General features: G+C 37.6%; 4 protein-coding genes across 5 annotated transcripts; 3 read left to right on the forward strand and 1 right to left on the reverse strand.

Annotated features, from left to right (window-relative positions):
* The first annotated feature begins 9,611 nt into the window (after nucleotides 1–9,611).
* Nucleotides 9,612–20,992, forward strand: lman1 (lectin, mannose-binding, 1). 2 transcript variants are annotated; one of them, XM_053649201.1, is made up of 13 exons: nucleotides 9,612–9,936; nucleotides 12,020–12,174; nucleotides 12,271–12,378; nucleotides 13,012–13,073; nucleotides 13,174–13,273; nucleotides 13,493–13,616; nucleotides 14,561–14,619; nucleotides 14,861–14,993; nucleotides 16,143–16,330; nucleotides 16,437–16,507; nucleotides 19,181–19,337; nucleotides 20,077–20,198; nucleotides 20,548–20,992. In XM_053649201.1, the coding sequence occupies exons 1-13, from the start codon at nucleotides 9,627–9,629 to the stop codon at nucleotides 20,579–20,581; spliced, it is 1,623 nt and encodes a 540-aa protein (XP_053505176.1). In that variant the 5' UTR covers nucleotides 9,612–9,626; the 3' UTR covers nucleotides 20,582–20,992. The 2 variants fall into 2 exon arrangements, with proteins under 2 accessions (XP_053505176.1, XP_053505175.1); XM_053649200.1 differs by having other exon boundaries at nucleotides 9,625–9,936; nucleotides 20,545–20,992.
* Nucleotides 20,993–25,178: 4,186 nt separating this feature from the next.
* On the forward strand, nucleotides 25,179–29,393 carry cplx4a (complexin 4a). The gene is made up of 3 exons (XM_053649221.1): nucleotides 25,179–25,342; nucleotides 26,289–26,376; nucleotides 28,575–29,393. The coding sequence occupies exons 1-3, from the start codon at nucleotides 25,179–25,181 to the stop codon at nucleotides 28,800–28,802; spliced, it is 480 nt and encodes a 159-aa protein (XP_053505196.1). The 3' UTR covers nucleotides 28,803–29,393.
* A 3,093-nt stretch (nucleotides 29,394–32,486) lies between these two features.
* On the forward strand, nucleotides 32,487–35,429 carry rx3 (retinal homeobox gene 3). Its single transcript, XM_053649377.1, has 3 exons — nucleotides 32,487–32,613; nucleotides 34,261–34,493; nucleotides 34,940–35,429. Exons 1-3 carry the CDS (start codon nucleotides 32,487–32,489, stop codon nucleotides 35,357–35,359), a joined length of 780 nt encoding a protein of 259 aa, XP_053505352.1. The 3' UTR covers nucleotides 35,360–35,429.
* Nucleotides 35,430–37,282: 1,853 nt separating this feature from the next.
* On the reverse strand, nucleotides 37,283–43,634 carry grp (gastrin-releasing peptide). The gene is made up of 3 exons (XM_053649643.1): nucleotides 41,636–43,634; nucleotides 39,326–39,576; nucleotides 37,283–38,172 (listed from the first exon to the last, which is right to left on the reverse strand). The coding sequence occupies exons 1-3, from the start codon at nucleotides 41,772–41,774 to the stop codon at nucleotides 38,119–38,121; spliced, it is 444 nt and encodes a 147-aa protein (XP_053505618.1). The 5' UTR covers nucleotides 41,775–43,634; the 3' UTR covers nucleotides 37,283–38,118.
* Nucleotides 43,635–51,326: the final 7,692 nt, after the last annotated feature.

Here is a 51,326-nt window from a genome sequence, read left to right on the forward strand (position 1 = left end):
TCGCTTACTTGGGGAAGAGATGGCAACAGGATGCACTATGTGAAGATGTAATGTGATGTTCTGGGTAATGTTCTGCTGGGAAACCCTGGATCCTGAGGTTAATGTGGATGTTACTTTGAGACGTACCACCTACCTAAACAGTGCTGCAGACCGAGTACACCCCTTCATGGTAACGGTATTCCCTAATAGCAGTGGCCTCTTTCAGCAGGATAATGCTCGCTGACACACTGCAGAAACTGTTCAGGAACGGTTTGAGGAACATGACAAAGAGTTCAAGGTGTTGACTCGGCCTCCGAATTCCCCAGATCTCAATCCGATCGAGCATCTGTGGGACAAACAAGTCCGATCCACGGAGGTCCCACCTCACAACTTACAGGACTTAAATTATCTGCTGCTAACGTCTCAGTGCCAGATACCACAGCACACCTTTAGAGGTCTTGTGGAGTCCATGCCTCGATGACTCAGAGCTGTTTTGGAGGCACAAGGAGAGCATTAAGTGGTTTTAATGCTATGTCTGATCTCTTTGTGTGTGTGTCCTATATTTGTATGCAAAGGTCGTAAATCAAATCCTCCGCTGATTTTCCCTGAAATAAACACAGATTATTTGAACATGTAACGTTAAAGACTGTAAAAGCACTCGTCCGTTTTCTCCACGTTTTCTTTCCTCCATCATTTCACGCTCAGCTGATCTCGATCCTGCAGTAATGAGCCGTGAGTCTTGTTAAAACGCAGAATTCATCTAAAAACTTATTTTCCACCGTGACATGAACAACACCAGCTGTGATTTCTGCATGAGGGGAAAAGGCAACATTTTCATTTCATTACACAAACATCAGACATGTGATTAGGATGAAAAAGAAAATAAAAAATGTTATTAACTTCAGTGACGAGTAAACGTGTGAGTGTGTGTGTGAGTGTGTGTGTGTGTGTGTGTGTCCTAAAGTTAACCTTGGAACTACTGGCATGCTTTAAAACATGAAAAAAAATGGTTTAAACACAATTTAGTATTCAAGAGTAAAATAAATATATTTAACTGATCAAAAATTAACAATCCAGACATAAATGTCTATGTATATTAGACACTAGATATTCATTTTATTAAATATGTAGGCTATTTAATACTCAAGACAAATCTGGCATTCAGCAAAGTTTAATAAATGATTAATAATGTTAAACTGAAACCTTTTTTTAAGGTCGAAGGAAACTTTAAAGCTATTTTATGAGAGTAATTTTCATAACCTTTCATCTTTTTATGTATTGCCTCTAGTCTTCAGTTGAATGAAGTAAAGGAGATTAACCGCTAGGTGGCAGCACTTACACGTGATTTCCCCTAATATTCTGAAACAGGGCGAGGTTTGAGTTTTGACCGCAAGGTGGCAGCAAAAGTCTAGGTGCTTTACAAATAAAATGAAAAATAAAGAATAAAAAGTCATTTAGAAAAAAAAAACAATTACACTATAAAAGTAGGTTGAAGTGCATTAGTAGGATGAAGAATATTTTTAAGGATAAAAAGGATGAAGGATTGCTATGAATAACATCATATCCTCAAATGATGTATTTGTCTTATTCCAGTAATTTTGTCAACAACTGCAGTTTTATTATTTCATTAAAAAATAAAGACATAATTTTTATCCAATTATAATTACATTTAATGTTGTGGAATGACAAGTTAGTTCCTGTTCTTGCTTATGTTACAGCAGCTACAAACAGTCGTTCCCTCACAAGCCCACTCTTTTTTCTCTCTCTCAATGTTAATGAGACAAAAAAACGCAGCTGGTCGTGTTACGAGAAACCGCAAAGTAGTGTAACCTCCTCTGTCCTGAAGACGTGGAAAACTTATATCTTCACCTCTGACTGTTACACAGCGCCGAACGCACAAAACTTCACCAGATCAACAATTTCATCCACTGTACACGTCCCTCTAAATGGGCTGTTACTATAGAAACGATAACGTATTAGAACGGGTGCATTGCTATTAAAATTAACGTAAATCATTTTACGAAAGCATTCTATGTGCAGTAATAAAGCCTGATTAAGACGAGCTCGGCAGAACGTGTTACACAAACCCTTTATCCAGGACTGAACGCTCTCCTAATCCAGTGTTTCGAGCCTGTAATTAGCGTGACTCGTCCAAGCCTGTAATTAGCGCTCTATGGAAATGAGACGAGGTTAACGAAGTGTGGAAAAGGGGCACAGGATTAGCGCCTTTTAGCTCGATCGCTGCTTTCACTGTTCGAACACAAACACACAAACGGTGCAGGTCGGTCTTATCCCGATCCCCGCTGTTCAGCCACAGATTGACAGCTTCCTGAATGAAGGGCCTCGGCTTTACAGCGGCCCTCGGGGGCGTCTCACTCAGCAGGGCAGGCGAGGGAAGGGCGGGGGTCTCAAGGAAGACGAAGACACAAACACTCACTTTCGATTGCCCCTGCTGATCCAGGATAACAGATAATGAGGGACACTCCAGAGAGAGTGTGTGACCTCTGACCCCTGAGCCGAGGTGGCTTTGCATCGACCGGCTGTGACTGGTCGGCTAGGAGACTAAGATGAAACGTAGTGTGAAGTCCAAAATTACTGGCAACCTTCAAGAGACTGAGAACAAATCATTTGACAAAACTATTGACACCCGATACCCATTAAAGAAGTCGTGTTGTCTCGATTAACCACTCTTTACAACCGTGCTGAGCAGAAAAGCATCTCAGAACCAGAACACAATGGCCGACTAACTCCTAAAACCGTGTGTCAAAACGATCAACACCCATCACCCTCTGAAGAACCTGTGCTGTGGTTAGGAAGGCTTGAAGAACCACTCTATACAACCGTGATGAGCAGAAAAGCATCTCACAACGCAGGCTCACTCACAACTGGAGAAAATTCAGTCAATCATTTTCACTGTAAAATATTCCTTCTACATTTGTCCCACTTCCGTTTAGACACCAGGTTAAAGAATGAATATAAATGGCTAGGACTGATAAATGATATAAATATATCGTTCTCCTGTCAGCATCATTCGCTTTGTCCCGAACTACTTTCCTTTTTTCTTTCTGTTTATTTTCTTTTTGTTTCCATCAGGTGTTCATTAAGAACTTAAGTCTCACAGTGAGGAGGAAACGTGACATTTAAATGACAAAGGAGATGCAAATGGTCCCTTTGTGCTTGGACACAATGCACTCTGTCGAGAGCTAATGGATTACTTAGTGTGAGAATAACACTACAAATTAGCCAGGACAAACATTTGGCCAGCCAATTATACGACCACAGGCCGAGAGGAAGTTATGAAGTGAGTGCTGGGTTTTCAGGAAAATGAGCTGTACAGGAGTGTAGCGTTGCTGCTTAAATGGGAAGGTTTTCCAGATGTTTTAAACGTGTTTTTTTTGCATCTGTTTTTCTGACCTCACGGCGAGTTTGCAGAGGTTTTACCCTGATGAAAACGTTACTTCCTGTTCACAAATATACAGAGCAACAGGCGTTTACATGACAACACAAAATAAATAACAAAAATGTGACAGCAGAAAAGATCACACATGATAGAAGAGACATGAGATGATTCGACAGCAGACAAAATCTTATTAATAATAACAAGAAACTGATTTGATTAATGAAGCTAGAATTCATTCTTGAGAGAACACTTTAATTTTACCGCTGGAATAATGGGAAGGTTTTCCATCCTCACAAATTCGATACCGTGTGTGTTTACATAAATTCAAGATAATTTAATCAGGTAAATAGGAAACGATTACGTGTTTACGTCGTGTTGGTGATACAGAATCATATTTTTGATTAGGGAAATCCGTCATGATTTAGTTATGTTACTTTAGCAATATTGCACTGACTGTTTTTATCGTGCTGGTAATATAAACTCATGTTATTAGAAGGATGAGTTAAATGAAAACTTTTTAACTGGAAAAAATTAAATTCAGTTCTGTTTTATGTCTCAGTTGTAAGGTTTTCACTTGACTCATTTGACTCTCATATAGGCCATCCATCCATCCATCCATCCATCTTCTATACCGCTTATCCTACAGGGTCAAGGGGAACCTGGAGCCTATTCCAGGGAGCATCGGGCACAAGGCGGGGTACACCCTGGACAGGGTGCCAATCCATCACAGGGCACGTATATCATGTTATTATATTTATTTTTGTTATTAAGTGAATAAGAAATACAATTCATCCATTAACAAAAAAAACTAGCATTGTCTGAAATTGTTGAAAACAAATATACAGCAGCTACATATAATTGTGTGGAAAACATTTCTATGCTTTGGGGAAGTATTAGTTTTGTTGATGTTCTAAGTGAATTGTGGGTATTTGCTGAAATCAACAGATTACCTCAGTCAAATCAAAACCTAAATGAATGTTAGCCAACTACACGAGTTTCAGTCAATATTTACTGAAAGAAATATTCTTTTAAAAAATTTTTTAAATTGATGATGAAAACAGAATGTTTGAATGACTTGAAAGAATGACTACTTGTAGAAGTGGGTGTGTCCAATGACGCGAAAATGTTGAGAAATGTTTATTCGAATTTGAATTTGGAGCGACTCGCCATGGTGACTGCCAATGGGAGTGAAGACAGTAGAGTGCATGTGATCCGTGATCTGCCGTGCTGACTTGCGCTTTCTCCTTCATCTCGTAGGATATCATGCATATATACGCCGGTGAATTTCATATACAATCAATCTCCCTCCAGAATGTTTCATTTTAGCTGCAAGAAAACTTGATTTGTTGTTAAAAGTGGAATGTTAGTTACTTGCACCACCCACGGATAAATGTCACTATGGCAACCAGTATTAGGAACGCCTACTTGTGACTTCGTAGTACAGCGACTACGGTAAAATTGGCGACTTGCAGCGGTAAAACTGCTGCGTATCTGTGAACGTACTTTAACACGTGCTTCCTCACGTGAAACCAGGCAACTGCATCTTTTTGAACTGCTGCTCATGTTGCATTACCGGGCACTTGAATAAAAAAGCGCTATCCGCCCTCTTCCGCATACATGAGCTCACAGACGCACATGATTGGCTACTGTCAGTATGATTGACAGAGGAAAGTGGGTATGCCCCGCCCACCCAGACAACACCGCCAATATTGCACTCTTGACTTCAAATCTCTGGACGATATGGCAAAGGTTGTTCTGTTGCACCTCTCAGGGGCTTATTAAAGTATTAAAGTCACCGTTCAGTCCTGCTAACCGCTAATCTGGACCTTCAGGAGAAGAATTTTCCTTTGACCTTTAGGGTGTCAGACGTTCAGAACCTCCAAGCAGAACTTCTTATACGTCTTGTTTTATTCTTATATGCCTTGTTTTATTCTTATACGCCTTGTTCCTCTGTGTGTTTTGACCTAACAATGTTCTACACATGAGGGACCTCCAGTGTGAGTGTGTGTGTGTGTGTGTGTGTGTGTGTGTGTGAGACAAAGCCGTAGAGAGAGCGCATGTATTGAAACATTACGCTGAAGTGGTCTAACACAGTCCTGTGTGAAGCCTCTTCTCACTATTCATCCTCACTAAAGTGCATTCAGGAGAGTGTGCTTCTCTCTCTCTCTCTCTCTCTCATTCACTCCTTATTTATAACCATGCCAAAAAAAACGAAGGACCTGAAAAAAAACAATAAAGAAAGGATTCCTTTATCTGGACGAGTGCTCACCTCTGTGCTCCCAACTCGCTTTTCAGATACCTGCACGCAAGAGAAAGGGGAAAGTGGAGAGAAAGCCAGAAACAAAGGGATATCCTCAACTTTCCTCCATCCCCCCGTCCTGCTGGAAGAGGACTCTTTTATTCATCCAAAGCCTCTCATTAACTTTGCTCATGCTGTCTTGCTCTATGGAGAAAAAAAGCCACCAATTAGTCGCTCATCAGCTCCAATTAGAGAAGACAAAAAACGAGGGGGGAACTCGGCCCCTTAAGAAGCTGAATTCTCTTCTTTCCTCAAAACTTCGAAAAGATGAAGAAACGAAAAGAAAGCGAAATCTTTTTCGATGTGTAAAAATGTCTGCTGACGTAACATATTTCAGGCGCTGCTTGTCGTTTTGTCGTCTTCAGTATATATTTTACATGAAGTTAGCTAGTTTAAAAGAGATTACTAACTTTTCTGTCACTTCTGTTGACTAGCTGTTATTCTGTAATCAGCAGGAGATTACATAGAGTGGATATAAAAAAAAAGCTTACACACCCCTGTTCAAATGGCAGATTTTGTGAGGAAAAAAAATTGAAACCACGATAAATCGTGTCAGAACTGTTTCTACCTTTATTGTAGAATTTTAACATATTAATTAAAGTGAAAAACAATAAGAATTATTTTAGGGGGAAAATGAAACATGTACAATAATAAAATGTACAATAACCTGGTTGCATAAGTGTGCACACCCCTACAGTAATACTCAGTGGAAGCTGCTTTAGATTTAATCACAGCATTCAGTCTTTTTGGGTGAGAGTCAGTCAGTTTAGCACGTCTTGACTTTTTTCTCTCGTTAATCTGTCTGTCTCTCTTTCTGTATCACTGTACGTCTCTCTCACTGTCTCTCATTGTCTATCTCTCACTGTCTGTCTGTCTCTCTCTCTGTATGTATATCTATCTGTCTCACTGCTTGTCTGTTACTGTCACAATATGTCTATCTGTCTGCATTTGTCTGTTCCCCTCTTTATATCCCTCTTTTGCACTGTCCATCTGCCTGTCTGCTTCTTGTACTGTCTGTCTCTCTCATTATCTGTCTTTCCATCTCTCTCACAGTGTACACAAATGGTTTTGCTCCTTAATAAAGTAGAATTTTTGCTCTGTCTGTCTGTCTGTGTATCACTCTCTCACTGTCTGTCTGTCTGTGTATCACTATTTTACTGTCTGTCTGTCTGTCTGTGTATCACTCTCTCACTGTCTGTCTGTCTGTGTATCACTCTCTCACTGTCTGTTTGTCTCTGTATCACTCTCTAACTGTCTGTCTGTCTGTCTCTGTATCACTCTCTCACTGTCTTTCTGTCTGTGTATCACCCTCTCACTGTCTGTCTCTTTATCAATCTCTCACTGTCTGTCTGTGTCTGTATCACTCTCTCGCTGTCTGTCTGTCTCTGTATCACTCTCTTGCTGTCTGTCGGTCTCTGTATCACTGTCTCGCTGTCTGTCTGTCTCTGTATCACTCTCTTGCTGTCTGTCTCTCTCACTTTCTGTCTGTTTCTCTTTCAGTCTGTCACCATCTGTCTGTGTCTTTTTGACTGTCTTTCTCTATCAGTCAATCTCTTTGTCACTGTGTGTCTCTGTCTTTCTTTCAGACTGTCTGCCTCTCTCTAATTGTCTGTCTGTCTGTTTCTCTTACTGTCTATCTGTCTCAAACAGTCCTCCTCTCTATTTCTCTTTATCCATGTATGTCTCTCTCTGTCTCTTTCATCTCCTTGTCTGTCTCTCTCGCCACCTGTCTCTCTCTCAATATAATTCTCTTGTCTTGTGATTATACAAGAGGAGCTACAATATTTTTTTTGTCCTCTCAGAGAGAGGTTTTTTTGAAGCAGTTAATTCGCAGATTGCTCTTAATCCCCTTAAAGGCATTAATTAACACCAAGTGATACCCTAATTTCCTGCAGAGGGGCGGGGCTTGATGAGCCTCGCTAATAAAATTACCTCATTAATGTCTTTAATTGTTCACAGTAACTCGTTGAGCGTTAGTCTGATGCTGTTTGAGCGGAGGGGAGGGGAGGGGGGAGTTTGCTTTCACTCGTTTTATTCCCTCCATAGTGGGCAGGTCTAAATAATGAGGGCCACAGCCTGGGAGATAGAATTAGGAACGAGGGCCACTTCAACAAATATTTGAGCTCTTTTAAACCTGGCCCTTGTACACCAATCACTTGCCCATTAATTACTTCCAGATGGGATTTTGTAGAAATTTTCTTGCCAAACAGCACACACACACACACACACACACACACACACACACACACACACACACTCTCTCTCTCTCTCTCTTCACAACCTCTTCCTGTGATAAGGACAGGCTTCATTCTTTTGTCTGTTGTTTTTGTCATCGAACATTAATTACCACACTGCCCAGGTCAGCCTCAGCCTAATGCGGTGATGTTTAAATGGACAACATGTAAATAACGTCGATGCTGTCTGTATTCATTTATTAATGTTGCTTCAAGAGGTCAAAAATTAAATGTACACGATGTCCCACGTACCCCAAATAAAGTCGATCAGCTGACACATTTGCTAATTTGGTATACAAGGTTTCCTTCTTTAGTTCTGCACTGTAGCGCCAAGGTTAACGTAGCTAACAAATCATTTTTCCTCTAAATCATCAAACCCCACTCAAACGACTTTCTCAGTGACACCGTTCGTATAAAAAGTTTTGAAAACTGAGCAGAAATAAATCAGTGGCTATAGTAGTAGCTACTGATTTTTAAATTGGTAGCTATACAATCACTTCTAATATATATCTCCGCCTTCAGAATTTAGGCCATGCCTCCTACCCGAGTCTGACACCAAACTGTAACCGATTCAGCTTTAAGACAGAGCAACGACTAATAGATAATATAAAAGTCAAACTGATTTCAGTTTCATACCAAAATTCCTAAACATCTGTGTCAACTTTACATAACGTATCCTCAAGATATGGAAATGTATAATATGTAAAGAATAAAACACGCAGAGTTGTGCAGTTATAGGAAAATAGTCAACAACAGAGTGATGTGATGAAGCAGAGTTACACTAACCACCCTGAACAGCACGTTCCCCAAACGTTTATGCATCTTATACCACAGCGATTTGTCAACAAGTACGAATTTTATTAATTAAACAGTGACACATCTTTTTTATCCATTTAGAGTTACATTTAGGGTTAGAGAACGTCTGTGAAACAAGCTAGTTCCTGTTCTCACTTCCCGTCACGTAACCAACACCGACTCCATCTCTGACAGGCGCGCTGCTGCAAATATACAGGTTTATATTAATGCGCTCGCTGTAGTACTTTATCGTTTCTATAGTAACAGCTCATCCACAGGGACTTGTACGGTGGACCCTCCACTGATAATAAACAGCTTTTTTTTTTTAAATCATTGATCTGTAAAGAGATGTTTATGTAACATGAATGGAAGGAGTCTCCAGTGTCAGTGCTTTGTAACAGTCAGAGTTTAAAGCTGTGACTTTAAGTTTTGCGACATCTTCAGGATGGAGGACTTTACGCTTCTTTGTGTGACAAGCTGCATGTTTTTTGTTTTTTTTTGTCTTATTAACGTTAAGAGAGAGAAGAAAATCAAGAGAGGCTGGTGAGGAAACGACCGTTTATAGCTGCTATAACATAACTAACTTGTTTCATGGATGTTCCACAGCATTAAATGTAACTGTAATAGAATAAAATGTACAACCTGTCATTCTTTACGAAATAATGAGTTAATAATTAATAATGGGCAAATTGCTGTGGTATGAGAGGAATAAAACACTTATTATTAGGAAATTAATCAACTATGGAATTTTTAACCTATTCCTTACATGTTATATTATGTTATGTTATATTACATGGAATCTTCAAAAACATTTTTTAAGCCCCACCAAAAAAACCAAATAAAAAAACAGCTTTAACAAAAATATGTAATATTGATATTGTTATAATGATATGTACACGTAGCCGTTCGGTGGATTTCAATGCGCGCGCTCGCCTCCGACCAATCAGAGAGCGCCCTGTTGGCCCTTCGAGGTGTTTCCCGTCATGCCGTGCGCGAGGCGGCGATTCGTCAGCAGCCAAACAGGTCCGAAAAGATGGCGGTGTCCATGGCGAAGCTCCTGGCCGCACAGCGGTGTCTGCTCCTCGTCTCAGCGCTATTTCACTACTCGGTTCGGTGCGAAACAGCAACCGAGGAGCCGCCGCATCGCCGCTTCGAGTATAAATACAGCTTTAAAGGTCCTCACCTGACTCAGAGCGACGGAATGATCCCGTTTTGGGTTCACACTGGCAGTAAGTTCAGCTCTTCTGTAGGTTTAAGTTTATCATGGTTGCTACTGAGGATTCTCCATATTCTCCATACCCTTTCTTCACAAATATCACGATACATGCGTCAAAAAAAAATGCGCAAAACTTTCAGAATCGAGCTGAGAGTAGATGAGGAAAAGATGCTGGGCAGTTGTGGGGACTGCGCATGCGCAGTAAGTTCAACAAAACTTGGGTCAAGTTCCCCCTGACTTCTTTTTCTTCTTTATACTTCATTTCAGTTGTGTATTTAATAATTATCCATCGTCCTACCCATATATACAGTTAGATTTAATCCTAAATCAACACTATCAATTAAAAAAACAAACAAACTAATAACAACAAGCTTGAGAGAGTCATTAATGGGATAAATAACACTAGAGAACTTCTTTTTCCTGTCAGGCTTCGCAGATTCCTAAAATATTAAAATCTGATCATTTAAGATCGCTTTAAAAGAGTAATCACAACACACACACACACACACATGCTGAAAATGTATATAAACCCAGTACAGGATTTTTAATGAATTGAAACAGAAATCACTTTTTTTTTTTAAAAAAAAAAAAGGTGCACATTACAAATCTGTAAAACTTCTTATTATCTTTTGCAGATTAAAGCACGAATTATCGCCGATGGTTCAATTCGTATTGAATTATTACGTGTGTCATGACCCGATTGTCATTCGTGTTGACTTTTGTCTTAGCAAGGTGGATTATATGACTGTTATAAAGCTCTGACACTGGAGACTCGTTCCATAAACGTTAAAGAAACGACTCCGTATGGAAAACGCCACCGTATTAACGATTACATGTGTTCTTTAAAAATCTGTTTATTAATAGCCTATTTGAGCGTCCAGCGTAGAAGTCCATATGAACGAGCTGTTAGTATAGAAATGATAACGTTTTAATATAGATATAGTCATTGGTCATATCACATCACAAGAGCTCGGTATTTTCCGGAAAAGTGTCGATGACTTTCGGTAAAGACGAATCGGCAAAACTGATAGATAAATGATGTAACTTATTTCAAACAAATCAAAAAATGTCAACGACGTTAAATATAGACCTGGAAAAACCTCTGATCGCATGCTGAGATTTCAGATATTTATCAACAAATGCATTCAGATGCATCTGTAACTGGAAAGTGATAGCAAAAACGCCTTCAGTTAAAATATTTCCACTTCCCAACCTTGAAAGTTGTTGTTTTTATTTAAAGAATGTAGCACAGCGAGTTCAAACTGTTAACGCACATATATATCACACGCCTTGCTTATCAGAGCTTTGTACACAGCTCAGGGTCAATATCTGAGCTACAAAACATTCAAATGTGTCTTCTGGGTGTTTTTTTATTTATTTTTTTCCATGAGGTGTGATTAGTAAAGAGTTAAAATCAGAGACTGTGTTCCTGTGGGGTAAAGATCTCCGTTGCAACACGTCCAACGTTCTCACTAAAGCCGAGTGCGAATCTCAGAAACGCCGACTCAACTCGCCTCGCCTCGCACTGCGTGACGTTGTTGTTCGGCGTTGTAGTGTGCGATCACTACCTGATCGTTTGCAGATGAGGCGCACACACACACTACACGATCACTGATTGAGGAAGAACGCGACAGATCCCCAAATCCCGTGTTCTCATGAAAATAAACACGACGGCTGTTTGTCACGTGGCTCAGTTGTTTTGTATCTAAACGAGAAAGAAGAGAAAATGTGGAGGAAGGATTATTATTAGGGATTATTAGAGCTGCTGGCCATGAGGATCGTCTGGTCTTCAAAGCGAAGCGGAGGTACTGTACCGTGCACCAACAGGAACCTCGCAGCTCGTTTGGTTATGACAAGCCGAGAGTGATTTTGATTGTGTTTGCATTCTTCCCTCACTCTCCCACACAGATAGAGCGATGATAAGCTAAATCCATGTTGCACAGTTGTGTAGAAAACGAGTACATGCATGTGAACATAGAGTTATTGGCACACTGAAAGCATTAAACCATATTTTTATTTTGTTCTAAGAATGTGATTGGTGATTGAGCTTGTATGCCATGCTTAGAAGCTCATCCTGACTTCTACCTCATTCCCAGATGCGATCCCAAGTGCCGATCAGATCCGGATCACACCATCTCTTCGCAGTCAGAGGGGCTCAGTTTGGACCAAAACTCCCGTGAACTTCGAGCACTGGGAGGCCGAGGTGGCGTTCCGTATATCCGGACGAGGGAGAACTGGAGCTGACGGACTGGTACGTTTAAAAGAAAAGAAAAAAAACACTGAGGGAAGGAATTGTCGGATTTGACTTGTTGTGTGTGTTTTAAACCTGTGTGTGTGTTTTGCGTAGGCCATATGGTACACACAGGATCAGGGTCTGGAGGGTCCAGTGTACGGAGCTGCTGATCAGTGGAACGGCTTGGGAATTTTCTTTGACTCCTTTGACAATGACGGGAAGGTTGGTTTGGACACCATTTTGTTTCTTTAATCACTTAGTCAAATGTTTTGTAAAATGGAGGATATTAATGAATTTAACATCTATACGAATTCACTTGAATCGGTAGCAATGTTTCCATCCATGGAAACTGGAAATATTTGTTTGTGAATTTTGGGATATCACATTTAAAAAGGAAAAAAAAAAACAATGGATTTGAATACAATTTTCAAAATGCGCATAAAAAAGTCTAATTTTTTGTTTATTCGCCAATAAGCTACAACGGAAGCACGTTTTCCGAGTAAATTAAAATAAATTCATCAAAAACGTCATATGACTTTGCCCCTGCAAAACGGAAAAGTAAAAAATGGCGGAGAGCGAGGTGCGCCAGTTTCCCCAGAAGTGACGGTTTTGTTCTCTTGAACACACGGGATGGAAACGGTTCTTTATTCGCAAATGTTTGTGCGATTATTCCAATTTTTGGCACAAGTTAAATTTGCAGCTTGGGTGGAAACGTGGCTGGCGATACTTTGAGTCACTCACATGAGAGTGAAACGCATGCTCCACGATGTTAAATGTAACTATCTCTATTGATTATTTTCCTGTAACAGCACCACACCCACTGTTTTATTCCTCCTTATCGTTTTGCTATTTTAGAAAAATAATCCGGCCATCCTCGTCGTGGGAAACAACGGCAAACTTATTTACGATCATCAGAAGTAAGGAAACACTGGAAGTAGTGTGTCGTGTGTGTGTGTGTGTGTACACCCTCCCTGATTTCTAGGTTGGTTTAATAAATCAGCTTTTTGTCCCACACAGCGATGGTTCGACCCAAGCCCTGGGCACCTGCCTCCGAGATTTCAGGAATAAACCGTATCCAGTCCGAGCCAAAGTCACCTACTACAGGAAGACGTTAACGGTAATGAGTTTTTCAGTTAAAAATGACCTCAGGTCAGAGGATGTAATTTAATCCTGTACTTGCACTAGAAACGCTCTAGTGCCTCTTGTGGGCGTGGCCTATTCACTAAGTATTGTTTATAAATAAGTTCTTATAAATGTTTGTACACTTTCAGTGACTGGAAAATAAAGTCTTATAGTCTGGGAAAACTGTTCTCCGTTCTCACAATGCTTTTTCCAGGTTATGATCAATTACGGATTCATGCCGGGGAAGGACGATTATGAATTCTGTGCCAAAGTGGAAAACATGGTCATTCCGTCCACGGGATTTTTCGGCATTTCGGCTGCTACAGGAGGACTCGCAGGTCTGAGAGCTAAAATAGAAATTGCACTACACTTTTATTTTTATACGTCTGTGTAAAAGCAGTGTATTTATTTGAATAATTATTGCTTTTTAAACGCATCTCACATCACTCTGTAAACTGTTTACTCTAGTTCTTTTCTTTGTACTTCATGTTAAAAAGGTGTTAAAAAGGTATGTTTTTATAAATTAATTGTTTATTTGACCCTTTTTTTGTACCTTTATTCTATTAACACTTTTTTTATTTTACCCTTATTTTTTTTGTATTCCATATAAAAAATTTCATTTGTATTTATTAGCGTTTCTTTTTATTTGATCTTGTATTCATTACTGTTTTTTATTTGTTCTTCTAACTATACTTCTATTTTACTTCTATTCTAAAGAAATCTTTACTTCTATTTATTTTCTTCGTACATCATATTTTTTAAAAAAATCTTTATTTAAAATTTTTTTTACACTTCTTTGTACATCATATTAAAGAGCTTTAGTTTTGTTTATTTTATTAATGAATTTTCAGTCCTTCATTTCTTTGTACTTATTTATTTATTTGGTTTATTATTTTTTTATTAATGCTATAAATTTTTCTTTATTAATTTTATAAATGTATTTTTTCAATTTTATTAAAGTTTTTTTTTTTATTTTGCTCCTTTCTTTGTACTTCATGTTAAAATTTATTTTATTAATTATTTATTTATTTTTACTTCATATTAATAACCTTTTACTTACTTTGTCCTTCATGTGTAAATATCCTCATTTTTATTTATTTTACTAATATCTTGATTTTACTCTTATTTTCTTTGCACATCATATTTTTAAAAAAATCTTAACTTTATTTTATTAACTGTTTTTTTTTTTTTTTTTATATTACTCCGTGTGTGTGTGTGTGTGTGTTCACTGCCTCAACACAGTTGATTTATTCTTGTACATTTGGGTGTTTATTTGTTCCAGATGACCATGATGTCCTGTCGTTCCTGCTGTTCAGATTAACCGAGCCCGGACAAAACCTGGTACCTTTTTTACTTTTTCTCTCTCCACCACACACCACACAGTACTCGTCCACACACTTAAGCGACGTTAGAAAAAACCCTCAGTCCTTATTTCATAAGTGTTCACCAATTACTCCATTCTTTTGTGGGTCGTAATTGGAGTAGGAGTGTGTGTGTGTGTGTGTGTGGCCTCCCGTGAGCTCTGAATGTGTGTTTTGTTTCGTTCTTTTCTTTTTTTTTTTCTTTTTTTTTTTTTGCGAAGCCTCCACCTGAACAAGAGATTCCCAAAGAGGAGCAGGACAAGTACCAGGAGGAATTTCAGAATTTCCAGCAAGAGCTAGACAAAAAGAAAGAAGAGTTTCAGAAGGAGCACCCCGACGTCCACGGGCAGCCCAGTGAGATACACACACACACACTCTCACACACACTCCACCTCAAACACGAAGTCCTGCTTTGACAACAGAAGCCTTTCACTGAGGACGTAATGGACAAATTAGAGAAAAATTAGGAAAATAAGCTTCAGTAGTGGCACACAGCTCTTAAACTTCAGGTCAAAACACACCATGCATTTGCTTTGTTTTCTCGTATTTTAATGTATTTAAGAGGTGTTGCCCTTTAATTCATTTACCGGTAACAGCAAATCCGAGTTAACCCTAAACACTCATTTTTATCGGCTCTATTTCTGTTTTAACAAAAGGTTTTTAAACTTTACAGTAAGGACGAGACACAGAAAGGTACCCCATGTTACGAAAGCTTATTTAGCACAGTTAAATGTAAAACTATAAGGATACATCATTAAATTATTATAAACCAACATTATAATTGTTTTTTCATTGCACTGATGGTAAAATCCATGACCATGACGTGGGTCGTTAACGTTAACTCTTTCTATTACGCTGCAGCTGTTTTGTCATTCATATCCATTGTTGATGCGAAAGCAGATTCGTTCTGAATCTTTTTCTTTCGCTCGCTAACTTTTCAGAAATTCTTTTAAAATTTTACGAAACATTTCGATGGGAACGCGGCTAGTTGAGAAATAAAACTAGCTATTTTTTCTTGATGGTGTTATTCATTTCATACAGATCATGCGAGCTTGTAACTTTATGGAGGAATGTAGAGTTTCTGGGGGGTGGGACTTTAAATGAAATGAAACCTCAGTTTGCGGTCTGTGTGTGTATTTGTTTTGTTGCAGTATTTTGAATGTCATTGCAACATGACTAAGGTTAGCTTTAAAGTTAATGAATAAATTAAAACTGTGATTAAATCCAGAACGGGCTTTTTATTCAAGGTTAAATACTTAAAAGATGCGTTACAATTTTGGAAAGAACGTCTATGCATTTTTTATATATATATATATATATATATATATATATAATATAATATAATATAAAAAAATTTATTATTTTTTTTTTTAAATGGAGTTAACTCCTGTAGCGAAGTGAAGTGCTAGTTAGTGCTGGCTTGCTAGTTAGTTAAGACAGTGTGTTGGACGTTCTGCTGTCTCTGCGTGATGTTCCAGTGATCTGAATTCTCCTCTTCCTCAGTGGAGGATCTGTACGAGAGCGTGAGCGACCGCGAGATCCGTCAGGTGTTCGAGGGTCAAAACCGAATCCACATGGAGATTAAACAGCTGAACCGGCAGCTGGCCATGATCCTGGACGAGCAGCGCCGCTACGTCTCCGTCATCACCGAGGAGATCTCCAAACGCTCAGGACAGGCCCAGTCGGGGCAGGTACGACCACAGTTAAACCCTGAAAGAAAAAAGTCACAAAATATACAAACACCCCAAACGCTGGTGAACAGCGATGTAAAAACATCTTGTGTTAATGTTTGTTCAGGGTCCGAGTCAGGAATCAGACACGATAATCACGAATCAGCAGGAAGTCCTGCGCAACCTCAACGAGTTAAGGTGAGCTTTAATGAAGTGTCCTGTCTCCAGCATCACAATTCAACACACAGCAAGAAGGCTTTACAAGACAACTACACAATACAAACAACATTAAAAACTAGCGTAACATCACACGTGAACAGATTCAAAACGCGTGTAATCGTTGACACAGTGACGTTTTCTGTAAGGAGATGTTCAAGGTTTATGGGAAGAGTCTCCTCCATTGTCGGAGCTTTGTAATAGTCAGAGGTAAAGTTGTTCTGTTTACAGTGGTATTTATAATAAACGTGAAATAAACACGTGAATGTCTGCAAAAAAAAAAAGGAAAGAAAAACAATCCTGAAGTGAAATCCAGGACAACGTCGCTGCCGTAAATCTGCGTTAAACCCAGCAGCTGAGGTGTCTGATCTCAGTGAGTAATCCAGCGTTAATCACTTCCTCAAGTGAAATCCTCCTCCGCGCACACGCACACACTCTGCCCTGAATGATAAACCCCACTGACCCCCTCCCCTTCACTTTTAGTTGCTTTGACGTGCTGTGTTATGCTCATGAGAAGATGATGAGGAGGAGAACACATTCTCTTCCGTGGCCGATATATTGAGTTCAAATCCCATAATGACTGTTGCTCGTTTTGCTTCTTAGGAAGGGATTTCTACTGCACTATATGATGCAGATCCGTGGTTTCACTGACGTTTATGTTGAGATTTTTCAGTCATTTCTATGCAAATTAGTTACAATGCTGCAAATCCATGCAAATGCTCTTCACTTCCCCACTCGCAACTTTAATTCCTACCTGCAGTTAGTTCCTGTTTACTGTTTTACGCACAAAACTGAGGTACAACGTAATGGAAAAATGGAAGAATAATGAAATGAGCTTATAAGGAAGGTGAGTGTAAATACAGTAGCAAGTATAGTTGCCGTGATTTTGTAAATCTAATCTGAGGAGGTAGCTAGTACAAAGCGTAACGTAAATCAAAGAACTGTTTTTCACAATGATGAGGCAGTCCTTCCAGGATTTCACGAGTTTGTGATCGCGGAATTGAATGCAAAATTAAGGAAACGGCTCAGTTTTCCAGGGAGCTTGGCATTTTTCAAAATTACCTCAGATTTTCCGCAGATTCGGGCTGAGATGCGTCACGTGATGTCATCACAACGTAACGAGTGTTCAGCTGTAGCCCTCTTCGATTCACACGTGTCGAACATGAGTACAGCTAAAAGGTCTCGTTTACTAACAAACATCACTGCGTTTTCACCGATTCTAAGAGTTTTCCGCAAAATGAAAGTGCACAAAATTCCACCAGTTGCATCGCAAATTTTGGGGGGAGAAAATAAAAAAACAAAACGCAGCAAAATCGAGCGGTTTTCTGGCACAACAATCACAAAAAACTCCTGAACGGTCTGATTAACGCGTTGTGTGTTGTACAGTCTCACTCTTAACTACATAACGTAGTAGGGGTTAGTACTCACTACTCAATGTGGCGGTTTGCTCTTTTGGGTTAATCCACTTCTTCATATTGTTTGAATTATGTTGCAGATTTATCTCTGATCTTGTATAGATTAGCAAAATAATCTGTAAAGATAAGCGTCGAACGCTGAATTAATCTATTGACCTGAGCATACGTCTGATAAAATCGTGCAGTCGAAACAAAAAGGCTTTTGCTTTGTATGTAGGTCATTTAGAACAAATGTAGATGAGACGAAGGGTTTAATGTGTGTCTCAAGGGACGTTTTGGGATCTAATGCTTGTCTGAACATCTGTGAATCAAGTTAGTTCCTGTCCTCAGCTTTAAACTTTTAAGTTACAGCTTTACCTCTGACTGTTACAAAGCGCTGACACTGGAGACTCCTTCCATACATGTTATATAAGTGCTTTTATGATGCTTTTATAAGTCCCGTACAAAAGCTTCCGACCAATCAGAATTCAGCAGGGTTTTTTTTAAGCATAAGTGACTATTCATCATGTATTTTTTGTTTGTTTTTTTGTTTTTTAACTGCTTGCATGTTAAATCTTTGAGGGAAAATGTACGCTTTTCTTCACGCCTCACTGACAGCCTTGATCTGAAATACACAACCTGTCTCTGACCCTATTCTGATTTGAACGCCATTTTGTGTGAAATTAAACGATGTTAAAGGTAAGCATGTCATCTCTTTATGTCTAATCCTTTTTCTTGTAATTGTGTGCAATATGTTTAAGAAGGAGAACATGGTTTTTGGGGGGATTCATTTAGCTGTCTAATTTAAAGCTGGATTTTGAGAATTATTATTTTTAGTTATGGGTGAAGGATTATGGGGTTAGATCAGGGAAAACATGCTGTAATATTTGCATGTCATTTACATTTGAAGAATTTCGCTTCAGCGTGTTAAGGTTTGAATGTTTTGTTGCAGTGACGGTGCTTGGCCATTAGAGGCGATGTAAAACCTTTTGCCTTGATTTATCAACTGTATAAAGCACAAACCTTTTACTGAGTAACTTTTTTTGGACTTGGACAAAAATCCTGAAATTAATTTAAACAATACGTTATTAGTAAACTGGTTTAGGAGCCTAAATATTTATTTTGGAGTTTATTAGTATGTATTCTGTGACACTGAGGTTACTGAGAGAGTGAATGTCTGTGTATCATTTCTACACAAGGTAAAAATATAAACATATTTAATATTCTCTTGTGTGTGTGTGTGTGTGTGTGTGTTTAATAGAAACAGTTTTTCAGTGGCGGTGCAGCAGCTGAGTGTAGCGCAGCAGGGAAACGCCGGCGCTTTGGGCACGTACGAGACGATCCAACACTTTAACGACATCAAAGAGCATCTACACGTCGTCAAGAGGAACGTCGAGCACATCATCCAGAGAAACGCGGTGAGCTCGCAGTGCACAATATTTCATACGCAAAGTCGTAATTATCAAGAAAAAATATTAATGTAGAATAATGAATACAAGATTTGAGAATTTTTCTCTTTAATTTTTATTTATTTATTTATTTTGCATATTAAGCTGAGACTTGGTTTCAAATATACAATAAAATAAAATATAAAACCAAAAATAATGCATATTTCTGTACGTATTATACATAAGCACAAGTTAATCTTTAATGAAAAGTGCAATATTAATATGTATAGTGTTAATCATAAAAACATTTATTATTATTATTATTATTATTATTATTATTATTATTATTATTATTTACTTTTTAAAAGCAGCTGAAACTATTTGAACACATTGAAAATACATCAATACATACATAGGAAAAGGAAAAATATATATACATTTGAATATTAATAAAAATAAGCATTTTGATGCATTATAAACATTAACCCGAGGTGGAAACTCCAAATTCTATGCGATGTAAACCTAATTAAATTCCAATTTTAATTTTTTATTTTTGATAATTTTCCAAAGAATGTACTGGACTAAATGATCTATATTTTTATTCCATTAAAGCAGAGAAAACCCGAATGTGGCTTTTTCGCATGCTGTTCTTGATAAAGTGACGCAAACGACGGCGGTATTCTTGTGTCTGTACGTTAAAGATGCTTACGACGTTAATGCCAGTAATTATTTTGCTGTGGTTCATTTTTGCTCGCGTTTCCCTCCTCAGGCTCCAGCGGAGAAGCAGAAATGTCCTGAGCCGCCTCCTCCTCCACCCTGTCTCTCCACAGCGCACTTTGTCGTCTTCGTCGTTGTTCAGACGCTGCTGTTTTTCGGATACGCCATGTACAAGTGAGTTTCATCTGCGAACAACTTTTATGAAGAAATAAAAATCCCTCAACACGGCTTAGACCAAACTCTCGTGTGTAAACATTTACTGATTCTGTCTGGTTATTTTCCCTGAACATCGATCAAATAAACTCTATACAGTATTTAAAAATTTTATTTACTGAACACATTTCAGCCTGTTGTAATTATCCATACTGTATACTCTCCATCCTAATGGATGTGATTGTGATTGAGTCATTTTACTGTTACGTTTAATAAATATGAGAAATAAATTCTTCTGTTTTAGTTCATTAAATCTAATAAAAATTCTCTCTCTCTCTCCCTCTCTCTGTCTCTCTCTTTCTTTCAGAAGCCAAAAGGAAGCAGCAGCGAAGAAATTCTTTTGATGAACTTTTGCCAGACTCATCACAGTCGTCTAGTTTTGTTGCAAAAACTTCATTGTTCTAAGTTATTCTACTTGAAAGCCTGAAGTATTTTTTTAATTTGATCAGAATTGTACAGGGTGTAAATGAGTGATTTTGTTCCCATTCTTGGTTTAAAGTCCCTTAAATCTCATGTATTAATATATTTGATTAGTGTTATGAATTTCTACTTCAGTCTGTATCGCTTCAGGAAACCAACCACTGTCCCTCTGAGACCGTTGTCGTTCTACTGTAGAAACATGATCTTTTATATCATACGTTGTTTAGAGGGGAAAATGCTGTCTATTCCTGAAGCCTTGTAGCCAAACTGCCAAATTATTATTACTTTATTTTTTTTCCTGAACAATTTACATAAACAGAAATCCAAACCCACAAGAGTGGTCTCGTTATTTAGCGCTGACCTCTGTGACCTTGGCACAGCATATAAAACGCACGTTTATTTCTTACATTTTATATTTATATTTTATATCTTTCTACTGAAAAAGTATTTTTCTTAAAGTAAGGAGATATTTATTTAACATTTACGGAAGGAGTCTCCAGTGTCGACGCTTTGCAACAGTCAGACTGTTTTACAGCTGTGTGAATCTTTGTTCTCCCACAGAGGAGTTTACGCTTCTTTGCGTTTATACCTGCCATAACTTAAGCTAAATGTTAAATGTAACTATAAATGGACAAAAAAAGTGTGAAATGTTGTACTTTAAAGAATAACGTTATAATAATTGGGAAATTTCCGTGTTATAAGAGGAATAAAACACTTCGGAACATCTTGTTATAGAAAAATAATCAACTTTGAGGTAGTTACATTAACACCACTTCATCACACCATCCTGTCGTTGATTAAGGAGAATTTACTCCAGATGTTTCCCAATGAAAAATGTTTTAGGATGCTTAAATATACAACAAATCCTTTTTGAGCTTGTGTTCTTTTATTTTTATATATATATATATATTTTTTTTTTTATATATATCTCAAGCCAAAACGTTTTACTGAACAACAAATGGGTATAGGTTTATATAAAAGTTTAGGTTCTTCTAAAAGCCACATTCTGGTGTTTCTGTGGGGAAAATTTGTTGACTTTCTAGTTTTTAAAAAAAACCCCACCAGCTAGACCCAAGTTGTGACATTTGTGAGAGGTGCATGTTGCTTTTCCTGGTCATGAATGGAGAAGAGGTTCCTGGTGAGAGCGGCGCTGTGTAAACACTGATCATGCTCACACCCCCTCGTTCTGCTTCTTTCACTCTTACTTTAACACACTGTGTAAACGTAAGGATTAAGAGACACTTTTAGCTGGCTCTGTGACGCTCCCCTTCTCCTCGTTCTAATTAGCTGTGTACGGGATTCACTTAACAATTAAAAACAGCAGAGGTGGAAATCTTCACCACAGGAGGCTTTACAAATACACACTGTAACAACAAATATTTGTTCGAAAGAAGGTTTATTTATATCTGTAGCTTTTTAATCAAGATATCAAAAGAAATTTTATCCGAATTTGGCCTTAAATATGTGGAAATTTGTTCTGAGTGTATTTTTAAACATTAATTTGCTGAAAAAAATCATTATTTAGAATAGAATGAATTAGAATTGATATTTGTCCACATACCAGATTAGAAGTTGTACCCATGGCAGTTACTGGTGATGAACTAGCTATAAACTATTGTTTTTGTGCATACAGTGGATATAAAAAGTTTACACACCCCTTTTCAAATGGCAGGTTTTTATCATGTAAAAAAAAATGAAACCACGATAAATCATGTCAGAACCTTTTCTACCTTTATTGTAGAATTTTAACCTGTTTAAGTGAAAAACAATAAGAATCGTTTTAGGGGAAAATGAAACATAAAAATTGTACAATAACCTGGCTGCATAAGTGTGCACACCCCTAAAGTAATACTCCGTGGAAGCACCTTTAGATTTTATCACAACGTTCAATCTTTTTGGGTGAGAGTCAGTCAGTTTGGCGCATCCTGACTTAGCAATATTTTGCCATTCTTCCTTGTAAAAGTGTTCTAACTCTGTCAGATTGGCTGAGCATCTCCTGTACACAGCCCTCTTCAGGTCACCGCACATAATGTTTGATTGGATGTTGATTTAGACCTAGGCTCTGGCTGGGCCGTTCCAAAACCTTGATCTTGTTTCGGTGAAGCCGTTCCTTTGGTGATCCGGAGGTTTGCTTCAGGTCGTTGTCATGCCGAAAAGTGAAATTCCTCTTCATCTTACGTGTTTTAGCAGAAACCTTAAGGTAGGGATGGTGTTCTTTTGGTGATGTGCTCTGGTTTTTGTGCCAAACATATCTTTGGGTATTATGGCCAAAAAGTTCAACTTTGGTCTCACCAGACCAAAACACATTATTCCACATGGTTTTGTAAGATTGGAGATGTTTTTTTATTTGTTTTTTGATTAAAAAAGTCTTCCATACCCTATAGCCCAGAGATATGAAGAATTCAGGATGTTGCTATAATGTCACTGTAGGCTTCTCGGCAGCCTCCATGAGCAGTTTTCTCCTGATCGTCTCATCAATTTTAGAGGGACGTCCTGTTTTTAGTAGTGTCAGTGTCGTGCCATATTTTCTCCACTTGTTGATTATTCTCTTTAGAGTGTTCCGATACCTTGAAATTTATTTGTAACCCTCTCCTGATTTATATTTTTCAACAGTGAGATCCCGTACCTGCTTTGTAAGCTCTTTGTGGCCCATGGCTTTTCCAGTTGGATGTTGAAGATGTCAGGAGAATCCTATAGGAACAGCTGGAATTTATTTGGGATTAATCAGTCACTTTAAATGAAGGCAGGTGTACACTAATAGTATTTAACACGAATTTAAATGTAATTGGTTGATTCTGAACACTGTCATGTTCTCAATTATAAAAGGGTGTGTACACTTGTGCAAATCTTGATATTGGAAGGTATTTTTTTGTTTGTTTGTTTTTTCCCCCAAAAAAAACATTTCTGTTTTTCACTTGATATTTAGCAATTGAACAGTATTAGCAATATTGTTTCCTATTCATTATGTAATCTGATTAGCAGGCAGTCTTATTCATGAGAGCCAAAGTAATGAACCAGAAGAAAAAAATATAGTCCAATCTTCAAAATTTAAAGTCGTCTTTTTTTGTTTTGGATGTGTGACATGTCTGTATGCTTTACTGCTGTGGAAGAGAAAAACCCATGACCATCTGCCAAAGTAGAGCCGTAGTTTAATCCAGATTACAGTCTCTCTCTCTCTCTCTCTCTCTCTCTCTCTCTCTCTCTCTCTCTTTCTCTCTCTCTCTCCATCTCTCTCTCTCTCTCTCTCTTATCAGATTATACAGTGAAAGCAAACACATCTGTTATGTTGTTCCTGCGTCAGGTCTCCGAGATCAGCTTCAGTCTGAGGTCATTTTCGTTTTCTGAATTGAACTCCCCTGTCCATGATTTTTCAATGGTATGTCCCACTGTACCAAGCCACCTTGATATATACTTGCTAAGATAAATCCTAACAGTCTTTATTTCATCTCATGTTCTCATGCTGAGGTAGTTTTTACTGCCTTTTACAACGTCTGTCTAAAAGTTAAGCGTAGTACACGGAAAACTGAAACCTTGAGTATCAGTCGATATCAAAACCCGTCCAATTAATACCTGTTTCTTTGGAAATTAGTAAGCTTAAAAATGTTTTTTTTTTTTTAACTGTAACATTTCAATGTCATTTTAAACATTATACAATTATTAAATACTTTCATTGTAAATATAATATAGTATAAACTAGAAATATAATCAAATCAATCCTAACAAAAGAAAAAACAATCACGCCTCTTTATATGTGAACGTTTCCAGCTCCAAAAATAGATTTTTTTTCCAAAACCAGTTCCATGCTTTGCTGTTTGTCATGGTATCTGATATTATCTGATATCCGATCCAATTTTTTTACTGAGTATCAGTTCGGTGCCATCTCTACTATTTATATCTGATGTACAGTACAGTGTACTGTATAACTCCTGGCTTTGAAGTTATGAGTAATGACCTAGCATGACGTCCTCTATTTTGTTGCAAGGACTGTTGGAGATTTTAATCTGAATAAAAATGTTCAGGTGGTTCCTGTTACAGGTGTCTTATCCTGATTTCTCTGCCACATTTTAGGAACTAGGTGAAAGATCTTTGAGCTCTGGAGCTGATCTACATCGTGTTTCCTCTTCATTATGTAATCTGATTAGCAGGCAGTCTTATTCATGAGAGCCAAAGTAATGAACCAGAAGAAAAAAATATAGTCCAATCTTCAAAATTTAAAATCGTCTTTTTTTGTTTTGTATGTGTGACATGTCTGTGTGCTTTACTGCTGTTGAAGAGGAAAGACCCATGACCATCTGCCAAAGTAGAGCCGTAGTTTAATCCAGATTACAGCCTCTCTCTCTCTCTCTCTCTCTCTCTCTCTCTCTCTCTCTCTCTCTCTCTCTGTCTCTCTCTCTCTCTCTCTCACTCATTCCTCACCACTGTCCTTGACAGAAGCTGTTGGGTTAAACAAAGCTCTAAACTCTGCTGGATTGCAGACCTTTCACCAAAAAACAAGGACCTAACACACTCAGACAGAGGAAAATGGCGTTTCTCATTAAGAGCATGGTGGGGAACCCGCTGAAAGGGATGGGACTCGGAGGAGGAGAAGAGAAATCCGAAGCAGAAACTCCAAAGGACCCGGCGGCGGCGGCTGGGATGACCCGAGAGGAATATGAGGAGTATCAGAAACAACTGGTGGAGGAGAAGTAGGTCAATATACAGTACTAGTTATCTATATATATCATTAATAAATTGTAATTGTAACTCCAGCTGTGATGATGAGATTTAGTAATTAACCTATATCTCTGCCAAAAAAAATAAATAATTTCCAGCAAAATGAATCCTCTTTAATCTTGTCTACAATGTTTCATTACACTATAAAATAACATTCATTTAAAACTGTGATGCAAAACTTTATTTTCTGAACGCAGACGTGAAGGTTTTTGCTGTCAGTTCGATTATACGATAAACCCTGTAAACACTGTGACATCATTCCATCCTCTCTAATCCTTTCCTCCTGAGCCGAGGCCATGGGTCAGCCATCATGTTACATCCGTTCTGACGTTTAGTAAGGAATAAAACCCGCTGTCATGCTGTTACAGGAAAACAATCAACGCCAAGGTGGTGTGATTAAAGAAGCGGAGTTACTGTTAAAACTCCATAGTTGAATGTTGTGCTATAACGTCACGCCACAAAGTCTTTTATTCCTCTTATACAGCATAACAGCAATCTACTAATGACTACAATGCTTATTTATTTTTTTAAAATGACACGTCAGACTGTTTATCCGTTTACAATTAATGTTGTGGTACATCCATGAAACAAGTTCCAGCTCTTACTTACGTTATAGCAGCTATAAACAGTCGTTCCCTCACCAGTCCTCTCTTTTTTCTCTCTTTCCTCACAAAGATGGCCAACAAACAAGTTGTGCTCTTTCTGATTGCAACATGTGTCTAAAAACTCTCCAGCATCGTACGACTGCTGTGAGAGACTCTATTGTATAATCTGTCATACAGCACTTATCACACAAAATGAGATTTTATTGCAATCATTTCCTCGCAGTAAATGTGCAGTGTAAAATAAGTTCTCACTCACTGTAAACCAGAGTTAATGCTGATTCAAGATCTGACGTGACCTTGTTGTGACCTTCAGGATGGAGAGAGATGCTGATTTCCTACACAGGAAGGCAGAGAGGGCAAATCTCAGGGTATGTCTTCGGGAGAAATACAGACTGCCAAAGGTAGGAACCGTCATGAACACTTCCTGTTTGCTTCGAATGATCTTCTTTCTACGTCCTGGTTCCTCTAGCTTTGCCTTGTCGATGTTCGCTCATTCATCATCGCCTACGTAACCATTCAAAACACTGATTAAGTGTCTTGTAAAGCTCATAGTTTGTATCTAACTGAATTAAAATATTTAATTACAATATTATGGGGCACACGGCGGCTTAGTGGTTAGCGCGTTCACCTCACACCTCCAGTGTCGGGGGTTCGATTCCCACTGTGGCCCTGTGTGTGCGGAGTTTGCATGTTCTGCCTGTGCTGCGGGGGTTTCCTCCGGGTACTCCGGTTTCCTCCCCCAGTCCAAAGACATGCATGGCAGGCTGATTAGCATGTCCAAAATGTCCGTAGTGTGTGAATGGGTGTGTGAGTGTGTATATGATTGTGCCCTGCGATGGATTGGCACCCTGTCCAGGGTGTACCCTGCCTCGTGCCTGATGCTCCCTGGGATAGGCTCCAGGTTTCCCATGACCCTGAAAAGGATTAAGCGGTATAGAGGATGGATGGATGGATGGATTACAATATTATTCAAATGAAATGTTTTGAATTTTATTTGATCTGTTCTAGTTAAGTTGTGTATGTGTACAGTAAGATGTGTACATTCAACCATAAAATTGTGATGCTTAGCGTTCTGTTTTGTTTTTTGTCCAGTTTTTTAAAGGACTTTTAAGACTTGCTGTTTTGTGTTTTGATGTGGAATCAAACTACAGCCCAGTTTCTAGAAAAACAATAACTCGAGAACCCTATACAATAGAAACACTGCACTGAATTTACGATTTTACACTCAACCTTCATTTAATCTTTTATAACAATTATTATATTTAATATTATCAAATTATCCATGTTGAATAAGACCATGGTGCATGTTGTCTCCTGTTTGCTGTTTCCTGTGCATGGATTTAGCGTTTCTTTAAAGCTCTAACCCTTTACTGAGGTCAGTGTTCAGAGGAATTACACTATAGATGATCTAAAAAAAAAAAAGTGCATCCAGGGCCTTGCATTTTTAATTACAGATATAAATATAATCTCACTGACGGTTAACTGTTTTAAAGCTTCTGTCCTTTTTCCACTAAATGTAAAAAATATACAAGATTTAAAGATACAACACACGAGTCCACACACACACACACACACACACACACACACAGTTATTTTGTGTGACATGTTGAGAAATTTTGGATCACTAATTTCCCCTTAGGATCAATAAAGTGTTATGATAATAATTACAATAATTGACTTACTGTAGCGTATATCACACCTTTCATACATTTCAAGTGCAGTACAAGTGAAAATATCTTAAACATGGACAGATTTACCTAATGTTTCTCATTAAGCTGATGGAGCTGTAGGTGTGTATTGATGCTGGGAAGCCATGAAACCCATGCAACAAGAAAGAAATAAAGAAAGATCACAATCATTAAAGGAAAAATTCACCCTGAACGACAAACATTTTACGCTTTATAATGAACATGCCATCTTCAACAGTGTTTGAGATTTGTGTTATAATGCAAATCTAAGTGTTGTTTTTTTTTTTGCTTATACCTCTTTCTTTGACACGTTGGTCTATGTTCACATTGGTTAACAGTTTTCTACATTACCCACAATGCCATTTTCAACCTCTGTGCATTCGAGCTACAAAGTGGGAAACAAACATGGACGCGTCTCCGTGTTCGTCTTTTGTTAGCAACAAGCTGGCCAGCTAACTGTGATGACTGACATACGTAGGCCTATACTTCTCCTGTTGATGCTGTGAGGGGCTATGTTGATTTGATGTCACTTGCTGAACTCAGGGTTCAGGAGACCATCTCGAGGTCCCTATTAGAAATTCCAAGTTGTGGGAGCTTGTTCTTAGGATTAGCTCTCGCCTCATCTCTACCTAAAGAGAGCGATGCAGCGGCTCTTTAGTGTTTCAGTCTGTCCAGCTTTCTCACCTCCATGTCTGTACAATCTGCGTGAACAGATCAGCTTCTAAAGCGTCAACTGTCATGCTAATATCGCCATCAACACTGTCGCGGTCAACATGTTATAGATCGCTGAATAGCCAAGCCAAGTCTCTGTCATCACTCAGCACAACTGTGTTGTATCGCTGCGCTGCATTCTGGAACTTTTTGATCTTTATCTTATCTTAAATGACCCTTTACCTTCTCCATGTTGTCAGAGCGAGCAGGACGAGAACATGATTCAGATCGCCGGGGATGATGTGGACGTGCCCGAGGAGCTGCTGAAAATGGTGGACGAGGACGCGACGGAGGAGGAGGAGAAAGATTCCATCCTGGGCCAGATACAGAACCTGCAGAACATGGACATGGAGCAGATGAAGGAGAAAGCCACGGCCACGTTTAACGAGATAAAGGGCAAGGCCGAGGAGAAGTGCTGCGTCATGTAACCATCCTGACAAGATGCAACACGTGGTGGCAAGAGAGAGAGAGAGAGAGAGAGAGAGAGAGATTATTGTGTTTTATGTTATGTAAAAGCATCTGGTTGAATTGATGAACTTGAACGTGAGCAGATGAGATGAATCAGGTGTTTAGAAAAAGAGTACGAGCGAAAATTAATTAATTTATACTTGATCTATTATTTCAACAACAACATAAACTGCACTTGAAACTATTCTTAGTATTTATTACAGAGTCACTTCACTACTTTATTCAGTATTTTCAGCAAGGCTGTGTGTGATTATGTGTTAGTGAATCTGTTTCTGTGAGTGCTTATGAGAGAGTATGAACGCTTTATTGAAAAATAATCAAAGGTTATATATTGGTGTTTGGATTTTTTAAATGTAACTGCATGCTAATTAAACTGGAAGCTACTGTTCTATACTCACTGTATAAAAAGAAGAGTTTGTTGTGTTTATATTTATATTTATATTGATCACATTTGTGTTATAACAGAGGATTATTTCCCGTTTTTCTATGTCCTGGTGGAAAAATGAACAATATACAGTTTTTGTCTCTCACACACTAATTCATATATGATATATGTGTTATATATGTCTGCAGGCTTCCAGGAAGAAGAATTATTGATCCTAATGAAAATGAGTAAATGGGTTTCAGTAGCCTATACTGTGGGATTAGAGGTATAATTAGGCCATTATTACTTAAAATAACGTAATAAGGCAAGTTAATGTTTTCACCCTTAAATGACACATATAACAATTTGACCATACAATCAATAAATAAATCAATCAATGAATAAATCAACTTAATAGTTAATTTTAGCTTATTACTATATATTTGGAATGCAGAAAGATTGTCAATAAGGTGGGACAAGGGAAACCTATCTTTCTGAGTGGGGACACTAAGGTTATTGATATTTTTAACAAATATATATCATATAAAACCACCTTTTTTTTGGTCGTTTTATTATATTTTAGTTTACAGCTATTATTCTGTGCATGTATTCTTTTAAAATATATGGACATAGCAAAGGTACTCTATTGATGGAATGTCCCCACTATGGACAATTTATTAGAAATTCTGTAAAAAGTACGCTATTTAAAACTTGCTAACTATAGGCTGCTACATCATAACTATGGGAATAACTAAACTAACAGAGATGTTACTGAACAGAAATTAGGCCTTGGGGAAGAGGAAAATGTCCGTCAGGAAGGACTGGGAGGTGTCATGAGGACCAGTGTCGCAAAAGAAATGTCACTGTATCAAATCATCCACTTTTCCTTCCATCATTATCTGTTTCTCCCCTTTCACTGCTGAGAAGAAACACTGAGGAGCTGAAGGAGTCTAATGGACCGTTATAAACTGGAATAAGGAAATCCAAACAGTTAGAATAAAGCGGGTTTTTGTCCTGATGAAAGCGTTAATCCGCTTTAAACCTGCGCACTGCGGCTCTGCGCCTTTGTTCCGCGTTAATTCCGCGATTCTGCTCCATGTGGAGGAAGTCTCGATTCTTCTAATAAAGTGCACCTGAATCACAGGTTACAGGAGTGTAACTAAACCCGTTATTAGGAGCACGGAGGCGGGATTAGTGGCTTTCAGTTTCCTAATTAACGCCTTCATTAAGCGCTTTTGACTGTCCTCTTAAACCACACACACACACACACACACACAGTGCCGAAATGAAGTGTATTATGAGCTCCAGTTGGTGTATAATAAAAAAATACAATGAAAATAAATATCACTTAGGCTATGAAACAATAAACAGATTGTCAGTGTGTAGGAAAACCATGAAAGGACAGGCTAATTATAATTGGAATAGAAAAATTCCAAAAAAAATTCCAAAATTTATGACGTGTAAATTTTGTTCAAATTATAGCAAGGTATTAATAATGACGTAATGCAGCTTAAAATCCTTTAAAATTAAGTTTTAAAAACGTCATTGTATATTGCATTTTTTTTTCTCTTACTTTGGAATTTAGTGTAGGAAGTTTGTAAAGAAATATGAGAGACACTGAGAATGTTAAATAAGGGAGGGGATTGACTGTAGGCTATATCTCTTCATAAGTGTGCATGAAAAGGTTAAAAAGTAGAGGATTAGACCTGCAGTCTGCTGTCTGATCAAACAAATTAAAACAAACTTTTGAACTTTTAAACTAAAATTGTCACCATTTAACATCTCCTTACTTTCATGTCATGTCAGAAATCTCTTAATTTTAATTGCTGTGTTGTTAATTGGAGTAAATACTGCCACACACACACACATACACACACACACACACACGCACGAGATGTTATCCATTATCCATATGTATACCAGAAATTGGGCAAAAAAAATCTAGCCTATCTATTTATTGGATATTATTATCTATTTATTTATTACTTTTAACTGTTATTTTAACTGGTTTTGCTATTTTAACCTACAATGCACTTCATTTTAGACACAGAGATAATGGACTTCACTCTCTTCTTTTCATGATTAAAATGATAATTAATCATATATAATTTCACCTTCTCTTGTTGAGTAAATAGGCTGTAGATTATTATTACAGATAATATTATTATAAAGAGTGTTATTATAGATAATATTATTATAGTCAGTATTATTATAGCTTAATTTCAGGTTAACTGACTAATTTTATTTCTATAACACGAATATTTAAATCATGAGGTGTTGGGCAGTTGTGTGATTCCCCCCCCCCCCCCCCATATATATATATATACACACACACACACACACACACACTTCTTCTTTGAATGTATTTATTTTTATTTATTGAACTGAAACATTGGAGTTCTTAGTACATAATATTTATAGTATAATAGTATATAATTTATATACTTTCATTATTTATAATTATAACTTATAATTTCCCTATATTTACTGTATTTAATATAGAAATATATGTTATTAATAATTATATAACATACAATACAGTAATAATAATATATTATTATCTTTATTATTATTAGTAGTAGTAGTAGAAGTAGACCCAAGTAGTAGTAGTAGTAGTAATGTTTATTTTGGGGAATTGAATTGAATATATCAAAATGGAGCTGAAAGTGTGTTCGAGTCGTCAGTAAGGTATTTAGCATTCCCGAAATTTATTTTTCAGGAAGCTTGTGCACGGGTAGCGCTACGCGTCAGTTTTGTCTTCTTGAGACACTAAATGGATTAAAGGATTACCCTGGCTGGATAAACTGGGGGGGTAAACTGGGGTGTAAACTGGTTGCGGGGTAAACTGGGTGGTTGCGGGCGGGGGCGGAGGGGGGGGGCGGTAATGATTGGGGTGATTTGATTGTGGTCGGAGTTTGGGGGGTTGGGGGGGGGGGGTTAAGTTGTTGATGGGAGGAGCTCAGGCAAAAACTGAAGGCCCTGGTCCACCCTGTGACGTGTCCCGGGGTGATGGAGACAGAGGGGGATCCTGCTGAGGAGGTCGGATATAAAAACCCAGGAGAGAAGTGAGAAAGGAGAAACACCTGACACTGGAGTTCCTGGAGCAGCTCTCCTCTCTAAACACGGAATTAGACCCAGTTTACACCATTCTCCTGATTGTACAACTTTCAGCACATCCGATCTTCACTCAGACTTCCATTTGTGGTAGCTTGAAGAAAAGAAGACGCTTTTTGTTTATTAATATTGTTTGTTTTGGTTACTTCCGGGTGTTAAAAATCCAATGCGGATTCTGGGCTCAGAAATGATGGAGGAGCGACTTTTAGGAAATCAGAGCAGAGTTCACAGCATCGAGGCCATTTTAGGCTTCAGAGAGGAGCAGAGCAGTGTGAAGAAGCAGATGATGGACAGTAAGTGACTTTCATTTCACTCCTGCATGTGTACAGAGCGGATGTGTACAGACCATTCCTAAAAATACAATTAAAAAACCATTTCAAAAAGTGATTTTTAAATGGGAGTGGATCTCTAAGTGCTCCGTGGTGTAAAGCGATTTTATTAGCTTATTCTTGTTCTGTTCTCCGGTTAATAATAGAAAATAAAATAAATAAATAGTAATATTAGACGTGACCAACCTTAATGTCTTTGGAGAACAGTAAAGACAGGAAGGGGGGGGGATTAGGGGGGCGGTGGGCTTGGGGGGATTTCACTTTAAATAAAAATAAAATCCTGTGATTTTTTTACCTTAACAGAACACTATTATTGCTATTATTATTGTTGTTGTTATTATTATTATTATTATTATTATTATTATTATTGTTGTTGTTGTTATTGTTGTTGTTGTTGTTGTTGTTGTTGTTATTATGAAAGTTACAAACCTGACTTAGCTTAAATTATTTAAAAATTATTTTCTAACGTTATCGAGTGCCGTAAATTGGACATAAATACAACATGTTTTGACTTTTATATTTATTTCAACACCATGTGACTTAAGTGCAGTAAAATGTGCACTTAAAAATGCGTAAAAGTTCACATAAGATTTTTTATTTTATTTTATTTTTATTAAATATATAGATAAATATGTATGCAATATTTTTTATGCCATGTTGTGAAAGTGAAACAACCCCCCCCCCACCCACCCACCCACAATTATCAGTAAGGTGATTAAAATGATCTTAGAAAACATGTTTTTGACTAATATACCTACGTTTAATATTATATATACATACATAATCCTCAGAGATTGCACACAAATACACAAGAATTGTACAAAAATATTTCAGGAAAAAAGGTAATTAAATAATTATTTGATTAATTAAATAATAATGGACAGGAAATGAAGTTGTGAATGTTCATGTATTATATCACATTTGATGCTGTACTGAATCGTGAACTGGTTTTAATAACTGTGTCAGTAAAGCATTGCTCACATATGCAATGTGTATAGGCTAATTAAGAAAAATCTTTTTTTCCACTAGTAATGTTTTACAGGTGCATGCTACAGTTTTCGGTGTGTTTTGGGTTCTGTGAGTGCTACAGGTCAAAACTGAAAAGTTCTAACTGCATTTCACCTGTACTGCGATCTTAAGGAAATTTGTTGAATGTTTTTTTTTTTTTTTTACACTGTAATGTTTAGGAATTTTATTTGGTTCCCCCAAGAACCTTTCAGCACGGGGTTTGCACCACTGCAGCAGAATTATTATTTTTCTAACAAACAGACCAAAATAAACTTTCATAAATGAACCTTTTATGGTGAAAAATTCCCACTTTGCGGCTTCAGTAGAACGGTTACGGCACCACCCGCTTTCTACACACCGCCTTCATGGAAATCAGTTTCCCTGCAGAATTCATGATTTTATTATTATACAAATATATATTACAACTTTATGAACAGCTCACAGTGATGCTGGTGACACACACACACACACACACACACAGAGGGGACTCTCATTTTTCTACATATATGATAAATCGTCCATATTTAAGATATTATTATTATTATTATTATTATTAGGCTACTACTACACGAGCCTGATTCTAACCTGAACGCGTGCCCCCAGGTGTCCGATGTGACGTTAGATCTGGCGCCCTGGTGAGCCCCTTACCGGAAGGCGGCGACGGGAAGCTGTCGGACGAAGAGCGCGCGAAGAAGAAGCACAGGCGCAACCGGACCACGTTCACCACGTTCCAGCTGCATGAGCTCGAGCGGGCGTTCGAGAAGTCGCGCTATCCGGACGCATGCAGCCGAGAGGAGCTCGCCCTCAAGGTCAACCTGCCGGAAGTGCGCGTGCAGGTGAGGCAAAGGATGAGTGAATGGATGGATGGATGGATGGATGGATGGGACGAAAGAAAGAATGAAATAAAGAAAGAGTCAATGATAGATAGATAGGCCTGCATAGATAGAGGCAGTGATGATAGAATGAAAGAAAGAAAGAAAGAAAGAAAGAAAGAAAGACCAAAACGGATCAAGGATGATAGACAGATAGATAGTAGGAAAGATAGATAGATAGATAGATAGATAGATAGATAGATAGATGGAAGCAATGATGATAGTTAGAATGAATGAAAGAAAGAAAGACAAAAACGGGGCAAGGGTGATTTATAGATTGATACATAGATAGAATGTGTATTTTATGCAATGGTTAAAACCTTTTTATTTTATTTTAATGATTATTTTCTGATTTATCGTTACTTCGGAGACTTGTAGTACCCCGGCGTAATGTGGTGTATTTCTTGCAGGTGTGGTTCCAGAACCGTCGTGCTAAATGGCGTCGTCAGGAGAAGTTGGAATTGAGCTCCATCAGCCCCATCAAACTGCAGGACTCATCCATGCTCTCCTTCAGCAGATCTCCTACTGTAGAACCCTGGATGGCACCGCCATGCGTCTCCTCCTCCACCTCTCCGCTGCACTCCTTCCCGCCCTTTCTTACCTCACCGTCCGGTTACACGCCATCTTTCCTCGGAACACCCACGGTCAGTCATGCTCTGCCCCCAATTGGAGCTCCATGTCCTCCCCCTCCTCCTCCTCCACTTCCCTTCCATTGCTCAGGCTTCATGGACACACTGTCTTTGGAGGATGCCGACCCTCGTAACTCCAGCATCGCCTCGCTCAGGATGAAGGCCAAGGAGCACATTCAGGCCATAGCGAAGACCTGGTAGAGCCACAGACCCCCACGTAAGAAAAAATGGACTGGTCCTGGAACCGTAAATCAATTCTGTGCTTCCTGTAGACACTGAGAGAGGAGCAGACGTGAATCTGAAACAGGTCACAAGGTCTCAGTGTACGTGAAGAAGCCCAGGAGTGGGACAGAAGAGACTTTAAAGCCCCAGAATGGACGTGTGTTAGTGACGTGTTCCTATGTCACGACTGTTACATCAGAGATGCCAAACAAGCTATAAAATAATCATTAAATCTTCATTTGTAAACGTTTTTATAGCACCTTTTATACAAAAGAAGCAACTCAATGATGAGTGTGCATTAATATTGTACAAATATTAACGTTATTATATATAATTTTATGTTCATTAGAATACATTAATATTATAATAATATGCATATAATATAATATTTGTAGGAATACATTAACCAAAAAGCTATAAGGAAAAATAAGAAACAAAAATGTTCCCACAAAATCTCACAATTCACACAACTCACCTTGGATGAAAAGTTGATTTGGGTTCTAAAGAACACTTAGAACCCAAACTGTCCCTTTAAGGTTCTATGTGGAACCCTAAAACAGAGTGTTTCTCCATCAGAACTCTTTTATGAAGCTAAAAATCCTTAAATTATCCAATAAACCCTTAAAGAACCACCAAAATAAAGTCCCCACATTTTTGTGTTTGATAAACTACTTCACTGACCTCTGCAAAGGCAGAACAATCTATTTATTCTCCTCCTCTAACGCTTTGTGTAAACTGTGATTACGAATGAAGCTTGCATTTTTTATCAGAATGTAAATAGAAAATGTTAATTAAAAATGTTTTCTAGATATTTGAGTCTATTTTCGTTTCTGCATCGTTACTAGAACGAGCCAGTTTTAGTCTTGCAAATGTCACTCTTAAAAACAAACAAAACAATTTGATATTTCTTAAACTTTGGTGTCTAAAGTCTGCTTCTTTTGTTGTTTCTACTGCCCTCTAGTGGTCTGTCTTAGAAAATCAAAACACACACACACGCACGCACACACACGCGCGCACACACACACACACACAGAGCCGCGCTCTACGTCTCTTTTACCGTCCTCTAGCGGATATTTCCATAATTATGGACACTTCTATCGATTTAAAGCAAATTATTACTATCATAATTTATTTATTTTGTATTGATCATTACATAATTAAGTTGTCTCTAATTCAAACTGTAGGAAAACATGACACGTGAATATGCATTGAATCATCTTATGCCCTGAAATTGCACGTGATCTCAAGAAACTTAAGTAAATGACTCATTATGTGAGTAATTATGTAAATATTTTTTCAAAACTTGAAAAGGTGAAAATAAACGAAGCGTGTCAAACAATCACATGTTGAAAAATAAAAACACGTGTAAAATGTGTGAAGCTTCCTCATGAGTTCTTTATGATCAACTTTCTTGACTAAACCCACAGTGTGAGAGCTGAAGGATGACTCAGGCTGAGCAAACAGGATGTACTTAGAGCACCACATTAAAATAAAAAAAATAAAAAAAACCCGTCCAGCTCTTATTAACACATCTCATTTTGGAAATGTGTAACGTTGAATTGGTCTCATTGGGATGACGGACAGCTGAGAGAATAATTACAGCTCCTTTAATGATGACTTTTAGACTCCAACAGACAGGTTATTTTTACTCACATCATCCATTAGTGAATAGAAACATATCTGAACATATCTGAACATATCCGACATATCGACTAGCCAAGACAGACATTTATAGAGAATGAAAATAGCAATAAAGTGGACATCGCTTCACTATTGTGTTCTGCTTGAGCTCAAATGACTCATTTGAAATGATTTTTCCGTCATGATGATTTATGTGCTCAGCTCAGTAATAAAAAAAATGAGCAATAATAAAAAAAACTCACTCACTCACTCACTCACTCACTCAGTCACTCACTCAGTCACTCACTCTCATCCACTTTCTCTAAGCACTTTGGCCCAGATCATGGAGGATCCGGAGTCTATCCTGGGAACCCTGGGTGTGAGGCTTGTGATGCCACTGTACTGTACACCCTGGACAACAGAAACTAATGTTTTGCTGATGTTCCATGGCATTAAATATAACTATAAATGGATTTGTAAAAAAAAAACCTATAACGAATAAATAATCATAATCGATGCGAAATTGCTGTAGTTTGAGAGGAACACATCACTTCAGGCTAAAGCTGTTATTATAGGAACGTGCTCAACAGTGTGGGAGTAACTGTAACTCCTCACATCGTTGATTATTTTCCTGAGTGTTTCATTTCACTATATATTTACTGTGACTCCTTTAATCCCTCATGCATCTGTTTTGGGTTTTTGAAATAATCAGAAAAATCTCTCATACTGAGATCCTACATTCTAAAACGTGTTCAGTCTTTAATAAGTGTTTAATAATGAGTATAATACCGCTCGGTTTGTGTGCACATTGGTGTATTTAAATCCCACGAGGTTTATTTCAGGACTTTATTGAAGACATTTGACAAAACATCAGTCACACAAACAGTTCAGAAGAACGTAATTATATATGTTGGCCTATAAAACAACGGCATATAATTAGATTAACTTACAAAAAAACAAAATAGAAGTTATTTGTGAGCTGATGTGGTGCAGAATGAACAGACAGTGAGATTTAGGTGTTTATTTTCTAACAGAGTCGACTGTGACGCAGCGCCGCCGTTTCTCAGCTGCTTCCAACTGCAGGATCTCTGATTATAGATCAGGCCTGACACTGGTCTTCAGCTGGCATCTGTGTCTCTCTTGTTTAACGCCAGTAACAATAACCTTGCTGCCTGGAATCGAAAAAAATAAATGAGGAGATATTAGATATGAATTATTATTAATATTAATTTCTTTACCGAAATCGTGATTCTGTATATGTGCCAATAAAAATTAGTTTTTAAACATCACAATGAAGTCTTTAATGTTCATGATAAAAACATTGTATTTTTCTATTTAACTTAAAAAGGAACCTCAACAGAGTCACGAGATTTGCTGTACCTGACGTTTGAGTAGATTCTAACGCATTTTAGATCTAAAACACCTCACCCAAGGACCTGGTTTTGTAACTTGCTAGCTAACTCATCTGAAGACTGACCACAAGGGGGAGCCCTTATCATAGAGTTACTGTACTGTATATGGAGTTAGCTTTTGTACTGAAACAGCCAACATAGCTAGTCATGTTTTGGACGTTAGCTAGCTAAATAGACATGGGAACGACTCCTGTCAAACTACAAACACAGATATTGCAGTTGATCAGAACAGTAATGAAAATTTTGCCATGAGATGTTTACAAACATTTTTGAATCTATTTCTTGTTCAGCACAAAAGTTTGTTTCATCATGTATTTCAAACTATAATGGGGAATAAAATCGTCTATGAATTAATCTGAAATAAGGATCCCAATATTGCGTAATGCAACAATTAGCGCACAATGTATAGAGCTGTACTGTATATCTGCTATATTCTGCTACTTGAGCATTAAGTGCTCCCCCTTGTGGTCAATTTTCAGACTGCAAATACACAATTGTCACACACAGCAAATCTTGTGACCCTTCTGAGGTTCGTTTTCAATAAAGATTATTGTCTTTTTGTTTAAAAAGTCACTCCTGTAATTAAAATATACAAGCTAATCTGCAGCATTTCTTATTTAATTGACCATTATGACATGTCTAGTGTGTGTCTGCTTTTTATTTTATTCCTTTATAGTAGACAAAACTGCACAGTAAAATCCCTAATGTTGAATTAACACCCAGAGTGTTCTGGCATGTCCAGTTGGGCGATACAAACACTGTAGGGTGTAAATTCAACACTCTGGGTGTTAAATCAACACTGGGGATTTTGCTGTGTACTGATGTTTGTGTTTCACATAGAATATCATGATATATCAAATAATCACTCATCGAAACATGAACATAAAAATTAAACTGGAACATAAGAACCCACCTGGTTGACCTCCCTTTCTCTTGCCAGCTGTTCTTCCCACCGCCTCCTCAGTTCCATTGAAAGCTCTCGTCTTTCCCTCTCGTCTTCTGTCTCTTTCTTTGGTCCAGAAAGAGCCTTGATGAGAGCCTTCAGCAGGTTGGACGGCTGTGTGTGTGTGTCGGCTTCGGCTGTGATTAAATAAGCCTGAGCTTCGACATCATGGTTGTCCGAGCCCAGCGTCTCGTCTATGCTCTTCTTACCCATCAGGTGTCCTGTGTAGAATGACCAGGAACCGTTAGAGTACATAAAAAAATGTCTACTAAAGCTTTAAATACTGCAAGAAGGAGCAGGGATTGTTTGTAGACCTTACCCAAGTAGGCGTGTCTTGGGGTAGAATAGGTCATAATTTTTGCTCTGTTCATTACTGAGTGGGAGTTTTTAAATGTCAAACTTTTTTATTGATATATATTATCAACTGTTTGCGCTTTATTTATTTATTTTTTGATGGTGTGGATACAGATGAATGAGAGCACTGTTGCTAGGCAACCAGAAAGCATAACGTGCATATATATATATATATATATATATATATATATATATATATATATATATATATATATATATATATAATTTTAGTCATATAGAATCTTTCTTTTAATAATCTGAGAGAAATACTGATACTGATCCCTCACACCACTGTTTCATTTGCCTTTACATTATCTGTATCAAAAAGGATTAACAACTACATGCTAGCTAGCTGAGACATTAACCTCAGTAATTAGCTAGTTTGTGCTAGTGCTCGCTCGCGATGTTTTGCTGTTGCCTAGCGAAAAAATTTCTCATGATTTAATCTGGTGTAAGGGTTATTTAATAAAAGCTTCAGATGGAAACAGAAAAACTGGAAAACCTTCAGCAGGGCAAAAACGAACATTTTAATTCATGTTTAAGCCTGTAAGGAGTGTTTATAAATACATTATCTTGTAATTTGACCTCTTAAATGCCTTGCGCACTATTAAGCATCATGAGCCGAGAGTCTAAAGATCAACATGTAATTAGTATAATCGTTTCATTAAAGCGAACCTGACATTGGAAATAAAGAGTGTACACACTTCGTTAAGCGTTTCTTTAAATAAATAAAGAATCAGTGATGTCACTGTTACTGCATCTGACTGCCACTTTAAGTCATCAATAAGCACAGTAAGTACTTCACAGTAATGAGAGCAAAATAGCAAAACAAAACACTTTAACCTCCTCCTGCAGCTCTTCTAGCGAATCACACGGTAACATGGCTTTTGTGTCTGTGCTTGAGGAGGTTGTTAAAAGCTCATACGGCTGATTGGATATAAAAGAGAAACAATAATCAGCTGCGGTTTGATATTAAACCGTGAATGAAAAGCACATAGAAGCTGACAGAGGGTTTAAAGGTAAGAGGTAAACTCAGATAAAACAAAAAGAAGAACAATACTAATAAAGTTTCAGAAGATAAAATAAAATTACAGCAATGAAACTTTATATTATCAGATTTGTTTCTCTGAAAAATTATAATAATAATAATAATTATTATTGTTGTTCTTGTTCTTGTTGTTGTTGTTGTTGTTCTTGTGCAATTTTTTGCTACAAATTCCAAGAAATGATTTCCCATCTAACCAATCAGACTTAAAGATTCAGTATCTCAGTGCTACAAAAGAAAAATAAATATTATTCCAGTTAAACATTTAAAACGATGCATTTCTCATGATAATGACGCTCAATTCTAAGAAATGTAATCATATCCTGTAATCATAAACACTGTCCTAATCCTGGTCCTCATCCCAGGACTCTTATTCACTCTTAATCTGCTCACACCCAGTACTTTTTCTCTCTTGTTTACTCTTCTACACCCGTATACCGTCATGATTTCTAATCTCAGTCACTCAGAAGAAGAAGAAAAAGAAGCAGAAGAAGAAGAAAAAGAGGACAGGTTCCCTTTTGAGTCAAGGTTTTTCTTAAGACTTTCCTTAACTGTCTTTAAAAGTACAAACAACATTAAACTGAATGAAAAGACTCTTTAGATAAAAGTGTTAAATAAACATGTCCTTACAGAAACCTTCAGTGATCACACATGCTTTAGCAAAAGTTTACATGAAGCATCCACAATTTCTTTGGCTTTAAGAGTTTATATTTTTATTTTTATGCAACCATAAAAGTAAAAAAAAACAAAAACCTTAAAATATGGCATAATCTTGATTCTCATGATCACCATGATCCCAAAGTGACCATGCATTAAGTGATTTTTCATTATTAATACACTGCTATTTTTTATTATTAGGTAGAGAAAGACATCCTGCTCACCCACAGCCCAGTGGTTTCCACGTGCATACACTAATTTGCTGCTTTGCGCTTCGTTATGCAACTGAGCATCACAACCGAGGAAAAACAGCAACACAGACAACACCGACATCACAAGTCTGTTTCTCCACAGGACGCACATAGTGATGAAGAGAGACGGCTGGACTTCTAGTACTCCTTCTGTGCAGTGCAGTGGAGCATGTGTGTGTGGGTGTGTGTGTGTGAGTGCGTGTGTGTGTGAGTGTATGAGGGTGTGTGGAACTCGGCGTATTTATACCAGAGCAGGACGCAAATCAGGTGAGCAGCCTGTAAGTCTAATGACGTGCGAATGAGCGACACGTCAATCAATGCAAAAACAGCATTCACCGTTCATGGAGAAATGTCAAAGGCTTAATATGGTGATTAATATCATCAAGGCCAGCTTTACCCCACCATCCACCCGTCTGCTATCAAACCCCCACCATCACCCCGATGACCAATGAACCTTTTATACTGATGGAACTGATACATGTTAGTTATTTTTCAGGTTTTTTCATTCTACAATCTACAAAATTGATCACGGTTCCCTTTCCAGTGTCTCTCATCTCTTTGTTTCCTTGTTTTTGTTCTTATTGTGTTCACAGTTTCCTCCTTTCATGGTTTGACAAGCTTGTTTTCTTATTCCCTTTCCAATGTCGCAACGTTCCTTCTATCCTTCGATTTCCTTCTATCCTAATAACCATCAAAAGTCATACAATTTATGATCTCAGTATAAATACACCTGTTTCTCAAGCAACCCACAGTTTTTCACCTAAACAAACACCTAAGCATCATAAAAAGACCAAGGAGCAATCACAAGAAGTCCAGGACAAAGTTCTACAAATACAAATACATCAGTTTTGGTTTAAATATAAAGAGCATATTGCAGACTTTAAACATCTTGTGAAGTGAAGATTAAATCCATTATTTAAAAAAAAAAAGTAAAGAATATGACATAACCGTGTCTAGAGGGAGGTGTCCATCAAATGTCATTGATCATGTAAAGAGGGGATTAGTCAGAGAAGCAACCAAGAGAGCAAGGACAACTCTGAAGAAGCTGAAGAGATCCATAACCATAGCCATGACAAGCCAGAAAGCTGGGCTTTGAAGAAAAAGCAGCTGCATGAAAAATCCCATCTGGAGTTTGGCAAAACGCATGTGTGGAGAGGTTCTCTGTTCTGATGAGACCACAATCGACCAAAAAAAAATGTTTAGACCTTGGCAGAAAGTGCCAGTCACCCTGAGAACAGCATCCTCACGATGAAGCACGGTGGTAGTAGCATCATGTTGTGGGGATGTTTTTCATCAGCAGGGACTGGGAAACTGGATGGAGCCAAATACTGGGCATTTCTAGAAAAAAAACTTGTTCCAGTGTGCAAGAGACTTGAAATTGGGGGCGGAGCTTCATCTTCCAACAGGACCACAACCCTAAATGTACCGCCAAGGCTACACTGGAAGTGCTAGAACAACCCAGGCAAAACCCAAACCTTAATCTAATTTAGGGTTGGTGGCACATGTGTACGTGTGTATGTGTATATGTGATTACTCTGATTTCTTTTCTTTCAGGAACACAAATCAGAATATAATACTTTAATGTTATAGAGGGGAACATTTAAGGTTCTTGCACTCCCTTATATCTCCAAACCTTAAATCTCATTATCCGGAAAATAGTGCAATATAGTGAAATGTAAGTAAAGAAGTAAAGAACCATCCATAATTATCTTCTGGAGTTTAAGATGTTGAAGCTAATCCAGACGTTCCCAAACAAGGGGTTGGGTTTCATCCAATCCCTGACACCGGGGAGAGTAAGGGTTAACACGTGCTTCCTCTGAGACACACGAAGCCAGCCAACCTCATGTTCTGGAAGTGCTGCTCATACTGCAGCAGAAGAATGTGCTATCCGTCATCTTCCACATACATGAGCTCACAGACGATTGGCAAGTGTGACTGTGATTGACAGAGAGCATAAGCCCCTCCCACCTAGACAGCATGGCCAATTTTGCTCTCTTGGACTCTCGGCCCGGGTATGGCTCTGGTGTTGTCATGGTTTGAACTTGCAATCTCCTGATGGCAGGGCGAACGTCACTCAGGAGCTGAACACGTCATGTTTTAACTAAGAGTGTACATGATGTCACGTTTTAACTAAGAATGTATGTGACGTAGGGCTGTAGGACTAATCTGGACTTGTACGCTGTAGAAAATGACATCTTAGCAAGTGGAAATACTTTGAATATAGTCAAACTGATCTAGTATATCCTAATATAATATCACAATAAACCAAATATATGATTATTAAACCTATTTCAAGCCTTTTGTACTCATTTCAAGCTTGAAATAGTCTTGTTCGATTGGCAGATAATTTTGCTCATTTTAAACATTTATTTCTAGAAAGACGCAAAATGACCTGCCATTAGAATCAGAAAACTATGATCTTGAAATGAGTAATAATGTCTAGAAATAGGTTTAATGATCTTCTATTTGGTTTATTGTACTCTTACAATAAGAAATACTCAATAAATTTGCTAAGATTATTATTCTTTTTTGTTGTTGTTGTTTTTTTTGCATTGTAATTACTAAATATGCTCCTGATCTTGACATAACATTTGTAAAATAAATCAATTTTAAAAGAAGTTTGTGTTGTCTTTTCTCTTTTTATATGCACAAAGTTTGCTAAGAAGTAATGACTTCTTCTAGAAAACAGCTTCATCTTTGGTACAATGCACAAATGAAGCTGAGTAGCTGAGGTAAAGGCTTAACCTTGAACATGATTTGATGGTTTTTGGTCTCAACCGCAGTGATGTCATTGGTCTCGATCTTGGTATTGAGGAGTCATGAAAACGAACATGAAAATACCAAAACTTTTTTTAAATTATACACCTAGTATGTTTTTAATGTAATGTGATCAAGGCTATGGGTCGGAGAAGCTCGATCAAGTCCGTTTGCCTGAAACTTTGGGAACCCCCTGGTCTTATGCTTCAGTAATATTCCTGTCACTCTTATCAGCTCCGAGTGTCAGAGTGTTTATGTTGCTAGGATTCTCCCGTCTTTCACTCAGCTTGGAAACAATAGTGTGACAGATGAAGAAGCGAATCCAATCACAGAGCGCAAACACCGTCGCTCAGGTTGATGAAAGAATATTACACACTCGGATAAGTCACAGAAATATCCCGATTGTTATCACGGCGCACTTCAGGGAAGTTGGAGTGGAGCTGATGGAAAAACAAACCCACAGACAAAAGCAGTGAATTAGGCGATTGTTCATCCCTGAAGCCTCGACATACACTCCTGCTTTATACTCCGCTTAACCCATCAGTGTCACTTAATGATAACTCACAGAGACTCACGGACACGCACGCACGCACGCACACACACACACACACACACACACACACACACCTTTCAGCAACGGCAGGTAACCTTTGGCATGAGAAGGTTGGGGATTCCTCAAAGGCACAGTCTTTTCTGTACCTAAAAACTGTACACACACACACACACACACACAGGTTTTTTTTTTTTTTTTTATACTTATTAAAGAACAACACATCAGACCTTTTGTACATTTATAGTTACATTTTATGTTGTAGCTTTCTTTCTTTCCTCTTCGTTTTCTTTCTTTTTAGATCATTCCTTCCTTCCTTGCTTCCTTCCTTCCAACTAAAGACTGACTTGCACCAAGTGCATCTAAGGTGATTTCTGTTTTCTCCACTAGAGGGCAGTCTTTATTTTAAATTATAGCTTGTTGCAAGACTCATGGATTCAGCTATTTTTTTCTCCTTATTTATAATCCTGAAATTCGTATAATAGTTTCATCCATTGATATTTAATTATTTTGATTACACAAGCAGCAATGCAAACGCGTTTTAATGTTGTGTCTGTAGATGTTTATCATAATAATCAGAGCCTAAAACAAATGACTTCCATTTAAACCATCAGTACGTGGTGTTTTTCTAAACTATTGCTCACAGGTTCGTGGTGCAATGTAGCAGTAATATACTGAGAAGATTACATCATGGAGGTTTGGGGTTTTCTTGTATTTCCAAACACACAAATTAAATTAATATTAATTGAATTAAACTGATCTAAGTAAATAAAGTGCTTATTACACAGGAGTATTCCTCACTGCACACATAATCTGAAATTTAAGAGACAAAAAAAGGCACAGATTTTACTAGGATGAACCTTCAAAACAATCTGGAGTGCACTGCTGAATGAGGTATTAATGTGAATCTGGGGCTGAAATGAGAGTAACACAGCAGAGTTTTCCTATACATTACAGAGGAAAACTTATATTAAAGATGAAAAGGTCAGGTATTAAAAGAAGGTGGATGCAAATTTAAGAACATCACGTAGGATGTGCCCAAGGTTAAGTGTCACTAGAAATCCTGTCAAAAAAAAAAACAAAACAAAAAAAAAAAAAAAAACCCAGCCTTCCTGGGAAAAGCACTCAGATTATAAGACTGACACTATTTTGGGGGAACAAAATTCTTAAATGAAATATTTTGTTTCCATCAACTATCACTGATAAATTCTTGGTTTATAACAGTTTTGATTTCCAGAAATAGCATTTAAGTATTTTCATTAACTAAAACTATAGCACAGAGTGAGCTGGATGTGAGGATTTATGGGTGCTTTTATAGCTGGACTAAATATCTATTAAATCTATCAAAGAATAAAACCCACAAACCCCCTTACAATCACAGCTCTGATTTTTTATTTTTATCATATTATCAGCGACATCACAGGCTCAGTGGTTAAAGGCTCTGGGTTACTGATCAGAAGGTCAGGAGTTCAAGCCCCAGCACTGCCAAGCTACCACTGTTGGGCCCTTGGGCAAGGCCTTTAACCCTGAATTGTTCAGTTGTATAAATGAGATAAATGTAAGTCGCTCTGGATTAGGGCATCTACCAAATGCCTTCAATGTAAAGAGGATGTGGCTTCATATTGTTTTTAGTTCTGTTTCATTTCCAAGGGTGGCTATTATAGAAAATTACTGAAGTCTGCAGGAGTGACTGATAGAAAACAAGTGTATATGTGGCTCATTATTTTTTGTCACTAAAGCACAGTTGAGAATATCTAGTGCAGTCAGGAATTCCCACAATGCACTGCAGTAGGCTAGGGGTCTACTGATGTACCTTAGAGAAGTACATTGTTAAGGAGTAGGGAGTATGGTGTGGGGTCTGTATGGAGTGGGGTGTGTATAGAGTCATTTTGAACATAGTGGATCTGTAAAGAACTGGAAAGAGCCAATATATGTGGACAAACTGAAAAAAAAAAAAAAAAAAAACGGTCTACGTAGTCACAAAATCAGAAGTTTAACATAAATATAAGACGTTTTACATCGTGTTAGTGTTTTTTAAATAGTGATTTAAAAATAATTTCTCCGTTAAAAGTGTGAACAAAAACAATTAAACATTTGTAAATAAACAGGTAAGCGCTACTTCCGGGTTCGTCGCTTGTTTCCGGTCAGCTGCAGATTGAGACACCGCGGGGGCTCATGGGTAAATTAAATATATTATAACAAAAAATCGTTTATTTAAACAATTAAATGTATTAATTTATTGTATAAAATGTTTAATGGCATTTTAATTTCTTATACCCGAATTCAGTCGGATTTTTTTTTTGTTTTGTTTTTTTGCGTTTTTAATGCACTATAAATACAAAGTTATGTCATTTTCCGAGCAGGATTTATATCGCGGTGAAGTACACCATAAATGGACATTAAATGTAGTGTTTTTGTTTTGTTGTTTTGTTTTTTAACTGGTCATACTGAAATACGGCGCGAAAGGGATTATGGGTAAACCCCCTTTGGGACCGCTGCTGTCAAATGGGAATATTTTTCTGAATACAGAATAATAAAATGATTAAATAAGTCGCTGTGTACACAAATGGAACCTTTGTTGTCCGTGGATTAGCAGCGATTGTGTAGGAAAGTATTTTCAGAGTTTTTTTTAACGCGAAAGACAGATCAATAGGACACACAGGGAGTCACGTGACTGCTGGAACATGCTGGGGGTGGGCATCAGCATCAGCATCGGCAGCATCCTCTCTTGCCGTGTCTCCCAATGCATTTCAGAATGAGAAAGCAAAATGTGTCCATCATCAAAGCCTTTTTATTTCCTTTCAATTGCATTTTGATTTTTGTTGCATGAAATGCACTAATGGTTTGTTTGTTTGTTTATCCTTCCCCTCATTTTATCTTTCATGCACCTCATTTAATCCTGCTGTGGTGATGAATGGTGCAGCAGGAATCATGGCTGGCCTTCTTGCCACAGCCATTTATCTTTTTTTGCTTCCCATCTAAGGAAGAGAATTCTCCCATCTGAACAAAAAGCCCTGCTTTACTGTAGCGCTCAGGTAGGTCACAGTCTGTCTCCTGTTTGCTCTTTGAATTTTTTTTAATCAGGTGTTTCATTGTGAATTTACACAAGGCCTGAGATTACATAATAGATTGTGCTTGTGCCTTATTAAACACACACTCACACACTCACAAACTCTGCATGGGTTTAATTGATAGTGCCTATTCCTGTTACATCATGCATTTCAGTTTTAGAATGAGATTGACCATTAGTCTAGTGAGTGAATGGATTAATTCCTTCTTTCATTCATTCATTCATTCATTCAGTGGAGGTTAGAGGTCACACAGTTTCAATTGGCCGAGCGATCTCGGATACCTTCGAGCTGTGTTTAGGTTGTGTTTAGCATCTGGAACAGATTTAAAGACATTTCAGAAAGTCCATTCATGCGTATTTGAATTTATTATAAAAAATTTTTTTAAAGAGATATATAAGAATGTACGTGCTAATGTGAGCTCTATTCAGACAGGATTAGTTTTACACGGAGAGGTGATGTAGAGTAATGTAATTATTACTGGTGTATCTGTGGAATTCTGGTCCTGTCCAGATTCATCGTGTCAGTCATTTTTGCCTGTCTTTATCCCTATTCGGGTGGGATAAGTATTGGTAGCTGTGTACTTGATTAGTGGTGTACTTGTGGAATTGTATTCCTGTCCAAATCTGTTCTATGAACAACATAGCTACGCTATGTATGGAAAGATTGAACCATCTTTTTACGTTCTATAAAAGGACATACATATACTGTATTAATATATTAGTATACAGCTAGAGGTAATATATTAGTAGTACATCCCATTTGAATAGATGCCTTAGTAAAGATTACGTTATATCCTGTGAGAAAAGAGTTGTAGTAACTTTTAAAGAAAGTACATCTTAAAACAGCAGAAATTGATGTAAGCCCTATCATAATGTCTTTATTCTAATGTCTGGATTTATCTCTGGAAATTTGTGGTCATTTTTACAGACTGAGCACATTCCTGCGTCAATAAAGGTTACGGCGTCTTTTACTTACTGTAAAACAACATTTAGAAATAAAAACAGGTAACGTCAAATACATATATCCTCTCTGAATTGACTTGCTGATAAAGATTCCATTAAAACATTGTGGGAAAAGAGGTTCCGTTATTTTTATTTTATTATTATTTGCTTATTTTCTAGAAAGTACATCTTGAAACAGCTGAGGCTGATGTAAGCCCTATTTAGACAGGGTTTTCTTTGACATGGGGAATTTAGGGTGATGCAGTTATTACCAAGTGATATGCATCCTGTCTGAAGTGATGTGTTAGTAAAGATTCCCTTATATCCTGTTAGAAAAGAAGGTTTGGTGATTTTTCTTAAGATTCTTCTAATCTTGAAACAGCCGAGGCAGAGATGACACTCAGGGCCATTAGGTGTATTATTATTTGTATAAACGATATAGCAAAACATATGTATTTTAAATAAGATGTATGGTTTAATTGTGACAGTTCATCATATAATCATCATATCAACCATATTAACCATCTTTTTTACACAATACACAAAAAAAAAGTAAATTTTTCTTTCCTCGTACCACCATATTGAAAAAACAAAACAAAAAACAACCTTCGTTTAATGAACGCAGCCTGGGAGACTTAGTTTAGAGGTCAGAGTTTTAACCGAGCACTTGTCCTCGGCTAGGCTGCTGTCTGAATGATAGGAACGATATGAGAGCTCTGAGTGTCAGCCGATGCCTCGTACTGATCCGATATGAACCAATATAACACGCTGACATCAGATTACAGATCATATTGCAACATGAATTTACTGTAATAACACAAACTAATCTATGTCAAATCTATGATGTGTTCTGGTTACAGACTGATCTGTGTTCTTTTAGTTATTTATTCTGGGTTACAGCAATGGCACAATTTATCAGAGCGTCCACAGAAAATTGATCTAGAACCTCTAGAAGGCCAGAATGCTTCAAAAAAACGCTATCGCTGGTTCAAGTTCTCGTTTGCATGTTGCGTGCTTGTGTAAAAGACTTATCACAGTATTGTGATCAAAATGAACAAGTGACAAATTGTGCACCTTTGCATCATGACACGTGCTCACGTGTGGAAATACGGCAGCGAATCAGATACCAAGCATGTACTGAAGTAGTGCGTTCGTATGCAAATATTAGCTACAAGGTGTGTTCCCTTGGACCGAATTAACTTCTTAAATCTGGGCTTTTGTTATTATTTTTATAAAGCACATTCTGTAACTTGGAATTATTTAGTAACTACAGTGAAACTAAAGGGAAAGGTGTGTAGCTACAAGAGTGACGAATGTAAATCTGTGAAAACCTTTAGCCCTATTTGGACAGGATTAGTTTGACATGTAGAGCTGGGGTAATATAATTATTCTTAGGCCTGTCCGAATTTTTTTATAGGCTCTGTCTGGGAAGATTATTTTTTCCTTGTTTACAAATAACCTGTAGAAATAATCCAGTTTAACTTAGTAAATATACTGTTTATCCTGTCTGAATGGACATGTTGGTAAAGATGTAAAGATTGCATTTTATTCTGTCTGAAAAAAAGGTTTTGAACTTTGTTTTCAGGATAAAGACACTCCAGGAAGTGTTTAAAAATTTTTTATTCGAGTTCTCACACCACACCACATCTTCATGGAGCTCGCTTTGTGTACAGGGGCATCAACAGGTGCTGGAACAGTGTTTGGGCTTCTTAGTTCCAGTGAAGAGAAATTGTATATAATGCTTCAGCATACAAAGACAATCTGTACGATTGTATGCTTCAGACTTTGTGGCAACAGTTTGGGGAAGAAACACATATGGGTGTGATGGTCAGGGGTGCACATACTTTTAGGCATAAAGTGTAAAAGTGCAGTAATAAAGATAGTAAATAAAATGTCCTAAAATCCAATCAACTCCTTGTTATGATGCACCTTTAATTTTATAGCATGACACCACTCTATATGGCGTATATGCTTATCTATCTATCTATCTATCTATCTATCTGTCTATCTATCTATCTATCTATCTATATATATATATATATATATATATATATATATATATATATATATATATATACATACATACATACATACATATACACACACTAATCTTTCTATCCTCATGATATATTGCTGTGTACTTTCCCTGAAACATGACTGAAATTTATCCTTGTGTGTTTGACTTTTCAATCCGTCATCATCGTCATCATTCAGTATTTTATTTGGCCTCTGACTCAGAATACACAAAAATCTCCCGCTTTAATGATTGATGTGTGATTATATATTATTACCCAGCAGCTCGGTGAGTCTCAAGACCAGGCCCTGATTACACACACACACACACA

This window comes from Ictalurus furcatus, chromosome 18 (assembly GCF_023375685.1).
Source record: "Ictalurus furcatus strain D&B chromosome 18, Billie_1.0, whole genome shotgun sequence".
Lineage (NCBI taxonomy): Eukaryota > Metazoa > Chordata > Actinopteri > Siluriformes > Ictaluridae > Ictalurus > Ictalurus furcatus.

Excerpts from the sequence above, each read along its gene's own strand:
- lman1 (XM_053649200.1), top strand. The coding sequence starts at position 9,627 with ATGCGCGCGCTCGCCTCCGACCAATCAGAGAGCGCCCTGTTGGCCCTT. Across the intron at positions 13,617-14,560 it reads TGCTACAGGAGGACTCGCAG|ATGACCATGATGTCCTGTCG; the intron begins GTCTGAGAGCTA and ends TATTTGTTCCAG. Across the intron at positions 16,331-16,436 it reads GACAGGCCCAGTCGGGGCAG|GGTCCGAGTCAGGAATCAGA; the intron begins GTACGACCACAG and ends ATGTTTGTTCAG.
- cplx4a (XM_053649221.1), top strand. The coding sequence starts at position 25,179 with ATGGCGTTTCTCATTAAGAGCATGGTGGGGAACCCGCTGAAAGGGATG. Across the intron at positions 25,343-26,288 it reads AAACAACTGGTGGAGGAGAA|GATGGAGAGAGATGCTGATT; the intron begins GTAGGTCAATAT and ends TGTGACCTTCAG. Across the intron at positions 26,377-28,574 it reads AGAAATACAGACTGCCAAAG|AGCGAGCAGGACGAGAACAT; the intron begins GTAGGAACCGTC and ends CCATGTTGTCAG.
- rx3 (XM_053649377.1), top strand. The coding sequence starts at position 32,487 with ATGCGGATTCTGGGCTCAGAAATGATGGAGGAGCGACTTTTAGGAAAT. Across the intron at positions 32,614-34,260 it reads GAAGAAGCAGATGATGGACA|GTGTCCGATGTGACGTTAGA; the intron begins GTAAGTGACTTT and ends GCGTGCCCCCAG. Across the intron at positions 34,494-34,939 it reads TGCCGGAAGTGCGCGTGCAG|GTGTGGTTCCAGAACCGTCG; the intron begins GTGAGGCAAAGG and ends TATTTCTTGCAG.
- grp (XM_053649643.1), bottom strand. The coding sequence starts at position 41,774 with ATGTGCGTCCTGTGGAGAAACAGACTTGTGATGTCGGTGTTGTCTGTG. Across the intron at positions 39,577-41,635 it reads TGGAAACCACTGGGCTGTGG|GACACCTGATGGGTAAGAAG; the intron begins GTGAGCAGGATG and ends CATTCTACACAG. Across the intron at positions 38,173-39,325 it reads GAGAAAGGGAGGTCAACCAG|GCAGCAAGGTTATTGTTACT; the intron begins GTGGGTTCTTAT and ends TTTCGATTCCAG.